The sequence below is a fragment of the Mustela lutreola genome, chromosome 8 (genome assembly GCF_030435805.1).
Source record: "Mustela lutreola isolate mMusLut2 chromosome 8, mMusLut2.pri, whole genome shotgun sequence".
NCBI classification, from domain to species: domain Eukaryota; kingdom Metazoa; phylum Chordata; class Mammalia; order Carnivora; family Mustelidae; genus Mustela; species Mustela lutreola.
Genome location: NC_081297.1, coordinates 96398247 through 96459202, shown reverse-complemented (window position 1 = coordinate 96459202; position 60956 = coordinate 96398247). Strand labels below are relative to the sequence as shown.

Genomic DNA, 60956 nt, shown 5'->3' with positions numbered 1-60956 from the left:
ACATACAACACGGCAGCTGGTGCTGAAAACCTGAGGCTGGACGTTCAAGAAGGTCAGAACTCCAAACTTCTTCCTTCATATAAAGAAAACTGTTAATCTAAACACCATCATGTCATCTCAGCGAAGATTATGCAAGAGCAAAGGAATGAAGCATGCCTATTGCTGAACTCAGACAAGAACATGTTCCTTTCCAGCTGTACCTTCCAAGAGGAATCCCATGATCTCAAGCTCATATGCCTCCATTTATCAAATAGCATTCAGGCACCTTTACGTTTGGTTCTGAGTTTACTATTATGTGATTTAAGTAGTGTGAAAAGACAAAACAAATGCTAAGATAGGAAAGCATGCTCCAGTCATACACCTTTTTCCTTTCAAGGGTAAAAATTTTATTTTTGAGGAACTTCATACTGCACATTTTTAAAGAGTCACAGAAGAAAGCAAAAATGTTATCCTCCCCTCATCCTAGAAATAAATAAGAAGGGCATAAAATTTCTTTTTTAAATCACGACACTTGGAAGTTTAGCACCAGCATCCAAAATGAACAAAAAAGGGAAAAAAAGCATTTACTATATATTTCAGATTCCTTTGGTTGGGGTTCTCCCCACGTGGTATTAATATTTCTTCTTTCAATTCATATTACCAAAACAGTAAAAACCAGGAAAAAAATATAAACCTAGTGGTTGCTGAAACTGGGGAGGTTGCTCTCTTGTCTTTTGTGCAGGCATTCCCGGGATCTCAGCTTGCTAGAAAAATTGGCTGATGTTTTCCTTTTGTAGTTGTCTGTTTCATAAAGAATAATAGTAAACATTCTAATGTCCACATCTTGGTTATTAGTCTTCCACATTATTGCTTGGATGTTTCTTTGGTGTTGGTTAAAGTCATGTTCTGCTTTCTGCTTTATTTTTTTTAATGGTCATTAATTCTTTAGGTCACCTGGAAAAAAATTAAAACCAAGAGTGACAAAATGACCAAAAGTTCAAGAATAAAAAGGCAAAATGTAATTCAAAAAACAGTGTTTCAGAAGCTCTAAATGGAATCTATCCTTGCATTTATAGATTTGTAAAGTATACATTTAGTAAAAATTTTTAGAAACCAGAACATTCAGCACATGGTAGTAATATTTTTATAAAATTATTTAAGAGAAAATTACCATCATGAAGCTTTTTCAAATAAATGATTCTACAGTATCACCAATTCTTCATAATCATTTTAGTGGCTGCATAGTATTTCCTAACATGAATGTACCCCCAAACGAAGCCCTTTCCCAAGGTTCGGTTACAGGGAGTAGAAATATTTGTTTCCCTATATTTTCAATTATTTCCTTAGAAGACCTAGAAATAATGTTACTAAGTAGGAGTATGCAGCCAAATGATGGAAACACAGTTCTAAGTCAGTTAATGCAAGCAAATTTAAATAGGGACCTTAATTCTGATACACTGCCAACAGAACCTAGAGAGAAAATACAACAAATCCAGCATAACAAATGTCTGACACAACGTTACGAGTTTAACAATCTCTTTTAACTAAAAACTAATTCTTTATTTAATGAAAAGGGCAACAACCAAGAAATACTCAAAATTTAAGTCCCAGGAGTTACCAGGTAAAAAACCCAGAGTGAGAACTACTATTATGGCTTCTAAATTCCTTTAAGAGTGGCTTCACAATTGGGTTAGTCTTTCCAGTTATATTTCTTGCTACATAAAGTTTCCAAGGTCTTCACCAGGAAAATAGGAAAGCAGAAGATGTCGATAAAGATGCAAATTGACCTTCACCCAGAGGCTGCGCTTTACCATGCCCTATTCAAGCCCTGTTCTCTGGCTAAATCCCGACAGAACCATAGTAAGTCTAGCTGGCACCCTGTTTTATCAGCAGCAGACACTGCTGAGGTAAAGGATAAACAAACCACCCGGTAGCATCCAGTAAATGCGTAGGAGATCCTGCATAGAGTACAGAAACCCCGACCCTCACACAGTCTACTGCACAGCCTCAAAATAAATTCTGTTGGTTATGAAAGAGAAGGAAAAAAACACTCTACGTTTATTCTGCAAATCAGTCTCGTTCAAACTGGCCAGTAGGTGTCACAAAGGTAAAACTTCCAAAGTTTTCTTAAGAGGTATTAGTATTAAAAATTGTCCTATATATATATATTCTCACTAACTCTCAGAATGTTAACACCCCCAAGGGCCTAGCAAATTAAGGTCAAATCCCGTATTTAACCACTACAAATCCTCTTTCTCCAGAACCCTCAAGGAGACAAAAGGTGGGCCCAGAGGAGCCACAGAGCTGGTCCAGGCCAGAAACCTGGGGGCTCCTACCTGGTGATGGTGAAGGTGCTTGGGGAGCCTGGCGTCACTCAGCACTGCTCTGCTCGGTGGCTGGAGCGGGGTTCTCAGATGGCGCTTCGCCTGCCTTGGTCTCAAACACAAAACAAAACCACAGGTCAGGAATCAATCTGTCCACATGACAACTGGACAATTTGTCCAATGACAAAGTTTAAGACTAAAAGGTCTCAAAATTTGGCATCTTGCTGCTTATGAGAGTAAATCACCATGCAAAATTAACTGTTCTTAAGTAGGAGTCAAAAACCAGTACCACAGAAGAAAGGCCCATAAATGACAACAGAGCACCACCACTGTCCACAACAAAAAGTCCCTGATACCCAACTGTTTTCAATCCATACTTAAGAAAGGCTCTTCCCTAAATGCTGCCCTTTGTACAGAGGGCCCTAAACATACTAATTCTGATTCTCCATTCGTATGCATAATTGTTTCAGAGAATGTTAATTAGCTGAATTCAAATCCCATTTTGTTTGTGTTATGTACAGGCCATTCTCTCTCCATAACATATATTATATAGATATTGGTTTAAGCAAAATATTATATATTAACAATATATTATCATCTATATGAGATATAGAGTGCTGGATATGAAATTCCTATAAATGTTATTAGAAATAACATTTTATAAAAAATGCTAATCATCAGTTACCAGGTTATGAAACCACTGTTAGGCTGGAAGACAAACTAGGGTCTGACGTGATTAAGGATGACCTGGCACCACCCCTTCCGGCTGTCTCAATCTACCTCTTTGCCATCTTGGGAAGGAGCATTAGGAGGACGGGGGCGACGCCGGTAGTTGTATGGGCGTCGATATCCACGGCGAACAGATGGCTGGTTTGGCCCATTGGCTGCTTGTTGGTTCTCCTTGTCTTCAGCCTCGCCAACAGCTGGGGCAGGTCGGGGCCGAGGAGGGCCTCTACAGCAGAAAACGCAAAAGGAAAAGAGCACAGGTGCGAAGGATAGGGGGCCTTGAGTACAATCTTTATTTTTTTAAGATTAAATTAAGATTAAGTCAATGAGGGGCGCCTGAGTGGCTCAGTGGGTTAAAGCCTCTGCCTTCGGCTCAGGTCATGATCTCAGGGTCCTGGGATCGAGCCCCACATTGGGCTCTCTGCTCACCCTCTCTCTGCCTGCCTCTCTGCTTACTTGTGATCTCTGTCAAATAAATAAAATCTTTAAAAAAAAAAAAGATTAAGTCAATGATTCAGTATTCATTGCAAGAATTACACACAGGCTAATGCAGCAAACAGAATCGAGAGTTTTGTGAAAAAAAAAAAAAACCTGTTTTTCCACTATTTTCCCTTTTCTTCTGAATACCGATTTGTAGTGACCAAAGCTACACTGGACATATACCAGGACCCCACTAGGCACTGGCCAGGCCCCAAGGACAAGAAGATTTATAAAGAAAAGTGGTGTCTGGTATCTGCCCTCCTTGAACACTTTAGTGGAGGCATGGGAATTACACATGGAGGAAAACTCATATGACCATGTGCCAGACCCTGGTCTGGATAATTTGGTGTTAAATATTTCATTTCAATGCCAACTGAATCCAGGTGGATTCAATGCAGTTGAAACTGGATTTATGGTGAGAATACCAAGAGTAGTGTAGAGAGGGCAAGTATTTGGTTGAACCCTAAGGAATGCTGCTTTTTATAGGTCGACAAAGGTCAAATGGAATTTTCACAAGATCACACACAGCCAGGGATCAACAGAGCTGGAGCCGACATTACCACTGTCTCCTTTCTGTTTTCCTTAAGACACCTCCATTAAGTCTCTTATTTTTGAAAGTCCTTAGTGATTAATCATTAGGAGTGATTATTCTAAAACTGGAATGAATCTTGCAAGGAAAAAGGACACACAGTGGTACAAATCCTATCTCAAAATGACAGACTTACTCTCCTTTCAATAAACCCATATTGCCAAACCTCAAGATGGTGTCAATGTCGATCAGGAGTGAAGGTCTACTTTTTTCACTCACATCAAGGACCAGGGAGAGGAACAGGAAGGCTTCTGATATAAAGAGCTTTACAAGGATCTTAAGGAGTCTAGCCCAACTCAGTCTTCACAAGGGATAAAACACAAACAACCTACTCCTTCACTAATATGAACATCACTGGTAGTAACAATGTCTCGTGCTCACTGAGGACTTACTATAGACCAGGTACCGTTATCTGAGATTCATTCATACTTTTAAAAATTGTAAAATATTCTTAAATCTCCATCTTAAGAGACCTGGTATAAGTCTGAAGTGTTCAGGAATCTCGAAAGGAGACACAGGTCCTAATTGCCAGCAAGATGGGAATTTAAACACAGCCTGATCTGTAGCCTGACTTAATACCTACACTGCCTTGGTTATCTGAATTCAACATCCCAAATACTTTCCTGGCACACACTTCTTCTTCCATTTGTAGCTCTACCAGTAATTACCCATCAATTAATTTACTGCTTATATCATTAAATGTAATAAAAAATTAAGTATTAATTCATACCACATGAAAGTTATCAAATAACACTTGATCTTAGCCAAAAGGCCAAGAAGCAATGAAGGTTAACAAATACAAATAACATTTGGTAAAGAGGCACCTAAATACTTTGTTAGATTAGGGGGAAATGTCCCACGGCCATCTGAAAGCTTATTGCAGAGTTCCCCGAAAAGTTAGGATGCAGCCACTTCTTCTAAATATATGAGATCCATAAAACAGACCCACAACACTCTCATCCACCGTACTCACAAGTGCTTCAACTGGTCGTTAGTGAAAAACGTCACATACCTCCGGTATCTCGGGCGGTAAGTTGGATTTCGATGAACCGGTCCCTGAAGCTGTGCCCCCTCTGGGACTCCCTCCTTCATCTCTCCAATCTCACCAGCCTACAAGAAGGCAGTGAGAGCTGAAAATGAATGTCATACTACCAGATATAAGAGACATAGAGCCTCCAGTTAATTCAGAATTTTTTTTTTTAAGTAAAAAGAGGCTTCATTATAAAGCCAAGAACCATCAACTTTACCAGTGAACTGTTTACTGATTTAGATCTTCATGAATGATAGCAAAGAAAAACTTATTTCCACTAGAACAGTCCTTTGTCTATCACAGATCACCTTACTTTATAATACTAACTTAACATTTTGAAGTGCCCCATTCATCTCTTACAAAAAAACCCCTCTACTTTATAAAAGAAAGACAATGATACGCCACATTTGACCTATGAGAACATTTTCCATTTTTCAATTCAGACCCACTGATTCTATGAACAGGGTATCCCTTCAACCATTCATGGTTTCTATATTCAAAGGTTTTCCCACACCTCTTAACTACACCTTCACCTCTAATTTCCTCCTTTCATCTCTTTGTGTTATTTAAGTATACCCTTTAAAAAATAATAAAATTACACTTTCTTGATGGTAAATTTATTTTAGGTTGGGGATATAAAATTAATTAGTTTACTGTAGAACTCCCAGAGAAAGGAATGACTAAAAACTAGTAACAAAACCCAAGAGACATCTCTGGAATTCTTTATAATACACCCACATCTCAACTTTCTTTTCCTCCACACTAACAACCCTTCCTGCTCCATATTTCACTAAGAAAAGAGAAGCAGCTGGCAAAGAATTTCCACATTCTTTCATTCTCCAATCTGCCCACAAACCTGCGTTTGCTGTAATTTTCTCCTCTCTCCCAACCCTGGGTGACTGGTCCATGCTGAGGTCCAAAGCCAACTCCTCTCTTTTACCTCGAACACTCTGACTCGCTATCCCTCCTCCCCTTCACTGTATAATTTTCCCTCTTCTCTACACCCTCATTTTATCCAGGCACACAAAACAGGCTGAAAATAGCACCCATACTTGGCAATGCTTAAAAAAATAATCACAAACTTACAGAAAAGTTGGAAGGACAGAACCTAATCCCCAGGCCCCATTCAAGCTTCATGAGTTGTTCTAATAACATCCTTGACAGCAAAAAAGACCCATGCAGGACATGCAATGAATTTAGCTGTCTCTTTGCCTGGAACAGTTCTTCCATTTTTACTTGGTTTTCATGACCTTGACACTTTTAAAGATTACAGGCCAGTTATTTTATTCAATATGGGGCTGTTTGGTGTTTCCTCATGATTTAGCTTGTGCATCTTTGGCAGAGAAGCCACAGAAGTCATACAGCATTCTTCTCACTGCATCCTGCTGGAAGCCATATGGTTTCAATTTGTACCGTTACTGACAATGTTCATTTTCAGAAGTAGTTAAGGTCGTATCTGCCAAGGCTACTTCATGGTAAATTTACTCTTTCTCTCTTTGTCCTTAATGAGGATTTGGAGAAGTACTTCCAAAGTCTCTAAGTACTTCCCTCCTCATCAAATCCTCAACATATTCATTTATGTATTTCTATCTGTATAGGCTCATGGTTTTCTATTTTATTCAATGAGTTATATCTGTTACTATCATTACTGGCCAATGGGAAGCCTTTCAAGCTGGCTCATGTCCCTCTGACATGTCTCCAACATTCTTTTGAGTACTTTCTTGCTTTTTGGCACAACAAGATGTTCCGGGCTCATATTGTACTTTCTCTGGCCCAGCTCTGAAATCAGCCATTTCTCCAAGACAGCTTCTTTTTATTGGAGCATGGTACTTAGAAATGAAAAAATAGGGATCAGGTACGCTCAGTGTTATTAAGGAGTCTGTGTTTTCAGGCCATCTCTGTAGACAGAAACAAGGGACACACACGGTAATACATACCGATACATACACAGTATGAGCTGCACATCTATACGTGTGTGTGCGGGGACGTCAATGTAGAGCACATTAGACTCGCCCCTCTATAATGGCTTTAGGAGTAAGCGGTCGGGGAGGGAAGGGCTAGGGAGGCCAGGAAAGAATTCACTAAATGTCAAAAGCAAAAAGCAAACAAAACCTTGCCGTGATCCCATATCCTCCTCCAGCGGCTGCCCCACTTGAGTTCCTCTACAGACACACACACAAAAGAAAACCATTAACGCTACCGCCACAGAAACCTCAAGGGAGAATCTAATACCTTTTCTTCCTCAGCCTCTGTACTCTTCAATGCATTCTAACCAGACGTTTGCTCTTACCAGACCACTAACCTCCAAGTTACCAAACCCAGTAATCAATTCTCAGCCCAACTTCCTATGCTTAACAGCATTTAACACAGCATTTCCTCCTTGAAATATGTGCTCCCTATCTGGTTCTTCTTCATCTTCCTCGTCTTGCCTTGTCAGTGTGCCCCAGGACTCAGTCCAAGGATCAATTTTCAACCAACACTCATTTGATAGTTAATACCATCCCAGGCCAGGCCTTTTAATAAGTCCTTATGTCTCTGAAGTTCTACCTAGACCCCCCACAACTCCTGGACTCCCTTAGGCCTCTGTCCCTGCCAATCCCAGCCTTTCCCAATACCTGAAAGACTCATTCCCTCCCTTCATTTATGACCCCAAAGGCTTTGACAAACACCTTATCTAAAATGACACCTTCCTGGGGCGCCTGGGTGGCTCAGTGGGTTAAGCCTCTGCCTTCGGCTCAGGTCATGATCCCAGGGGCCTGGGATCGAGTCCCACATTGGGCTCTCTGCTCAGCAGGGAGCCTGCTTCTCCTCATCTCTCTCTCAGTCTGTCTCTCTGCCTATTTGTGATCTCTCTCTCTCTGTCAAATAAATAAATAAAATCTTTTAGGGGCGCCTGGGTGGCTCAGTGGGTTAAGCTGCTGCCTTCGGCTCAGGTCATGATCTCAGGGTCCTGGGATCGAGTTCCGCATCGGGCTCTCTGCTCAGCAGGGAGCCTGCTTCCTCCTCTCTCTCTGCCTGCCTCTCTGCCTACTTGTGATCTCTGTCTGTCAAATAAATAAATAAAATCTTTAAAAAAATAAAAAAATAATTAAAAAAATAAAATCTTTTAAAAAAATAAAAATAAAAAAAAATAAAATGACACCTTCCTAACTTAAGCCACGTTATCCCTCTTGACTGTGCTTTCCTTTTCTGCCTACTTCACATCTCCAAGGAAAACTAATACGGAGAAGGGATGGTAGGGGGAGATCTCTAGATGAATTCTACCTTTCCTCCAAACCTGATCTTTCTTCGGTCTTACTCTATTTGTTTAAATCAAAAGCCACAGAGGTATCCTTTCTCTTCACAACACACATTCACTCCATTATCAAATGCCGTCGCTTCTGGGTTTCTAAACCTGGCCCCTTAGCACACCTCCACCGCTAGCATTCCTATCCATGCCGTCACCAGCTCAGCACGGGGAGATTACAGCAGCTGGCCTCCCTACTTCCACTCCCGCCTCCTGTGGTCTAGCTTCCACAAATAGTCCCATGAGCTCTTAAATATGGGTCTTCCCTGTCTATATCCCTTTACTGGCTTTCTGTCACATCTAGAGCAGGTCAGCAGTCCTCACCAGTCTACCTGGCAGGCTGGAGCTGCTCTAAAACACGACCCTAATCTCCCCTCCCAGCCACCCCCTGCAGCCTCCCTCACAGCGGTCCTAACCACACAAGCCTCCCTGTAGTGCTCTTAACAAGCCAAGCTGCTTCTCCCCCAGGAACTCTGATTCACAAAAAACAGACAGAAGCAGCAATTAACATGTATGAAGGATTAGAATTTACTAGAATGGTAAGATGGGAAGAGCATCAGCAGGAACTGAGTTTAAATCAAGCTCTACAACTTCTTGCCCACGCAACCTTAAGTAAAAGTTGCCAGTTTTAAAAAATACTCAAATCTCTTCATTTGTAACACCACCAGTTAAAAATATGGAAACCACTGCCAATTTTATAAAGCTACAGGGAAGACTGAATGAGCACTGATTTCAAACATCTGTCACCTGGTCAAGGCCAAATAATTTATATGCCCTTTCCTCATACACTTCTTTTCTCAAAGACCACAAATAGCTGCTCTTCGTTCAGTAACCAGTCCTACTTAACTTCCAAGTGCAAATTAAATTAAAATCAAGCTAGAATATTATCTTTAAAAAAAACAGAAGTCATTTAGTCACTGATGTATCATGCTATACATGTCCTTTGTACATAAGGGAAACACTATTGTCCTGTATATTATCATTTTTCCCTGTTGCATCCAATAAATTTCAGTATTTATGTAGTAGAAAATGTTTGCAAACACTTTTCTATCTGACCTCAAGAATTTTAACACCCTAGAGATCTCTCTACACTTTTTTTTTTTTTTTGAGGGGTGATACAGTTTTTGTTTTTTTGTTTGTTTGTTTTTTTTTTTTTGAGGGGTCTCTACACTTTTAAGCCATTACATTAACAGCCTGGAGGTAGCCTAGCTGTATGGAAGAGTTTTAGGGATTTTCATCTGATGCTGCTGATTGCCTTAAGCAGATTAGTATTAGAAAGACTGTTAAGGAAAAGATGTTAAAGGAATCTAAGCACAGTCTTTATTTCATATATGGAATGGATGAGAGGTTCAGCTCAAGTTAAAACAACTCCATGCAATTATCAGAATAAGCATACATTTCTCAAAATTCATTTTCAGCCAGCTTGTGCAAATGCTGCTCCCCCTAGCACTGAAGAATCATTTTGCTCTCAATCTTCAATTCCTAAGATGAAATATGATTTATTTTAAAAACACAGAAAAAAGAACCAACATGTTCTAAAAAAAAAATGACACATACAGACGTGCTAAATACTAAGAAAGATTATTTCAGTAAAGTACAACTAATGCCCTAAAAATAAATGTGTATTACAATCTCACTAACTCTTCCTGTTCTCATTTCCTAGAAGCCCTGAGTGCTGCTCTAAAGAAACCTACTATGCCTCGTGGACCCAATCTCTCCATATATGCAAGTCTACTCGTTATTTTTAGCACATTCGTCAGGGACAGCTGTTAGAGAGTGGAAGGGAAATAACAAGAAGCAATGTAGAAAGAACAGTCATGCGTGATGGGATAGGAGATGGGCAGCAAAGAACAGACTGAACATAGTGTTCAGTCAAAACACTTAGTGGAAAAACAGAAAACAAAAAACAAGGACACGAAGAGGAAGACGTTATAGTGAGTGATAGCAAAATGATATCCTATCCCAAGTCTTCCAAATTTCCTGGGGACTGTGAAATTGGTACAAGTTTATTAATTATAGGTCAAGTTCACAATAGCTGTATCAGTATTTTTCAGTAAAAAAGGAGAATCAATAACTAATCAACAATCTCCACGTCTACATTAGGTTTTCTTAATAATCAATGCCATCTCACAATATTAATATTTATTTAGAGATTTTATCTATCCTGAGGCAGTGCACTAAAATCTTTACCCCTTGATTTAATCATCATAAATCCATGGAAGAGGTACCTTATTAACCCCCATTTAATGGATGAGGATTAAACTGGTTTTCTTGAAAGCTCACAGATTCTCACAGCAGAGACAAGACTCCAATCCAGGTCTGCCGACTTCAGATTTCAAGCTCTTAATGCATTCCCATCTATGTCTCTAACTTTAAACTACACGCTATTCACCAGGCTGCCCAAGTACAGGCATGGCTCCCGTGGCTATGCTTGTGGTACCATTACTAGCCCGGCTGCTCTGGAAACGTACACTAAAGGCCTTGCCCCAGCTTCTGCAGCATCAGGAAGCCACAGGCAAGGTTTGATTCCCGGCGGCTGATGTTGGAGGAGGAGGAGGAAGAGGAGGCAGAGGAAGGACGGAGGGGTGAGGACTGCTGAAGACAAGTCCCAGGTGCATTTTACCTGCATTCTGTTGGGATGGGGAAAGACCCGTGAGCGACGGTCAAAGGTCTGTCCCACGTGGTAAGGCGGGAATCGCCTCCGGTACTGAGGGCGATACTGGGGGCGGCGCAGCTGACTCCGGGCCCCAGAGAACTGCCCGTCAGTGGCAGGGGGCTCAAATCCTTCACTGCTGCCGCTCCCTTCCTCCTCCTCCTCCCCAGCGTACTAGCAAGCAAAGAAACAGAGATTCAGAAGAAGTTTCGGCAAGGACAGAACCACAGAATACCACTTAGGTTGAGTATCACCAAAAGAAAAAAAAAAAAATCCCCCCCCAAAAGAATAATTCCTTCTATTACACAGGCAGAATGCATTTAACCCAGGTTTTCAAGGGATTACCGGGGATAAACATTGAGATCAAAGCAGGTCTGTGCAGATAAAATACCAAGCAGCAGAGAAGCGAGAGCAATCTATAATGAATTTAGCGGTCATCTAATTAGAATTGGTCACTGACTATTTGTTGATCAACCACCCCCCAAAAAACAACTACAAGGTTGGTACTAATTAGCTCTGCCAAATGAGTATTTCCCAACATTTGCCATCCACTGGGGTGAAGTCAGGACAAAGCAAGAAGAAATAAAGTACTTTGTGGTGTTCTCAATAGGTTTGTCCTAAGAGTCTAACCATCCCACAGCAGTTCTCAAAGTGTGCACAGGGTCTCGAAACCTTCCCAAGTGGGAGACAGGCACTGAATTCAAACATTCTCATAACACTACTAAGACAATATTTGCCTTTTCCCCTCTTATTCTCTCATGGGTATGTGGAGGGTTGCCAAAAAGCTACAATGACATAAAACCTCTTAGCTGACTAAATGCAGAACGAGATATGAAAATCCAGCTGGCTTCTATTAAACCAAATATCAGAGATTTTTAAAAATATAAGCAACATCACGCTTCTTACTCAATTTAAGAACAGTTTTCATTAAAAATGTTATTTATATTTGTATAATGAGTTTAAATCAATTAAATATCTTTTAAATAGCTGCTCTAATTGCTAATATAATATTGATACATATAAACACACATAAACAAAAACTCTGGGATTGTCCATAACATTTAAGCATATAAATGGGTCTAAAAACCAAAAAGTTTGAGAACCACTGACTTATGGCATGATTCTCTTCATGTGTTTGGAATAAAGTTTTAATTGTACTTTTATAGTAGTAACAGATATGGGCAGTTTCTATATATAAACCTTATTAAAAAAGGAAACTAGACCTTATATTTTTTTCCCATTATTTAAGCTACCGTATCAAATACTAATGTTTTATATTTAAAAACAAACAGCCAAACATCCCTCAAAGAATTTACCTCAAATCTTAAAGGATAAAGATATGCAAATGCCAAAGGTAGTCAAGAGAAATTTATAGTTTTCAAAAATGAATAAATTAAAAACTAACAAAATAATGACCCATTTTTTTTAAGATTTAGAACCCTCCAGAACCACCACATGGGCAACTAAATTCCCAAAGAGGAAAAGTCTCAACTGTAGTCTAATTTCAGAAAAACCAAGCCATTCTACACTTCGCAAAACCTGTATCAGACACAATGCCCAGCTATATAAGAACATACTAGCATAGGGGCGCCTGGGTGGCTCAGTGGGTTAAGCCGCTGCCTTCGGCTCAGGTCATGATCTCAGGGTCCTGGGATCGAGTCCCACATCGGGCTCTCTGCTCAGCAGGGAGCCTGCTTCCTTCTCTCTCTCTCTCTCTCTGCCTGCCTCTCAGTGTATCTGTAATTTCTCTCTGTCAAATAAATAAATAAAATCTTTAAAAAAAAAAAAAAAAAAAGAACATACTAGCATAGAAAATATACACCAAAATAGTTCAGTGTGAGACTGCATAAATCATTATTTATTACAGCCAAATCTTTCATTAAGAGTTTTATAAAATAAGAATAATGGCACTGCCATTGCCAAACACGTTCTTTCCAGCTAAGGAGAAAAGTCTTTGAAGAAGAATTTCTTGGGACGCCTGGTGGCTCAGTCGGTTCAGCGGCTGCCATTGGCTCAGGGCACGATCACCAGGTCCTGGGATAGAGCCTCACATCTGGCTCCTTGCTCAGCAGGGAACCTGCTTCTCCCTCTGCCTGCCACTCCCCCTGCTTGGGCTCTTGCTCTCTGACAAATAAATAAATAAAATCTTAAAAAAAAAAGAAAGAAAACAAAAATTTCTCACTAAAAAGTTTGTCTACCATTTTTACTTCTGAATTAACCTACTAATCAAAATACAGTTGGCCCTTGAACAATGTGAAGGTTAGGGGTGCCAACCCCATGCAGCCAAAAACCCCAAAACTTTTAACTTCCCCAAAACTTAACTAAAGGCCTATGGTTGCCTGGAAGCCTAATGATAACAGAGTCAATTAATACCCACTTTATATGGATATATATATGATTCTTACAGCAAAGTAAGAATAAGTAGTATTTTTAAGAAAATCATAAGGGAAATACATTTACATTACTGTACTGTATTCACCAAAAAAGTTGGCAGGTAAGTGGATCCACACAATTCAAACACTTGTTATCCAAGGGTCAACTGCCATCAAAACTAGAGTTCTGTGAATCTGATGAACGTGACAGAGTTAACTCGATATAATCAATGTTATAGTAATCTCATTCCTATCTCTACCCCTGCACGGGTTTTTACTAAAAATTGAATAGGATAAGCAAGATATGTGTAAGAAAATAACAGAACTAGGCAGGAGGATGGGGGCGATGGGTGGGTGAAACAGGTGATGGTGATTAAGGAGGGTACTGGTCGGGTTTAGCACTGGGGATGTACGAAGTGTTGAATAACTGTATTATACACCTGAAACTTATGCAGCACTCTATGTTAACTAACTGGAATTTAAAAACGTAAAACAAACAAACGAACAAAAAACCTAGAGCACAGTAAAATAAAATTAAAAAAAAAACAGAAACAGAAAACTAAGTAACAAGTGTCTGATAAAAACCAATTTGGGCAGGGTGTTAAGATGACAGAATGAAGGGGGAAAGCATTAAGGTAAGCAGAAAGCTGTAAACCTACCAAAGCATGGGGATAAATCATTCTCATTCTGCAGACATTTTATTCTGGTGAGATTTTTCAAAAGCTTTTCTTGGATAATATACACAGCCACAATCTAGTGCTCACAAAGCATCTTCAGTTTTATTCTGTAGTGCCAATCCCATGTCATAATTTTTAAAACATCAAAAATAACTCAAATCTAATGGGATCCTCATTGAGTACAAACGAATGGGATTCTTTTCAGATCCTTGAAAGTACTTTAAATAGAGCCTTCTAAGGTAAACTGCAGACAACACTTGGTTGTAAACCCTTTCACCTGGATTGGTACCAATCTAAAGAATTAAAAATCTGGAGAAGTACTTACTGCTTCTTCACTTAAAAATAATGGGGAAATGCTACGCTAAATAAAATAGTTACTTGGTCAAAGCAAATTAGTATTTCTGTGGTCAGTAGAGTTTTTTTGCCTATTCCCAAGCTATTCAGTCATTCTCCCTTGCCAACCAAACACTTATTTTCTTAGAGGTCAACAGTGCTAGTGCCAAGAGATGAACAACAGGTTTGTACCAATCATGGAAATCCCATTCCCCTTTGCCAGTAAATGCCACATGACTAGGTTCTGGCCAGATAAAAGAGCCAAATAAAGAGAAAGCCCTTTGGACAACCCTGGCACAGCTTATCTTAATTAAGCCTTCTTGTTAAAAGATAATTGTCTGTTACTTGCAGCCAAATTTGTACAAACTGATACAACTTCTGCATGGCAGGTATCCAGAGAGACCTTTGGCTATGGAAAAATGCTGGACATTAAAAATTTCCCACCCAGGGGCGCCTGGGTGGCTCAGTGGGTTAAGCCGCTGCCTTCGGTTCGGGTCATGATCTCAGGGTCCTGAGATTGAGTCCCGCATCGGGCTCTCTGCTTAGCAGGGAGCCTGCTTCCCTCACTCTCTCTCTCTCTCTGCCTGCCTCTCTATCTACTTGTGATCTCTCTCTCTCTGTCAAATAAATAAATAAATAAAATCTTTAAAAAAAAAAAAATTTTCCCACCCAAAAAAAAAAAAAATCATTTTGTGCCTCCAAGAAAAGATACATCTATCTGCTCCAAGGATGCACACTTAATTTCAGACATGAAAATTTTTTTCATCACCATTTAAGAGGAGAGACAACATACATTACGGGGAGGTCCACGGCGCCTGCCATAGTAGCCGCGTCTGTAACGGCGCCGATCAGCAGCATAACGGCTCCCTTCCACGGGAACTCCATCTGGTCCAGTCACATTGGCTGCTTCTGCACCCTGCGTAAGAAAATAAACAAAGATGGGGGCGCCTGGGTGGCTCAGTGGGTTAAAGCCTCTGCCTTCGGCTCAGGTCATGATCTCAGGGTCCTGGGATAGAGCCCCACATCGGGCTCTCTGCTCAGCGGGGAGCCTGCTTCCTCCACTCTCTCTCTCTGCCTGCCTCTCTGCCTGCTTGTGATCTCTGTCTGTCAAATAAATAAAATCTTTAAAAAAAAAGAAAGAAAGAAAGAAAGAAAATAAACAAAGATGGCCTCAAAATTAAAAGATGCTGAACACCATCCCCCTCCAACCTCCCAAAAAAACAGCCTGGGACAGTCAGAATGTTAAAGACTGGCAGAACATACTCACAATTCCTATCAGAACCTCAATAAAATACACCCAGGTATTAAAAAGGTGAGCAAGGAGCTTGGTGTACTAATTAGAATGTAGTTTCTTTGCTCACACAACCTCAACTTTTCCTTCCTGTTCGGCATACTAAGTTCAAGACAGGATGTACCTCTTTAAGAACATAAACTGGTAAATATAATACAATAATAAGAGAAATAATGCCAGGCCAGGAAGAATGTTGCTCAAAGGAAAATAACTGACACATTATCTTCTTAGAATAATATTGAAACCGGACGCCTGGGTGGCTCAGTCAGTTAGTTAAGTTGTCTGCCTTTGGCTCAGGTCGTTATCCCAGAGTCCTGGGATCCAGCCCTGAGTGAGGAGTCTACTTCTCCCTCTCTCTCTGCCCCTCCCCATGCCTCTCGCGCGCGCTCTCTCTCTGTCTCAAATAAAAAAGGTATTTATTTTAAAAAGGAAAAAAAGAAAAATGTTGAAACCTGTATGATTCTAAGAGAATAGCTATTCATGGGCTCAGATGGCTCTGTCCAGCACAGAGTGTTTGAGAGAGAAACTTCTCCCATCTTGGCAGCAACAGAAAAGGGTCCTTGATTTAGCAAGACATAGTTTTCCACAAATGTAGTGCCACTTTAGCCCTCCTTATTATCCTTGAAACAGACTTAACATTCTCCTTCTCAAATGGGCAGATAAAATAATGCTTCAAAAACATAAAAAATTCAGACAAGCGATTCAAAACAGTCTATTTCACTCTCTACATCAATTTGTAAAACCTCACATTCTGAAAACATACAAGGTAAAAATAACCTGGCAACACAGTTTTAAGGATTCAGTGAGGTAACAGAAATCACTACAGGTCAGCATTCACTGGTGGATGACTTGAAACTCTAGATTTGCAAGACAGCCTAGGGATCACATTGGTAAAAAAAAATCATTTAAATTTCTCTATTAAATGCAGTAACTTTTGCTCTTTCAGCAAAACAGCTTGAGAGCTGTTAAGAATGTGGACCACAAAATGATGTGCATGTAAGTGGAAAGAGCACTTGCACAGTACTTCACTAGTCATTCTCTCGGTTTCTAATTCAGCTGTCACAAGCGACCATGGCAGGTATACCACATATGGTTCTTTTTTTAATTTTTTTTTTTTTTTTTTTTGGACAGAGATCACAAGTAGGCAGAGAGGCAGGTAGAGAGAGAGGGAAGCAAGCTCCCTGCCAAGCAGAGAGCCTGATGCAGGGCTCGATCCCAGGACCCTGGGATCATGACCTGAGCAGAAGGCAGAGGCTTTAACCCACTGAGCTACCCAGGAGCCCCCACATATGGTTTTAAAATATTTTCTGATTCTAGATTATTTTACTGATATCTGTAATAGACTGTTGATTAAAAACAATGCATAAAGGACATTACTAATATTGGAACAAATATGTAACAGTATTAAAAAAGTTCTGTAGATACATTTCAAGATGATCCATTAGCTTCTCGTATGGTTCCTAATCTGACCAAAACTGTTACACAGTCTACGGAGATGCTTCTGGCTTTCCAAAATCCAAGCCAAAGAGAAAACAGAGTGATTACGTTAAATTTGAATCTTTTTTGGGGTGCCTGAGTGGCTCAGTTGGTCAAGAGTCTGACTCTTGATTTGGGCTCAGGACACACTCTCAGGTTTATGAGACCGAGCCCCACCCACAACGGGCTCCAGACTCAGTGGGGAGTCTCTTGCTTGAGATTCTTTCCCTCCCCCTCCCTGTCCTGCCCCCAGCCCCAGGTGTGTTCATGCACACGTTCTCTCTCTCAAATAAAGAAAGAAATCTTTTTTAAAAATTTGAATCTTCTTGGGGTGCCGGGGTGGCTCAGCCACTTAAGTGTCTGCCTTTGGCTCAGGTCATGATCTGATGATCCCAGGGTCCTGGGATCGAACTCCCTATCAGACTCCCTGCTTAGCTGGGAGTCTGCTTCTCCCTTTCCTTCTGTGTATACACACATACACTCTCTCTCAAATAAATAAATCTTTAAAATAACTTTTTGAATCTTCTTTTATTGAGGATAAAGCATTCTTGAATGTGTACTATTTCTGCAGAAGTGCTTATAAATCAGAGTATGAAAATTTTATACTTCTAAAAAAGAAATCTTTCTCCCCAAAGCAACTTTTATCTATTTTGAATACTATGAAAATTATGAGTACCTGGCTGTTTCTGCTGGCAAAGCATGCAACTCTTGATCTTGGGGCTGTCAGTTTGAGCCCATGTTGAGTACAGAGATTAAAGTTAAATTTTAATCTACACTTGAGTATGTATTTGGTAGCAAAACAAAATATTTCCTTTAAATTTTGAAAAATTAGCTTCTCCCTCCATAACTGAACAGGGTTCATCATTTATTAAATGAGAAATTAAAATGCCCTTTTATAACAAGTCAAAGAACATTTATAATGATATTCAATAATCAAAAATTTTCTACTTAGGGGCACCTGGGTGACTCAGTGGGTTAAGCCCCTGCCTTCAGCTCAGGTCATGATCTCCGGGTCCTGGGATTGAGCCCCACATTGGGCTCTCCGATCAGTAGGAAGCCTGCATTCCGCCCCCCCTTCTCTCTGGCTGCCTCTGCCTACTTGTGATCTCTGTCAAATAAATAAAATCTTTAAAATAAATTTTTTTCTACTTAAATGTCACTTCTTCCTGTCAAAAATCCAAAGGAATGTTAATTCAAAAGGAGCTGAGGCACCATTTATTATGCAAGAAAAGCACAGGCCTGCACACTCTGATACCCAGCCACAATATTTTCTCACCTTCTCTCCTTCAACCACATCAAATTCTACAGTCTCTCCATCGCCTACACTGCGCAGATATTTCCGTGGGTTATTCTTCTTGATGGCAGTCTGTCAAGAGAACATAAAATTCTAAATGAAGTATACATCAATACTGGCTACAGATTTCATCTTTCAAGTTTACTGTTTGTATTATTAATTACTTTTTAAAATTATTCTCCCACTAACCTGGATCTCCAAAACCAACAAAAGCATTATAAAACTATGTTACACATTATTTTCTGGATTCATGCTATCTTCTGAAATTTTTCTTGATAGATGGATTAAGCAGAGTGTTTAGTTACCACACACTTCTGTTACAACCCGATTGTGATACTGGATACTATTAGTTCCCTCAAACTATTAAGCATCTAAGATTCAGAATGAACATCCATCATTTGGGGGCAGGGGTGGGGTAGGTGCTGTGATGAGGAACACACAAATACATATTGCAGGTAGAGAGGTTTCTACAGACAAGAGATACTGCTAACTTCAAGAGGAACTGTAAAACATATGAAGAAAGGAGGGATGATGAAGAATAGAAAAAAGGAATTTAAAAATGCCAAAGGGATCATTTTCTGACAGAATACACAAAATTATCTCAAGAATGAAACATTACTAATCATCATAATCTGGCCTCTTCCTTCCCCCCCACCCCCGCCACTTTATGGATAAGAAGACACAAGCCTGGTTAGTGATTTAGCAGAATGCCTAAAAGATAGAGCCTGGTGGGGGAAAGTATAGGGGGAGTGGGTGGTGGAAATGCATACCCCTGTACTGTATGATCTTTATTCAGCATTTTCCCCATCACACCATTCATCTCTCACTCATCCCTACACATATATTCCCTGATGATGCATTAAAAGGTTCATGAAGCTGTTCTGCGGCAGGAGACACCTGCCTGTTAAAAGGCCTCCCTTTCTCCCTATCTCAGGTCCGTGGAGGGGAGAGAACAATTCTGCAATGAATTTCCATTTCTTTAGCTGGTATCTCTAAATAGTTAAAGGAGCTCGGAGTTTCTGTGGAACTAGGTCAACCTTATTTTATAAAGCGATTAGGCATGTGTAATCCAGCCCTTCCCTTACTCGAGTGGGAGGGAGGAGGGAAAAAATTGAGCCAATAGGGCAGAGACCTCACCCACAGAGGAAGAAAGGCAGCTCAGGACAGGATACATGTACCGGCGGTTAGAACATTCAGCCATTCCAAAAACAGCCCCTCCCTGCCGGCTCCTTCCCTTTTTCCTGTTAAACTGGGCAGGCCTCAACACATCGAGGTGACTCACGCAACCTCATGGGGGCTGGAATCAGGTCATATGCTTGCAGGCTAGTGATGCTGGCCACCAGTACAGAAACTTGGGAGGTCCTTCTACTACAGCAGTCACCAGACACAAGAGTTCTTTACCCAAAGAGTCTATTTATTAGCTTATAGGTATTAAATGCAATACTTTCAGTCCGTTATGATTTCAAAAGTCACTATATCTCAACAACAACAAAATCTATTCACCTTATCTAGGTACGACTGATACATATCCAGTCAAGCAGAAATGTAAACAAGAGAAACCACAACTAGAGAGCTTAATCTTAGATATCCCCAGCTCCCGTCACCACACCCACCTCAAAGCCACCCACAACACCAAACAGAAGGAAACAAAAACAGAAAACCAGCCACTTGACAGCCCTGCAGGTCCATGTGCTGGTACCTGGCTCTATACCTTCCTGTTATATGCTAAGAGCTCCCACATATTTGAAACAAGTCACTGAAAATTAAATATATAAAAAGAACAAGGGGAGGCATATCTTCTTTGAACCAACATTATAAAACAAGTCCAGGATACATGATGAAATAAATAGCATCCCAGGCCAGGAATGTAAGGACAGACAAAGATACCAGTAGGAGAGAAGCCTGCGGTTCTCACATATTTTACCCGTTTTCTACATTTCCTTTGAATCCAAAGGAATGTGGACCTTTTGACCTGGAGATGTGCTAACCATGCCTCATTTTTTTTTTTAAGATTTTATTTATTTATTTGACAGAGAGAGATCACAAGTAGGCAGAGAGGCAGGCAAAGAGAGAGGAGGAAGCAGGCTCCCTGCTAAGCAGAGAGCCCGATGCAGGGCTTGATCCCAGGACCCTGGGATCATGACCGGAGCTGAAGGTAGAGGTTTTAACCCACTGAGCCACCCAGGTGCCCCAACCATGCCTCATTTTAACAGGAGTGAGGACTATTCTGGGAATTGGGGAGTTTTCTCATGTCTTGGATACACACACTCTAACCATCTGCTTCACTGTGCTTTTATTTACCTCAAGTCAGAGTTCCTCCGGTAGAAGGGCTTTAACCAAGACCCACCCAGGCAAAAGTCAGATCAGTTCCAGCCAAACACTGAGGAACCACAAAGTCAGCAAAATAAGATGCTAACATGGAAACAACTTTGTTAAGGCCTCAAAGGCTTTAAAATTAGAAACTGGTCTTCACTGATTATTACTCCATTTGAATATTACTGCAAACATAAAAACTAAAAACAGTTAATATCGTGGGATAGAAGAGTTTACCTGCCAATCTTAAAAATGTGGAAATGAGCTCCCTTGAAAAAAATAAAAGTCACAGTAAGAGTTTAGAGTAGAATAATAGTTTATAGGACTTCATTTTGGAAAAAAGACAAGGGCAGATCACAGACACCCCTCCCCTCACACAGCAAATATAACATTTATTATTCTTCTTACCTGATGTACAAATACATCTTCTTTGGTGTCATTTCTGTTGGGAGACAAAAAATTCACAAATAAAAGTACTAGGTATATGGAAATACTTAAAAGAACAGATGTTTTTATGGGTTTTGATTCCAAGACTTCAAAAAGACAACATAAATTTTTGTTTAATCTCTCAACTTAACTCAGATGCCTGGAATCAGCCCTTGTGAAAAACTTTCAAACCTGCAAGATACCTGTCTTACTCCTCCATACTACCAGAGTGCTCAGATCCAAATGTGCAGATTCTACAGAAACATCCCTTCCCTCTCATCTCCTCCTAAATCACGTGGAATGTAATCAGAGCCTGCGATTTCCCTCCCAGTAAAGCAAAGTAAGACAGTTAAAAGGACAGGGCACAGCTGTGAACTAGGCTCTCCTTACACTGAAACCTAAAACAGCACCCCTACATCCTTCATGCCCTAACTCACCCCCCACCCCACCAAATCAGATAAGGAAGAAATTAAGGAATTTTTTAAGGGCGGGGGCAGGGGCAAAAAAAAAATGACAATATCATGTAAAATAGCCTCATACTCCCAACAGCCTACAGCTGTGTTCTCGTTTTTATGTGGTTAGAAGCTACAATCACTTAAAGAAAACACTACGCTTTCTACACAGGACTCAGGCCAGACCTGAGTTACAGATCCAGCTCAATTACTCACTAGTTGTGTGACCTTAGGAAAGTTGCTTAACCAGTCTAAGACTCCATTTCTCCAGCTGTGAAGTTATGGATATGGTCCCAATTATCCTAAGTCCCTACCTGTTTCTCATTTATCTCCCTCACCTTTTTTCTTTTAATGACGGAATTTTATAAAACGTTACTTATCAGTATTCTGGAAATGTATTTTAATTAATATTCAACACCAGTAGCTTACAAATGAGAATGTTGACAGTACTTACAAATCTTAAAACTTACTCCAGACATCAGTTAAAAATAAAACAAAACAAACTTACATAAGCCTTTTAAAAAGTATGGTAAAGATTTATAAACTCCTGGTGCCATAAAGTAAACATGCATTTAAAACATGTACGGAGATATACACACATACCGATTTATAAATCCATATCCATTTCTGACGTTGAACCATTTGACAGTGCCAAGGACTTTGGTGGCTAAAATAAGATTAAGCAGATAAATTAGTATCTGACCTACAAAGAGATAAAGCTCATATCACTAAGGTCTTGATAGCATTATATAAAGCCTAAACATACCTGAGGAAACCATTAAAGGCTTAAATCTAAAATATATTTGGAAAAGAAAATGGAGCAAGGGAAGCAACCACAGGAAAACACTTTTTAGAAGACTAAACCTCTCTTCCTCGTTAAACTTTTCAGTAAAGTCATAAGATAAAGAGTGGTCATAAGTCTATACAATTCCGTAGTAATTAAAACTGGAAAGCATTATTTAAGGGAAAAAACCAAACAAAAATATTCTAAGTTTTAAAACTCCAAGTTTTAATGCTGAAAAAAATTTTTTAAAGATTTTATTTATTTATTTGACAGAGAGAGATCACAAGTAGGCAGAAAGGCAGGCAGAGAGAAAGGGAAGGAGCAGGCTCCCCGCAGAGTGGAGAGCCCGATGCAGGGGCTCGATCCCAGGACCCTGAGAGCATGACCCAAGCCAAAGGGAGAGGCTTTAACCCACTGAACCACCCAGGCGCCCCAATGCTGAAAAAATTTTTTAAGTGCAAAAGAAGGTTACAATGAAAGATAAGGCAGACGGATGAACAAGGTTAAAGTAAGTACCAAGGACTCCAACACAGCACTTTCACATTTTGACATATAAAGCTTTGACATATAAAGCAAACTTGAGTACGTGAATCTGGTAGTTCCTACAAAGCTACTGTTTTGTAGCTAATCTACAAAGATATAAAATATCTCGTGTAGTTGCCAGCTGGGGGCCTATCAGAGGAGTCAAGAGTAATAATAGAACCAATGCTGTCTCAATCCCAGTCTGTACTCACCACCCCGAGACATGATGTAACAGGCCTTTCCAAACCAGAGTGATGAATTTGGGCTTCTGTTTCATTGTTTACCCTACTCTCTGCAGTTGGTGAGAGTCAAACTCAGCATTTTTTACAAAATCCCCCTCTTTAACCTGATTACCTCCACTTTCCATCATGAGGACAACTTCTGTACAACACACCAGAACTCAACAGAATTCAAGAGAATCTAAACAAATACTATGGTCATATAACTTGTCCTTCAGAGATTCATCTGTCAGCCCTCAAGCACGATTTGAGAAGACTCCTTTGAATCAACTGTGAATGCTAAATTCAGAATGTCTAGGAAACGCCTACGTTCAGGAAATACATAGAGCAGTTATCAAGACTCAATGAAACAGGAAATATGACAATAAGAGTATGGTTAAAAAAAAAAGTTTAGTAGAGAATGAAAGTAACAACAATCTACACTGAGATACAAAGTTGATAATTTCCAAGGATAAACAATAAGGATTTGGTTTTTAAATTCAAGACTAAAATATTAATTAGTGCTTTGCTTTGTTGTGGGCCAAATGCTGTCCAGTTTTGCTATATTGATTTGCCTAAAGAAGTATGTCAGCTTTCTTTGTAAAAAAAAAAAAAAGAAAAAAGAAAAAGAAAGAAAGAAAGAAACAGAAAAGAAAAAAAAAAAAACTCATTATGCCTCCAAAGTCATTCAGCCCACCACTGACGAGAAATCTCCAGCTCTATGTCCAAGTAACAAAGATCTCTCCAATGCAGAGATTGAACCATTGGAATCTTCAGTTTTAGGGCATTCTAATTAGAGCAACAGGTCAAAGAAAAAAAAATGTATTAGATCTAACTGTACACAGAAGAGGCTCATTTTTGATAAATCATATGCTTTTAAGTTCCACATTATTTCAAATAATAGGCTTTTTGTGCCTCCTTTCATTTGCCCAAAAATTAATGACCTGGAAAAATATAAAGACAGGAACTGTTTGATTCATTTTCGTATTTAATGTCTAACACTGTCAAAGGAATGATCTTGATTAGAAAGGCAATGTTTATGGGAAAAAAAGATGAAATTTTCAAATCTAACTTCAATCCAAGCTGAAGGCCATTTTTACTACTCAAAGTAGTTTTTTAAAATGTCCTAATTCCACAAATACTCCCAACATCATGGGATCCAACATCCATGCACACCTCTTGCTTTATAACCATAAACTCACTTCACATACCCAAAGAGAGAAGGCAGGGAGGGGGGCATGTACCGAGGAAGACCATATGGCTTCCAGGATATTTATTAGTTTTCTTTCACTCAGGTAAACTACTTTCTCTGGCCTATGGATGGCTATCCACTGAAGTTAAAGACTGTTTGCAGGAAGTAGAATGAGAGATTCCAAAACCAGAATCCATTTCAGTCAGCACTGTGCCTGGCACATTTTAGGCACCCATGTGTTTGCCTGGCAAAGGAGAGGAGATGGCAGAACACACTGGACAGGGACAAACAGTGCTGAAATGTCATGTGGAAGGCTGTTCTTCATTTTAAGAGTTGGAGTTACAATGGAAACATGAAAAACCTCCAGAATGATCACCTGGGATGTGGTAGAGGCTTGAGCAGTTGGTAGTTAAGAAAAAACGATTAATTTATCTGTTCCTTTCATCTTTAAAGATAACTGCTTCCATCTGAAATCCAGCAGTTTAGTTTCGATTCAAAAGGATGCAAGGATCAAGTGAAAACCTGCAAACGTTCCTATATATAAAAACAAGTTGTGAATATTAAGAATATACCTTAACACTGCTTTGTATAACCCCAAGGTTGTCTCTCTCAGACATTGTACATGGACATGTTCCAAGAAACACTTGTTGGAAACAATATCTCAATACAACAGTGACTAGACTGGAGTAAGTTTCAGTCCAGCAAAACTAGGGCAATTTTGTTTCTTAACCTACACAGGTTACATTTAGCATGTTGTCCCCCAGTAACTGAGTAAAAGCCCTGGAAGAACAAGAAAACGGGCCTGGGGGAGGGGGGAGGCGGGGCATGGAATTGTATTACACTTTCTTCACCTTAGTCCTTCAATTTTCTTCCTAGGAAATTGGGTAGGCAAGACTCAGAGAGATCAAACATGCCCCACCCCAAAATACTGGAAATTGCTCTGAAGCATCCTACACCAACTCCTAACTTTCCTGTTTTAAAAAAGAGTGAATGACATAAGCACACACCCTTCAGTTTATTCACCACCCACCTGCTTAAAGCCTTGCACTGGGAGTTCGTTCAGCCTCCAGAAGGCTGAATAAGCGACAAAACCAACAATGACCGCACAAACCCTGTCCACTGCTGTGCCCCACCAACCCGAACGTCTCATCTTCCCATCTGTTTTGCTAAGTTACAAGTCCCTAGATAAGGAAATTCTGAACAAACGTCATACCCACCCTATCGACGAAGTTTTTTCAGCTGCTGCCCCAAGCGCATTCCCACAGTCCGGGGAGAAGAAAACGCGTAAGCGACTGGCAAACACAGAATGGTTTTCTTGCAGCAACGGGCAGAGGGAGGACATAGGATCAAGACCTAAATTTCCCGGAGAGGATTGCAACACCTCCGAGCCGGCATGTGGCCGCCAGAAGCATGGCGTCTTTCCCGTGCCCATGTGGGAAGGGCATCCGGGACAGACACCTGAGCCTTCTCAGCAAGAAGCCTCTCCACCTTGCCCTCCCTGTGCCCCTCTCCCCCACTTTTCCCCGAGGGAAATCCTCCCCTCACCCAGATCCCAAGCAAGGGCTCCACAGTCCCCGTCCCACGTGTCTATCCCTCCCTTACATCTACATCCCTCCCTACCCTGGGTACCCCCTCCCAGACCGTCGCTCTTTTCTCCTCTTTGGACCGAGGTATTCGCCACTGCGGGAGTGTGTGACAGTGCTCGCGCCTAGGTGACAAAAGTGAAGCCCCCAACTGCTGGCCCGGGACCGGGAGAGGCGCGCACGGGGCACACAGGAGCGCAGGGCGCCGCGCGCTCACCCGGGAGCCTCTGCAGGGCGGGCGGGCTGCGGCCACCCGCGCCGGGCACCCCGACTGTCACGCTGCCGCCCCGCTGGCAAATGCAGCCGGGAGCTGCCCGCACGTGCGCAGCCGCCCGCGGCCGCCGGCCCCACTCGGAGCAGCCCCCACCCTCCGCCGCCTGACTCACCGAGAACTTTTTTCTCCGGGTCTTCGCCGCCGGCGGGGGCTGAAGAGGCGGGGGCCGCGGTGCCCGTGGCTGCGGGGGCCGCGTCCCCACCGGGGTTTCCTGCGACAAGGGCGGCGGGCGCTGGGGCCGCGGCCTGGGACGCGCCGCTGCCCACCGGGCTCTTGGGCGCGGGGTCCTGGGGGGCCGCGGCGGCCGCCTCCGCCGGAGCCTGCGGGAGGGTGGTGGTGCTGGTGGTGCTGGTGGCCTCGCCCGCCTCGCTCATGCCGCCTCCTCTGCTCTCACTCGGGCACCTCGGTGGCGGTTGGTCGGCGGTTAGCGCGGCTGGTGGTCGCGGCGGCCGGGGCTCGCTCTCGGGGAGGCCGGTGCGGATCTCGCGGCGCGGGCGGCGGCGGCCGAGGTGGGGTCTCGCGGCGGAGGCGGCTCGAGCTCTCGGGCTGCGCGCTCGGTCTTGGGCTCCTCGCTCGATCTTACTGCCCCAAAAATGGCCCCGCACAAGTTTTTCTAGGCGGCGCGCCGGCCCGGGAGGGAAGGGCGGGCGAGGGAAGAGGGTGGGGAAAGTTGGCTCCGGAGTTGGGCACGACTCTCATTAGCATTTAAAGGCGCCCAGTGCCCTTTGCAGGCCACCAATCCGCCCGGGACGGGAGCGCAGGGGCCGCGTTGGAGAGGCGAGGAAGCCGGGGTAAGCTTCGCACTGCAGCCTGGGGTTCGCTGGGGACCACGCGCTGCTGGCCCTTTGTTGGAGCGGGTGCGGGGCTCCTTCCTAGCAACATCTAGACACCTGAAACAGAGCTGTGGGCGAAGTAAAATAGGGGATCCGAATTACGCGGCGCTTCTCTGCTCCATACCCTTGTTTTTAAACCCTTTCTATTTATTCATTCAGCGTTTATGAAGTACCAGAAATTATTTCTGACACAACACTTAGGAATGAAACAATCATAACTCTACTTGGCCGCTTATTCCTAAGCGGTAACTTACGGATAATTTTATCTATAACCCACAAGTAAGGAAACTGAAGTGCAAACGTTAGAGAATAAATTCACATCCTACCTTCTGCTCGGGTTGCATCTCTTGCTGGTGAAAGTTGAAGCAACTGAGCTCTCTTAGCTTCAGGGATGAGGGGTACAGAGAAAGCACCGAATAAACATATTCCCAGTTTGAAGGGTCCACATGGCCTTTAAAGAATGCACTGGGTGATGCTAAACGCGTAGCTAGAGGGACTATTTTATTACCTGTTCCCTGCGCCTATTTGGAATTTAGTAGGAGTATTTGGCGTTCTTTGCCTAGAGGGTCCAGGCAACCCTAAGTAAAAATTCTAGTGGTGCTGTTTATTGAGAGAGTTCACTTAGACTAGATGTGAAGTGTCACAGAGGGTGTTTCCTCCTTTTGAAGTTTCTCCAAGGCACTATGGAAAGGAGATGAGATTATCATACGTTAACTCCAGTGTCAGATCATCATATGTTAACTGCTGCTTTTGTCCAACAAAAGCTCATTTTCTTCATTTCATAGTGTCCTGAATCATTTACCTATTGATTTCCCCTGGAATTGTCTGTTTTGTGGCTACATCAAGGGGATGCTATCAAGTGCAATTCACCATCGTATCCCTACTGGCTAACACAGTACCTAGCTAGCAGAGAGCTAGAACACAGTAAATGTTTACTAAATGAAAACAAATGAACAAAAAGACCAAAATTTTCCAAACTTATCAACACACCCGTTATCAAGTGTGTTAACTATAGTTTTATTACTTCCTTCCTCCATTCATGAAAAAATACAAATTAAAGAAAATAAATTCTTAGAAAAAATAGCAAAATGTGGAATTTTTTAACTTTCCCATGTACTTATATGTTTTCAAAATAATTAATGCCTAAATGTCAGATTCATATTTCAGCTTGACTTCAATATGGAGTATATGGTAATGTTAATTGTGGGCGTTTTTTAAAATACTGGTCAAACACTTAGCATGATTAAAGTATCTCTTAATTTTAAAGATTTTAGTCTTTATATGATAAGCATGATTGATTCTGGCAAAGACTGGCCATTGACTTTCTTAGCCAACAAAGTTATTATCAATGCTGTTTACCATGTAGAATTGGATCGCAAGAAAAGAGAGGGCTTGAACTCTTCAAACCCCATTCTTGTGCCCTTTTTAAAAATATATGCACATATGCCCCACCTTTCAAAAATTCATATTAAGCCATTTCACTTTCACAAAAGACCTCTATTAGAACCAGTTTTCAACTAACAGAAAGAAATCCAAAGAGGATTTTGCTTCTATTAAAAAAAAAAAAAAGGCAAAAATCGAAGATAGCATTCTACATTCGTTTTGTGGCAAGTCATCACAGAGCAGTGTGCACCCAGAGCAGTGAGGATGGCCCTGCCAAGCTCTTTCCCCAGGAGCCCACTCAGCATCTCAGAATCAAGCTGCTATAGCCTTGAACTGTGTCTTTGAGCATCTGTGTTCTTTCTTGATTTATTTTGTGCATCTGTTAGCAAGATGTGTCCTAAGGTATCATAAAAGCCCAAGAGAGATTATCTTTGGGTCTGGGAATGCTCAAGAATTTTTTCATATAAATAAATAGTAATTTATTTACCTTTTTTTCTTGTTGTTGTTTTGTGTGTCTTTTTAAGCCATTTCCGGCTCATGGAAACACTCTACATAACAATAGCAGGAGAAACCTGTATGTATATTCACCCTTGGAAAATAATTCCTAGTTAACAGGTAGGGTTTCCAACCTCTGGGAGATCCAAAAATACTTACAGATGCATCCTGGGACTTCCTAGAATTTTGTGCTGGAATGGCTCCCAAAACTAGTCATCATTTGCATCCAAAAAAAAGCAGTGAGCAGCTGGTAATTCTTGGTATTGTGCTAAGTAAATCTAGAGAGGATTATTTAGAACAAACAAGACCTATGGTGTTGTTTCTGTTTTTTTGTTTTTTTGTTTTTTTTTAAGATTTTTATTTATTTATTTTAGGGAGAGAGAGCATGCAAAAGCAGGAGAAGGAGGGGAAGAAGGAGAGAATCTCAAGCACACTCCATGCTGAGCACAGAGCCCAAATTGGGGCTCTATCTCGTGACCCTGACTGAGATCACGACCAGAGCAAAAATCAAGAGTTGGACGTTTAACCGACTGAGGCACCCAGACACCCCAAGAGCTATGTTGTTTTAATTATCATAACTCAAGAGCAACTGGGATACAGATGCACAGAAAGTCTTCCAGTCCTTCACTCACTCATTAATTCACACACTCACTGAGCACGTAGTTACTAAGCCTACACTATCTAACAGATAAAATGCTACATTATGAGACTCCACTGTGGACCAAAATGAAGTTTGCACTAAAGTTTTATTTGTTTGTTTGGTTGGTTTTTTAATGTGATGTTAAATAATTTTTTTCACTATCATTCCCTTTATAAGAAAATGTCATTTCTAAAAAAGAAGAAGAAGAAGAAGAAAGAAAGAAAATGTCACTTCTTAAATTTGAGATTAAGTGGACTATACAAAAAACAAATTGTAATCTAATTGTTGACCACAAACATTTTTAAGCAATGACTGACTCGATGATGAAAATAAAAGCCATTCTGTTCCAGGATGAAGAAACTTGGAGCTTCCACAACTTCCACAAGAGCTGGAGGGTTGGGGGATGAGAAAAAATCCAAGAAACTCCACTGAAGATAACAAATCCAGCCCCAAAGCCAGTGGTTCTTGGGAACCCTCCCAATGCCACTAGAGTTATAAGATCTCTAGTAGGAGACTCTCAACCACTCAAGACTATAGCTGGGTTGGGGAAGACTTACAGTTTATGCAATTTACAAACCTCTCTTTAAGAAAAAAATAATGAGGGCGCCTGGGTGGCTCAGTGGGTTAAGCCGCTGCCTTCGGCTCAGGTCATGATCTCGGGGTCCTGGGATCGAGTCCCGCATCAGGCTCTCTTCTCAGCAGGGAGCCTGCTTCCTCCTCTCTCTCTGCCTGCCTCTCTGCCTACTTGTGATCTCTCTCTCTGTCAAATAAATTAAAAAAAAAAAAAATCTTTAAAAAAAATTAAAAAAAGAAAAAAATAATGAATACAAAATTACTCTCATAGTCTTGAAAGAGCCCCTGCAAGAAAGAAGCCTCTTAGGTCTATACATCCTTAGCTTACGTGTGTCTGCACGTGTCCACCCTATACCAGCTACCTTAATCAGCAACGTAGATGCTAGAGTTCCTCAAGAAGTTTATCTATAAGCAGCTTTGAACCTCTGTCTGTCCAGGTATCTTCCTGTAACTAACTGGAAAACAATGACATCCTTCTATTCTGCCTTCTAGATCTTGAACTAAATCTTGAATTAGTCTCATTGATAGATTCCAACCTGGAACCATACAGAGAAGAAACTTCTGGGAAATACAGTACTGCCTTTGAAGAGGCTAAGGGTGATGTTGAGTTGCCCAGAGACTATCCAGCATATCACCCTAGGGAGGAAAATACAGTTGACTCACAGAGATTAAGGAGAGTTTAAGCCATTCAGAGAACTAGAGCTTTAAAGTGTGTAAGCACTGATATATTAGCATATCTGAGATTGGAAAACAGTGCTCTTCTAAACCTGATGGATGCTAAAACAACCGAGGTGAGCAAATGGTCTGTTTGGAATAAAAAATACAGAAGTAAGAGAGCAAAAGACTAGTCATGGTCTTCAGCAATGTTCTTCTCCTTCCAGGGGAGGAGATAGCTTGACTGTAAGTCTGTTTGGCACTCACTCACTGTTGAATAACGCATTCAGCACGTTATTATACATTCACATTAGGTGCTAAAGATATCATGCAAATCAAGACCAGAATATTCCCTGTATTAAAGGAGCTGCATAACTGAAATACAACTTGAGCCCCAAATATGAGACATATGTGTAATTTTAAAATTTCTGCCAGCCACAACAATCAAGTAAAAAGAAACAGATTAAACTGATTTTAATACATTTTCCTTAACCTGATATATCCAAAATACGTATTATCATTTCAACACATAACCGTTATTAATTATCTGTTTTACATTTTTTTCTTTGGATACTGTTTTTAAACTCTGATGTGTATTTTAAACTTACAGCACCTCTCAGTTTGGACTTGCCACATTTAAAGTGCTCTGTGAGGCTAGTGGCTACCACACTGAGCTATACAAATATTCTAGACAAGAAGAAGTTTAATTTTTTTAAGCTTTTCTTTTCTTTCTTTCTTTCTTTTTTTTTTTTTTTTAACTAATGTTTACATCCAACATGGGGCTCAAACTCACAACCCTGAACTCAAATGTCACATGTTCTTGCAACTGAGCCAGCCAGATGCTCCTAGACAAGGAGAAGTTTAGCCTGAGTAATTCTCCACAAGCCCATTGTGAAAATGTCCTAGCCTTGAAATCTGAACACACATCTATCTGTGGTAACCCATTAAGATAAGTTTAGGTGTCAGGCTCACATGAGCTTCCCTATGACATAATACCCAAAGAACTTACATGAATCATAATTCCATGATTCTGATTAGTGGTATGACAGTGTTACTGACTTTGACAGAGATCACAAACAGGCAGAGAGGCAGGCAGAGAGCCAGATGCGGGGGCTCGATCCCAGCACCCTGGGATCATGATCTGAGCTGAAGGCAGAGACTTTAACCCACTGAGCCACCCCAGTGCCCCAACTTCTCTTTGATTAAGCTTATAAGAATTGGAATCTGGTAGAATGTAAGAAACGTACAGAAATCTGTAAACACTCTGAACTCACCTCAGAAATAGAATCAACTGATGGGCACCTGGCTGGCTCAGTCAGTAAAGCGTACAATTCTGGATCTTCCCATTGTGCGTACAAGCCACACATTGGGTTTGGAGCTTACTTTAAAAAGAGAGAGAGAGAGAGAAAGAATCAGCTGTGCAAGGCTCTCTGGCCACTAGAAGATAGTCATCTTTCCAGGACCCCTGGAGAGGAAACCAAACAGCTGTGTGCAATTACAGTTTATAGCATTTGGAACTGACTCTCTAAAACAATGCATAATTCTCCTCTTCCTGAAAAAGCTTTCTTCTGTCTCTTTCTATGCAGATTACTTTTTTTTTCCTGTTCTAATCCACTTTCCCTATTCCTTTTCATCTTCTTCAGTACTTTCATTTATATCTTTACTTGTTCCTGTTCAAAAATTAAATCTAATTGGATACCTAATCCTAACTCTGGGAAATCTAATGCCTTATGGGTGTCTCTTTTTTCTTTCCCTCCCTTCCTTCCTCCCTCCTGCCTCCTTCTTTCCTTCATTTCTTTCTCTTTTCTCCCTTCCTTCCTTCCTTTCTTCCTTCCTTCCTTTCTCTTCCTTCCTTCCTTTCTTGGTGGATATGATAATTCTGGGAAATAAATCCTTAACCAGAAAAGAGAAGAGGGAAAGCATCTAATAGATCTCTTCCTCAATTTTTGCTCTTCAAAATTCTTTTCTCCTCTTTAATATGAACTCTTCCTCTCGGTCAGACTCTGTTAGCAACTGTAACTGCTTCCTGTAGTGACATATTTTGGTTTTGGGGACGCTTGTTCAATTTGACTGTGATATTCCCTGAATATGGGAACTTTGGAATAGAAACTGAGAAGGAGGAAACTTGTAAGGGTAAGGGGAAAAAGTAGCTCCTAATAAAACTGCAAGAGAGAAAGACTAATATTAACTAAGTACCATCAGACTTTTGACTTCCATATGATGAGTTCACCATGCTGAAGAAAAAACTCAGTATAAAGTAGCAATATTTGCTAGGATAATATGAATGTGTACTTATTTTTACACTTGGAACTAAACAGAGTAATATCTAGCTCTTTCAAGTGTTTAGATCTCTAGAAATCTCACTGCACTCTGAGAAAACTATTTGTAGTCCTTTCCACCCACCCCCCTAAGTAATCTCTATGCCCAGTGTGGGACTCAAACTCCCAACCACAAGATCAAGAGTTACATGCTCTCCCAGCTGAAACAGCCAGGTGCCCCATCTAGTCCTCTTCTTTTTATTCTTCCTTCACCTGAATTCTTTGCACCTGTCACTGTTGGTCTAAATAGAGGATGTTGGGGAATTTGAGTCTGAGCTATAAGAGTCAAGTGATGAGTAAAGTACACATCACCCCCCAGAGCAGACTCCTGCTCCTGTCAAATCCTGGTCATAGAATCCCAGTTAAACACATCCTTTCACAATAAGTCAAGACTCTATTCCACCACCAACTTCCTGCTCACAAACATTGTCTTTAGAACCTCCCCAAACAGAGGTAACTGAAAGTCATTTTGTCACCATTGAGTTTGAACAAAAATCAGTATTATGATGGGTTACCTGTGTCCTAACTAGATTGTATTTAACTACAATTTACAATTACATATAAGCTTGTTGCAAATTCCCAGAAACACATCCACCTACTGCTGTTCTTGTGAGACATAAAATATATTTTCAAAAATTCTTTTAGTAAAATACTCTTTCCTTTATTTGCATTCCTGGTTAGACAACTGACAGTGGTTTTCAACCTCTTGACTCTCAACAAGGCAGCTTTTTCTTCTCTTTGACTTATTATGCCATTTAACTTGAAAAGAAGCGACGCATAAGAGGGTAGTTTCATTGTTAGAGGTGGAGCGATCTTAGTCTTTGGTCTCGGCAGCAGAAAGGAGAGGACGAAGTGGACTTCATCATTTAGAAAGCATCACAATAAGACGCCCTCGTTGTGTCGCCACTGTGGCTCTAAGGCCTGTCACCTTTATAAGTCACCAGCAGCACATGCAGCTATGCTGACAAGTGAAAGAGAAAGGGTAACTGGAGTGCCAAAGCTAAAATACCACTTGGCTGGTGGGGTGAGGCACCTAAAAATTGTATACCACAGATTCAGACCTGAATTCCACGAAGGAACAACACCCAAAACCAAGAGGCCAGCTGTCAGAGTATCCAGTTCATCTTAAGGATTTCCAGGATTTAGTCACACGATGAATGTTCTGGTTTAAGAGAAGCCTTGGTGGTTCAGTTAGTTAAGCGTCTGCCTCCCCACTCAACTGGGGTCATGAACTCGGGGTCCTGGGATGGAGACGGGCATTGGGCTACCTACTCAACAGCGAGTCTTCTTCTTCCTCTCCCTTTGTGATCTCTCTTGCTCTCTCTCTAATAAATAAATAAAATCTTTAAAATAAATAAGAATAAACCTTAAAAAGGATGCGGCAATTTCAGAGTTTTTTAAAAAATTGTTTTGAGTGCTGGAGTGGAAGGGTATGGGAAGAATGGGGTGGCTGGATGATGGACATTGGGGAGGAAATGTCTTATGGTGAGTACTGTGAATTGTATCAGACTGATGAATCACAGACTGTACCCCTGAAACAAATAATACATGATATGTTCATAAAAAAATAATAAATTGTTTTGAAGATTTCATTTACTTATTTTGTGAGAGAGAGAGAGTGCACATGCGAGATCAGGGAGGAGACAAAGGGAGAGGAAGAGGGAATATCTTAAGCAGACTCCCCACTGGGCGGGAGCCCCAAGCAGGGCTCGATCTCACCGCATAAGATCCTGACCTGAGCCAAAATCGAGTCAGTTGCTTAACTGACTGAGCCACCCAGGCATCCTGCAATTTAAGAGTTTTTAAAGATGAAAGCAGATGTTCTTGAATTTAAAGTTACACCACACTAGGAGTCCTCACAGTGAGAGTTTACATGGAAAATGAAAAAGACTCAGAGTTATATAATATCTACAAGAAACACAAATTCAGGTAGGCTAATTTTTAAAACCAAGATTGCAGGAATTAAGTGGAGTGATTTTGTTTGTTTTCTGAGCAGGTTACTTTGTTTTGGTGGTTGTTGGGGTGATGGTTTGCATATGTGTGTATGTAAATGTATTATAATTATTATTACTCTGTCACTGTGAAAAAAAATCCCACTATGCTCAAAACATGGCTTCGAGATGATAGTAAAGACATGTATTATGCTGTTTAACTATGGCTACTCTTATTCTCCTGTATCTTAATTTTAGGAGATTTTATTCAGAGCCAAGGTTCATAATCTATAACTATAATGAAATTAAATATTGTCCTAAAGTTAACATATGAAATCTGACTTCTAAAGGAACCCACTACTGGGGCCTATGAAATTGAAGAATGACCATTTACTTGAATTTTACTAATGTATAAAAATGCTAGCCAGCTATTTTGTTATCTCTAACAAGAGTAAATCAAAAGAACACAAGTGAAATCGTACCAAGAAGGAACTCAGTTTAATAGCATCTAACCCTGAGACGGTGAGAAATTCCATCACGTGACAAAATGACTTTGAGGTGTTCCTATTTGGGAAGGTTCCAGAAACAATCTTTGTAGGCAGGAGGTTGCTTGGTAGTTGGAGAGAGTCTTGACTTACTGTGAAAGACCCACAGTGTTGTGTTTAATTGCTATTTTTAACCCAGATTTTACAAGAGTGGGAATCTTCTCTGGTGGGCAATACCCACTTCACCCCATCACTTGACCCTTCATTTTAGCTCAGAAAACAAGATGCGTTATGGCTGCTCAGCAAGTATAACTGGGCACACCTTAACCTGAGTTTCTGATCGCAATGTATTCTAGTCTCTTAAGATTAGCTGGCACTTTCTTGACCTCTATTATGGCTGAAACTCTTAAGCAAGCTGTACATACCTTCAGAAATAGGCCACAGTGTCTTTAAAATACAAGTCTATCAAGAAAATGCTAAATTGGGATTACTGATGCCTGTTCCTCCAGATGAGGACCAAACTCATATTGAGAGCAAGTTTTGTGATCAGGATCCCTCAAACAAACAAACAAACAAACAAAAAATAAAAGAGAGAGAGAGAGAAAGAGAAATAGCTCCTAGTTAGAGACTTTTTATTCTCTTCAGCTGACCCTTTCTCTTTGCCATTTTTTTGAAGATTTTATTTATTTACTTGAGAAAGAGCAAGAGAGAGCACCGAAGGAGAGGGAGAAGCAGACTCCCCACTGAGCAGAGAGCCCATTGCGGGGCTCCACCCCAGGACCCTGATATCATAACCTGAGCCAAAGGCACATGCTTAACTGACTGAGCCACCCGGGTGCCCCTCCTTTTGCCATTCATTTGTCATCTATAGTAGTGACCGGGGCACAATTGCTCAAATACTAATAAGAGGCATCATTTATTTGCTATCTATCATGGTCTAGGAACTAAACAGGGCCTCATATTCATCATCTCTAATTCTTGCATCCGCTCTGCAAGGTTGGTATTATTATCCTAATTTTGCAAATGAAGATGAAGAAATCAAAACTTAGAGTGGTCGTAGAGCTTGTGCATCATAGAACAGAAATTCATACTCAGGTCTTTCAAGGTCTAAAGCCAGAACCATCTCTTCAGTTCTGCAGTGATATTCCCTCTAGCTCTTATACATATAGATTATGTGAGGCTACCAGCTCCAAAAAGTAACCTGACATTCATTCAGAGAGGCAAGTTTGTTTAAAAATGGTACATGAAGCCATATCACTATATGGTTACTCGTATCATCCCACATCCCTCCATTTCTATCACACTCAGAGACTCAGACACATGGAAGCAAAATGAGAAGAGGGAAAGAATATATGAGGAGTGAATTCAGTGACTAGGCTATGGCCATTTTTCTGTCTTTTTATATATTGATTTCCTTCACTTACATATCTTTTTCTGGTTTCTGTCTTACATGTTAGGATTCATCTCAATTTCCCCTTCTATAGTACCCCAACACAATTTAAATTTCCAGTATGATTTCTATAAGTCAAGCTGTATGTTATTTATGTTGCAATAGAAGAATCAGAGAGAATTCTAACTAACCATTTTTTTTTTTCCCTGTGGTTTTCTTCTTCCTAGTTTCAGGAAGAAAGCTAAGATTTTGGTAGGTAGTAGTCTGCAAGACTGACGAAAGAAGCTGACTCAAGAAGCCTTCTCTTTATTTTATAAAAACCCAAATCCACTAAAGATAATAAGTGAAGGTGTTTTGAGTGGAAGAGGAGCTAGTGTCCTTGTAAAAAGTTACGCAAAAGCAGGGGCCACGGCAAGAAGATTCTCAAGCTTGGGAAGGGGACAGTAGCACACTGTAGTTACTGGGACTGGGATCTGCTCCCCCTAGCATCTGGAAGGGCTTTGTATTGTGGAGGCTCTCTGCATGGTGTACACATTTGGGTAGTAGTATCACGTTCCTCTGTGTTCTCAACTCTGGTAATAACTCCCATAAATGCTATAATTCAGTCCCAGCTGTTGGACATTCTTGCAAGTTTGGATAATGCCCATCTCAGATTCAACCACAAATACAAGGTAGACTAGTTTGCCCTATGCAGTAAAGGTCTTAGCTGGGATGAAGGCAGGCAGGCAGGAAGGGAAAGAAGATTAATATATTAACTTCTGTATGAATTCCACTAATGACTGAATTTCTTTACAACTTTGATGGGATAGGTTCTTTAAGCAAAATTACTTATAGTTTTGTTTGTCCCTTAGATCCATTCTCTACCTTTCTCTTCCCTGTTCCGTGCTTCAGGGGCTAACCTTTCCAGGCATCTTCTGTAGACATCTTTGCCCCTGGATTCCATTTGTGTCCAGTCATTGGGAGACATGGGCAAGAGATCAGAGATCAGAGGAGATCAAAAGAGAATGAACTGGGGTATTTACTTCCAAGGATCCCTTCTTATGGGTTGACTGGGTCCCTTTACTGAAGAAAGCAGATTCCACTTGGTGACCCTCTCTAATTTTTTTTTTAATATTTTGCTTATTTATTTGAGAGAGAAAGAGAGCATGAGAGAGGGAAAAACAGATTCCCCACAGGCAGGGAGCCCAATGCTGGACTTGATCCCAGGACTCTGGGATCATTACCTGAGCCAAAGCCAGATACTTATTTAACCAACTGAGCCACCTAGGCACCCTGGTGGTCTTCCCTTATAGTTAATCTCTCTGGGTTGGGTTCTGGTAACCATTTATTCCCCTTGTCCCCTCAGACCTAAGATCTTTAGAAACTTCCCCATTCTGGGGTGAGGTCAGGAGGAAAGTGAGGGGGTATTATAATGTTTCCAGTTGATTTCCAGAAGAAGATGAAAAATTAGGATAAATACCACTCTGCTCAACAATTGTTTCAAGAATACCCTTTGGTGGGTCATGAATATAAGACTTTCATTTCAGAGGAAAATGTTAAAAATTAAATCTCTCCTTGAAGATGGAGGAGCAGTATTGTCAGAATCCTGGATACAAGGTTAAAATTATTCTCCAAAGCTGGACATGCCATTTGAGGCATGGTTTAACATGTTGGAGCAGATGATAGAGCTAAGGGAAGGCCGTTTAGCTTGTGATGGAAATGATCACCAGAAACTGAGAGTGTTTTTAGGAGAGACAATTTCCATCTCAAGAGAAAAGACAGTTCTCCCCTTGATAAAGCTAATCTTGAGATAGCAGGGAGCTGAGAAAAGAACATGATCTATGGAATGTCTGAGGAGGTCAATCTGAGGAGGCCATTAGCCCTCTCAATTAAATGTGTCAGTGGCTGCGGTTGAAGGTGCTTGAGAGTTGGTTCCAAGGGCTTAAATCCAGAGAATATAGTAGGCAAACCTCCTAAGTATTGTGAGAAAGCTAGGGAAAGCTGACTATCCTTATAGTAAGTTTACAGACTTTGTTACAAAGGAATCTACCCTCAAAGGCTGAGGAAAAGTGGAGCTGATCTACTTAGCACAAGTGCGGCCAGAAGAAAGAATGAGCATCTCTCCCTGTGCAAACCTTAACCCGGCTGAAATCAAACACTTTCCAAACTTCTTCCCAAAGGTGAGGCTGGTGAGAAAGGAGGAATAAGAAAAAGCTGTTTGCTTCCACAGAAGGGAGGTAGAGTTTAGGAAAACTGGTCCTCTTCAGTTGATTGGCCCAAACCAGGCAAGAGTATATGGGGAATTAAAATGGCAGGAGAAGTCTCTGAATGCCAGATACTTTTCAGAGTTTTAAATAGGAAGAGGTGGTTACCTCTCCTTTCTCCAGTGCCCCCTGAGAACAAGCTTCTGTGATGAGTGAAACCTGGTTCTCTCAACAAATTTTCATAGACCTTAATTTGCAATCAGTATGATAGACTGAGGCACCCACAGAGAGCCTGTGACTGAAAAAAGGTGGACCCCACAGTGAGGCTAGCATTGACCTGTATGCTAGTATTAAGAATGGTGTTAAAACCCAGGAAATATGGGTTTTAATTTTCCAAGCTGTGTAACTTTGGGAAACTTTATTTCTCCTTACTTAAGTTTTATTATCTGTAAAATGGAGATAATAATAGTACTTCTTTTATAAACTTGTTGTGATGATTTAATGAGATAATGTATATAAAAGTCTTAGAAAAGTACCTGTCCCATGGAAAGTATTCAGTGAGTGTCTATCTTCCTCCTCTTCTTCAGAAGAAACACATTTATAAGAGAGCTGCTTATAGTTTAGGGGATACACTCACTGTTTTTTTATTGTGCCTTTGAGGAAGATGCACATTCCATGATTGGGTATACAATGAGTGCTTGGGAAGGAAAGGCTAAGGTGTGTTTTGAAGTTCCCAGGGAGCACCAAATTAGGCCACTGTCATCTCAGTAGAGGTCACACGCAATTGGCACCTCTTTTGCTTGACTCATAGCACCTTAACTCAACCCTTTTATGATCTACTTTATGTGCCCATGAATCAAATAGCATTAGCTCTACACAATCTTCTCAGAAAATGAGTTATTAGTTATTACCAGATAATTTCTCTCCTGTAAGACTTTCTCCTGGAAAATTTGCTGTGCTGTATTTGGGGAAGGATTTCGGGAAATAATAAATACACCAGAATTTGAAGGGAAGAGAGGTACAACCTCAACATGGATAAATGTGAGCAGAAGACTCTGACCAAAAGACTGAGAGGAAAAAGAGGGAGATGGTGCCTCTAAGGATGAGGAGGCTTGGCTGAAGATTTGATTTGAGTGAGAAACTCAAATTTCTTTCTACCAATGGACCCTGTGTTTCTGTCCTAATCCCCTGTTAATTTAATTAAGCAAGGAGACCATTACACTGAAGTGCTTTAATGCCTTAGTAATCTATGTAAGCAAACCAAAATCTGAGCTTGTAATGCCTCAAGGTTAAGAAATTAAAACCTAAGGACAATCAATCACCAACAGTCAATTAGTCTTTCCCAAATAATACAACAGCTAAACCTACAGCCAATCAATTTCCTGGCTTTGTTTTCTGTCTTCACTACAAAAGTCTTTCCCCTACTTCCTGTTGGTGGAGTGCTCCTAATCATTTCTGGTTTGGCCAATTTGAGTCAATTTTTGTTCAAACATATTCTCAGAATTATTAATAAGCCTCTGTTAATCTTTTTACAATTCTGGTGTCAGTAGTGGGATTCTCTTTTCCCCGACCCCTGGGAGCAATGATCAGTAAATGTGCATAGGCACACACAGAGTTCATTGTGCTTACTGCTTTCTTTCTCCATTTGGGGGTCATAAGTAAGTCCCTCTAAAATATATGAGCTGTACAATTTTGCATTATGAGCCCCCAGACTTTATTTGAGCATTCCTTTTGTTGGATTGGGTCCAACTTAAATCAGATTGGGTCTTACCTAAACCAGACTGGTCCAGTGTGAGACCTCAGGTAAATAAAATTTCTTTTAAGGAAAAGAGAGAGAGGTGCTTCCAAGTCCAAAGAGTCCAGGATCCCAGCTAATTATAAATACATAAATTATGAACCCAGAACTTAAGTTTGTCTGGACAAATGGGTTAAACTTACGAAAGATAGTCTTGAATTACAATGGAAGTGGGAGACTTTTAACCTAGATAAATTTATCCATTTATAAGGTGCCCTAGAGAAAAAGGAGTCTCAGCCAAGAACTCATAAGGGTAGAGGAAAAATTATTTTCCCTCCTCTACAGTTTCTGATGATCCAGATGGGACCTGCTGGGACACCCCAGTCCTTCTGGAACCTGCAGATGGGATCCTGGGAAAACTAGCAGAAGCTGGCAAAGAGCAAGAATTCTTACTAAAGTCAGCTTTCTGGATCTCTGTCCAGAGTGCCTGGTCAAGAAAGAAAAGTAAACTTCGCTTATCTCTTCCTTTCCAAATTCAGATTCTAGTGATTTGTTTCCTCAGTGCCCATTAGTTATCAATCTTTTCCCTACCAAGGACCCTACTCTTTTCTTGTTTGTTTCATTTTCTGTCCTGAGAACTTGGCGTGGCTTTGTCTCTGTTGGGGCATCCATGTTGCCAGCTCTTGTGTGTGAAGGCAGCTTAACAGCCAGGTTTGAGGCCCCAAGAATATGTTTAGACACCTGGGTGGCTCAGTCAGTTAAGCATCTGTCTTTGGTTCAGGTCATGATGCCAGGGTCCCAGGATTGAGTCCCCACTGGAATCCTGTTCAGTGGGGGATCCTGCTTCTTCCTCTGCCTGCCACTCCCCCTGCTTGTGCCCTTGAGCTCTCTCTCTCTCTCTCCCTCTCTCAAATAAATAAATAAATATTTAAAAAAAGAAAAAGAAAAGAAATACTTAATGAAATGTGGATTTCACCCCATTTGCAGAAATGTCCTACTGACTCTTGTCTGCTCTTACCAAAATTGCCCAGGTCTTCCTTTCTTTTGGTCATCTTTGTGAGTGATGCTGCATGTTAAGAGGACTATGGCTTTTAAACTCTCTTTGAAGATGCCTCTTATGTCTGTGATTAAGCCATAAAAGGAGAAGGGAGTTGGGGAGAAATTGGAGGGGGAAATGAACCATAAGAGACTATGGACTGAAAAACAATCTGAGGGTTTTGAAGGAGTGGGGGGAGGGGGCGGGTTGGGTGAGCCTGGTGGTGGGTATTATGGAGGGCACGTATTGCATGGAGCACTGGGTGTGGTGCATACACAATGAATTCTGGTACACTGAAAAGAAATTTTAAAAAATTATTTAAAAAAAAGGGATTTATTGATTTTGTTTTTGGATCATTTGAATATATAACTTTGGCTTAAAAGAAAAAAAAAATTAAGGAGTTCAATACAGTCAGCAATATTTCTGTTTGTCCTGGCTAAAACTTGATAATTAAGTATTTGAAAGGATTTTTTTTTAATGAGCTCTATGGTCAAAAACTGGTCAACTTGGAAGCTGATATTTAGAGCCTGACTGGAACTCTTTTCAAGCCCTCCTCTCATCAGCTCACATGCCACAATGTGCTCAGAAGGAAAGAAACATCCTGAAACTACTGTGGAAGGATTTACTAAAACATTTCCAAGACATGCAGCTCTAAATCTTTTGATTTTCATCTTAGGTGGAAATCTTCTTCTTGGTATTAAGAAATAGTTTGGATGGGTGGGTCAGCCCCTTGATAATCTTTCAGGTCGCAACCCAATTATCTGAGGAATTAAACAAAACAAAACAAAACTAAACTAAGAACAACAAAAAATGTGCTTGTTTTAAATAACAGAAATGCAACACTAGAAGCAATTCAAGGCCTACCAATCCTTTTTAACAGTTCTCAAACCTTTCCTATTCGTCTCAAAAGGCTTGCAGATATTGAAAAAGATCCAGACATTGGAAATAAAACACCTTCTTGGAGAAAACTTACATCCTTCCTCCGTGCCTTTGAGATGTAAATTTTTGACCTAGTCTTTGGTAAGAACCCAGAGCCATCTCTTTGAAATGCAAACTTCAGGGAGATAATTCCCAGGGCGGGGGTGGGGGTGGAGAAGAAGCTATGTAGAAATTGAGCAAATGAAAAAAATCTTAAAAATCTTGTTCATAGGGGCACCTGGGTGGCTCAGTTGGTTAAACATCTGCCTTGGGCTCAGGCCATGATCCCAGGACCCTGGAATTGGCGTGCACTACATCAGGCTTCCCGCTCTGTGGGAAACATGCTTTCTCTGTCCCTCTGCCTGCCACTTCTGCTTATGTTCTCTCTCTGTCAAATAAATAAATAAAATTTTTAAAAAAAATCTTGTTCATAAATATTAGCACAAAGTTTAAGCTAAATGAGGAGGTAAACTTAAATTATCCCTTCCACCAGAAACAGAGTTTGGAACTCTTCTTTTATGAACCAGTGATTTTTGCACTACTGCACCTGTCTTGTGGCTAAAGAATTTTTATTTTTATTTATTTATTTTTTTAAAAGATTTTTATTTATTTATTTATTTATTTGACAGAGAGAGATCACAAGTAGTCAGAGAGGCAGGCAGAGAGAGAAGAGGACGCAGGCTCCCTGCTGAGCAGAGAGCCCGATGCGACTCGATCCCAGGACCCTGAGATCAGGACCTGAGCTGAAGGCAGCGGCTTAACCCACTGAGCCACCCAGGCGCCCCGTAGCTAAAGAATTTTTAAATACAAGCTATAAGGTCTGTTTGTGTCTATCTATATGTTTTATGTCTAGTTATATACACATATAGATTTGTGATTTTTCTACCTCTAGATGGTATTGCCAAAATTAATTTGTAAAAGAGCTTTTTATTTAGCTTCAAGTAAAATTAAGGGCTTATATACATCAGTTATTCTTGCAGAAATATGAAAAATAACTCAAATATATTTCAAGTTCAAGTGATCTGGGATAACCTTCAGTAAATGAATACACTTTGTTTTGTTAGTTTAGTAAAAACTGGCATGTCTTCAGAGTTATCAGCATGAAATACAATGCAGACATACAACTTTTATTCTACCTAGGTTTACTAAAAGTCTAATTAGCTCTTTCATCTCGTTAGAGAACTTGTCAGCAAGAAGAGTAACTTAAGAAGATAGCTGTTTAGTGCCTTACAAAATTTTCATGAGCAATTTGAACATAATTGTTTAAAAATAGTTTCCAAAATCTTTTTGTAACTTGAAACCTTAAAGTGATACTGTTAAGTAAAATGATGGATATTCATTGACCATTTCGATCATTCCAGATAAGATAAAGCTTTGAAAGGTTAATTACCAAACATAGGTTTATCTACTTTTGCTTTCTTGTTAAAAAGGAACTAAAGATGTTTGTTAGTATAAATGCCTGTGTCACACTGAAAAATGTACTACGAGGAAGAATGTACTTCTAGAAAGTATGAAAAGTATTTATAAATTTCCCAATCACAGAATGCAGGTATAACAAACAGTCCATAATTGCTTATTTCTTAGTTTTCACTAGAAATGAAGGTTTCTAAGGGCTAAGAATTCTGATCAGTGTATGTAATTAAAAATACTAGAAATAATAATGAAAGGAAACTGTATAAAAGGTAGGAAAGAAAAGTAAAATGTGCTTTTAGGATAAGGAAAGGTGTAAAGGACATGCTTTTGTTAAGAGAAAAAGAGAGTCATTTTGTCCTAAAGTGAAATGACTGGTTGTTCCAAACTGAGAATGAAAAAATATAGGACAAAACCCAAATGGATGCAAAAACACTGTAGAAGGTTTGTAGAAAAAAAATTCTGGGGGAAAAAAAAAATTATGTGTGGTTAAACTGGCTATGAGCCTTAATATCAAAAAGTATACTGGTGCAAAAATAGAATTTAGTTTTCTCTCCATAAAGATGACAGTTTCCTCGGAAGAGATTATGAAAGGTTTTTCTTTTCTTTATCTTTTTGTGTGATCTGCCTGGAAAGCAAAGATTTTGTGTCTTACCAAAACAGTTTCCCGTACTTCATGTTTTCTTGATCAGGGCTTTGATTAGGGGAGACCTGAATCTACTCAATATTAAAAAGAGCTAAGCTTTGTTCACAACAATGTAACCTTCTATATTTACCTTTAAAATCTTCCATGAACACTTTTGGGAAGAAGGTAAGTACTATTTCATAAAGACCTGTGATCCTATTTGATCAAAGTTTCAACCTTTTGGCGTTCTTTACAATTTCCCAAAATCAAATCGAAATGAAATCTTTTTGTCCTCAACCTGACTTTGAAATTTCCTGTGGGGTCCCTGAAAGAAATTTCAAAGGATGTGTCTCTCACTCTGTGAAGATGTTAAACTAATGAGACCTATTTGGCATGTTAACGTATGTGGGAAGCACTGTCACATAAGTAGCAATGAAACAAACACACAGAACAAACTCTGGATTGACAGAGGGAAGAGGAGTGGAGAGATGAGCAAAATATGTGAAGGGGATTGAGAGGTACAGACTTCCAGTTATAAAATAAATAAGTCACAGGGATGAAAAGTACAGCATAGGGAATATAGTCAATAATAATGTAACAACTTTGTATGATGACAGGATGATAACTACACTTGCCGTGGTGAGCATTTTATAATGTACAGAAGTGTTGAATCATTATATTGTATACCTGAAACTAACATATCATATGCCACCTCTACTTCAATTAAAAATTTAAAAAATGTAATGGTATTACCATGAAAAAAAGAAGTGATAGAAGTGATCATAAACTTTCTTAGGTTGTATATGTACGGGTATATGTTACTAATACAGGTATTCTAGAAGTTGAAGTTCACAGGAGTTCATCAGTACATTCATTGTCCAATTATTGTCTTAAATTCTTGTATGCCATGGAAATAACTAAGTTTCCTTATCAAATGAACTCTCATCAGATCTTTAACCACAGCCATTTTTAAAGTTTTTTCGTCATTTACAGTTACTGTTTTGTACTGACACTTTTGTAACAGGGTTTTATCTTTAGATGATTCATGGAAAGGCCTCCAACAAGTACTCCATGATTTAGGTTTCTGATGCTTGGAGATCATACCACTAACTGGGTGAGAATTTTCAGAATTTTAATGGAAAAGCTGGATTCAACCAGAACAAGAATTAATAATGAAGGATAGTTTGGAAGAAAGAAGGACAGGCAGGGAAAGAGGCCCCCACCCTGAGAGGAAACCACACATAAAAGGATTTTACACCACCCTGGAAGGAGCCTTCTACCCTTTCCCATCTGATGGAAAGATGACAAAAATCTGATTAGATGACAGGCAATTTTGTAAAGTATACCTTTGTAGAATTGAAACATTTTTTTCTCCCTGCCTGTTCCCTCTAGAATTTGGATTATCTTTACTAGAAACAGGCACGCTGGCAGAGAGAAAAATTATGTTTCAATGGAAAGTTAGCATAGTCATGTGGGTATTAAATTCTATTCCTGTTCATTGTCTTATTTAACTATAAATTAGACTGGATCCTGAGTTTTTCCAGTTTCTTCAAATATTTGTCTATGACTCTCTGAGCTAACATTTTCAATTTTCTCCCATCCTTCTAACTTAGAATCACTAAGAACAAAGAACCTCTCTAGAAGGGAGGAACGTTTCTAGAAGGGAGGCTCTTAAACATAATACCAGGTCACTCTCTAGTGGGCAACCAAACTTCTTGTGTGCATATCTCTCAACTAAAAAGAGCCCCTCCAGATTCTTAGAACTGCACACCAGCTGGAGATCTAATATTAGAGTTAACTAGGAAGATTCCAACCCAGAATCAAACAGCTCCTTAAGGCGTACAGTTCTTTAAGGATTACAATAAGGTTACTTCTGAGGTCTGAACAAGGAGGAATCTGTGCCATAGTAAATACTTCCTGTTGGACCAACACCTCTGATAACAGCAAATACAAGAAATGAACAGACCAGCCACTTCACTGAAACAGGTAGATGACCTCTTTGAGGTACAGTCTTTGATTTATTTGATACCAACTGGTTTGGTTCATGGGGGCTCTGACTAAGGAGCATACTTCAGTCTCTTGAAATTACACTCTTCATAGTCATCATTGATGTGCTCTCTTCTCAGAGGGTCTTAAATATGTGGTCACAGTCATTACCAGTGACGAACATTAGACAGTTATGCTGTGCTTATAGGGACAGAAATAAGATGAACAGTAAGATGAATAAAAACAATGCTTCCCTGGACCTGTCGTCATACACTACTAGTTTCATGACAAGACAAGTCTTTGTTGGAGACCCAGAGTGGCACTAGTATCAAATTCTAGGTTAATCTCTCATGTATGACAGGATGACCAAGAAGGGGGAATTGTTCAATTAATTAAACAAGGAGGCTATTAGGCTGAGGTTATTAAAATGTCTCTTAGTCTACATAAGCAAACCAGAAACTAAATCTGTTAATGCCTCGAGATTGAGAAATTAAAACCTATGGACAACCAATCATAGATAGACAACAAGGCTTTCCCAGATAATAGAACAGCTTACACTGTAGCCAATCAATTTCCTTCCTTTGCTTCTGTCTCCTCTAGAAAAGTCTTGTCCCTAGCACATGTCATTGGAGTGCTCATAACCACTTTTGATTTGATTCTGCCTGATTTGAATGGATTGTTTTTTAAAAATGTTATTTATTTGTCAGAGTGAGAGAGAGCAGGAGGAGCAGCAAGCAGAGGGAGAGGGAGAAGAAGGCTCTCTGCCAAGCAGGGAGTCTGATGCAGGACTAGATCCCAGGACCTGAGGATTACAACCTGAGCTGAAGGCAGGCACTCAACTGATTTAGCAACCCAGGTGTCCCTGAATTGATTTTTACTCAAAGAAATTCTTTAAATGTTAAATAGGCCTCATTTTATCTTTTAACACCCCACACAGTTATTCCATTTTTTGAAACTCCAATTTATCTGAGGCTAATTACAGATCCTAGGCCAGCTCTGTCAATGGGCAATGGGCAAACATGAGCCTGTTCTAGAAGCAAAGGATCTTTTTTCCAAGAGGACTCAGTTCTTAAAATGGACAGGAAGAAAATGTTTCTGGTAATCCTCACTTTGTTCTCTATAGTTAAGTCTGTTTCTTGGTTTCATTCTCTCTCTCTCTCTGTTTTTCCTTTGCTCATTTGTTTTGTTCCTTAAATTCCACATGTCAGTGAAATCATATGGTACTTGTCTTTCTCTGACTGGCTTATTTCACTTAGCATTATAATCTCTAGCTCCATCCATGTCATTGCAAAGAGCAAGATTTCATTCCTTTTTTATGGCTGAATAATATTCCATTGTGTGTGTGTGTGTGTACACACAAGGAATATATATACAAAATATATATACATATATATATAAAGGATATATATATATATATATATATATCTCACATTTTTATCCATTCATTGGTCAATGGACACTTGGGTTATTTCCATAATGTCTATTGTAAAAAATGCTGCAATAAACAGAGGGATGCATACATTCCCTTGAACTCTTGTTTTTGTATTTCTCAGGTAAATACCCAGTAGTGGGATTACCGGATCTTAGGGTAGTTCTATTTCTAACTTTTTGAGGATCCTCCATACTGTTTTCCATGATGGCTGCACCAGTTCACACTTCCTGTGTTTCTTAAGCAGTGCACTGTAAAACCAGTTCTACCTAGCTCATTTGTACACCTAACTAATCAATCATAAGGTTTTTAGAGGCCATCAGTCATCAGTGCAAATTCATTACTACTGCTGGAATTTGAATTCCAGAAATTTGCTTTCTTAAGTTTGATTCTTATATAAGAAAAAGAACATGAGGAGGGCTCATCTTGTCAGGGACATGACATGACATGGTGCCTCTAGAGTTCCCGAAGAAAATCTCCTCTCACGACTTATTTTTCCATTTGATCTTTTTTTTTTTTTTTTTTAAGGAATATGTACTACTCCTGTTAAAAAGCATAAACTGTAAGAGTAAAAAGTTAAAATCTCTCTTTAAAGCTTTTCCCCATGTATCCCACTCATCGGAGATAACCACTATTAAATCTCTTTTATGTAATTAAGTACCACAATGAAATATAACTCATTGAAAAAAAAATAGGAGTTCATGAATCAGACTGATCAATACAAGTAAATGGAGAAGAGGGAGTGTGCTTGCTTAACAACGCGATGCTAAGTAACGACTGGTGATGGTGGAGGATGGGCAGGGGTTGTAAGTCAGCCTTTTCTAACTGTCATGGTACAAACTGCATCAGCTAAGATTCATCCATGGATACTCTGTGGAGGAGAAAGAGATTTGATGAGGAGCAAGAGATTTCTGTGGATTTAAAGTGTCCACCCGCAGATCTCTTTTTAGGCAGAAGAGAAAAAGGAGTAATGATGTCGTGGAGAAATTGAACAGCACCTTGAGCAAGTGAGCAGAACTAATACCATGCATGAAGGCAGATGGAGGTCTTGTGTCTCTAGCTAAGGGACACTGTGAGGGGCACAGGATCGCCCAGGTAGTGCTCTAGCTGCAATTGTGTACTCTGGCTCTAATAACGAGGAAATGCTAGATAAACCCAGAATAAGAACTGTTGCATTAAAAAGGGAGTGACCGCGGCAGGGCGGGATGGGGGGGGCACCTGGGTGGTACCTGGGTGGCTCAGTGGGTTAAAGCCTCTGCCTTCCGCTCAGGTCATGATCCCAGGGTCTTGGGATGGAGCCCCGCATCGGGCTCTCTGCTCAGTGGGGAGCCTGCTTCCTCCTCCCTCTTTCTCTCTCTCTCTCTCTGCTTGCCTCTCTGCCTACTTGTGACCTCTCTTTCTCTGTATCAAATAAATAAATAAAATCTTTTTTTTTTAAAGGGCATGACTGTATTTTTCAAAAATGCCCATGTTATGAGAGACAAAGAAAAGCTGTGAAAATATTCCAGATTAAAGAAGACTAAAGAGACATGACAACCAAACACAGCACTAGATTGGATCTGTGTGCTAGAGGAGAAAAAATATGCTATAAGAGCATAGCTGGGTTAATTTGCAAAATTAATTCAGGCAGTAGACTTAAAGATAAAACTATTATATTGATGTTAAATGTATTGAAGTTATACCTAACTGTGGTTTTAGAAGAGATTATCACGATTCTTAGGGAATACACACTGAAAAGTTAGGGGTAAGAGGTCATGATTTATGTAACTTACCCTCAAATCATCCAGACAAAAAGAGAACAATAAAGCGAATGGGGTAAAACATTAATAGACGGAATTGGGTAAAATGCACGTGGGCTCTCTTCCTTAATTGCAATTGTACGCTTTAATTGCAGTTTTCTGTATGCTTGAAAGTATTTGCTAATGAAAAGTTAAAACGATTTTTAAAACATGGGTTTCATGTTTTCATGCCTTTTGTATGTATTTACAATGTTTCTATGTATGTTAGACACATTTTTTAATATATTCAAATATAGTTGCATGCATTCAAATACATTTTTCTGACATTACAAATCAGATTTACTTTTTAAATTTATTACTCGACCTATTCCTATGATAAAACCACAGATCTCAGCACAGAAGAAGAATCGGAGCCCTTCTCGTCTGGGCATCATGAAGTGGAAGGCCTAAAAGCAGTATCACAACTCTGTAACGATCAGATTATTATGGTCAACAGGCAGAGTAGGGAAGGGAGCAAAATGAGGGTGACAAAGAAGGAAAGAGAGTGAATCTCTTACTCTGTCTAAGCACCCAAATTAAAATATGCATCACATTATATATAGTAAATACGGGCTGTTATACATTTGACATACTGTGCTGCTTAAGCACCTTAACATATGTCAGATTTGTAATCTGTGCAGCACCTCACCTATTATGAAGATTTACTAAAATTCCAAGATAAGAAAATAACGTTATTCTCTTTAATTCCTTATTTTGCTCATGACCAAACTGCAGAAGAGATCCCAGTTATAAAAAAAAAAACAAAACTGTTTTTTATTGTCAGCCCTTCTGAAAACAACCTGCTAAACTGAGACCTCTTTTTCCTATTTGTAAAGGATTAGAACAACGCTGATCTATTTCTCACTATTGCTCTGAGGAGTAGCTTGTGAAAAAGAGCAAAAGATTTCAATAATTTAGGAGAGGCTCATAAAAATAAGGAAATAATGCCGGGTATTTCCGCCCCATTCAATACTGCAGTCTCTGTGAATGGAGGAATGAGGGGGCAGTTCTGATGACCCACCCGTGGAGGCAGTAAAGAGCTTTGCAGAATATTGTATGGGCTGACCACGGGGACTGAAGGGTGTAAGTTACCATTAATATTTTCAGACATATTCCAGGAACAAGGTACATTGTACCTAAGCCGAATTCAATGAGTATGAAACAAAATTTCAAAAAAGCCACTGAAAGGTAAGCACTCAGACCACCCAGGAAGGTGCTCCGCTCCCTCTCCTGCTAACAGTCTGTTTCTTATCACTCACTTCAGTGGTAAGAGGAAGAAAAAATGTAACAGAAGCCTCAGAACTTGACTCAGCATGTTCTTTTCTTGTTCCTTTAACCACTCTTCCTCTCTCCCCATCCCTAACCCACCTTCAGCAACACCAACTTCTCTTTGCTCTTATCTGTCATATGGACCGAAGGTTGTCCCTGGAAATAGAAGTTAATATATTCAGCTAGGGAAGTTTTGGTCAGTAGATTTCATATTCCTCGAGAACTTCGGTTGATGGTAATGACGACCTGGACCACCTTGCTCAGAAGAACTCTGAGATAGCTGAGCTCAGTATGAAGGAGAACCTTGATAGATTGGTGATGTCAAGAACAGTTGGATAAGGGGTTTGTGCGGGGGATTCCTGAGCTCAATCTGCCTTTCTAGGTAAATAAATGCATTGCACCCCCTAGAAATCCTTTTTATTTTTTCTATGTGCTGTCGCATCTCTGTGCATTTTTACAGACTGTTTCATCTTTCTGGAATACACCTTCCCTTTCCGTGCGTCTGAGAGCTTTATTCCTTCAAGACTGTGTTCAAACTTCACTTTCTTTATGACATGTTCCCCAGCTTCTCTAAGCATATTCTAAGATTGCCAGATCATGTGCCCCTGGAAGTCTGATTCTTTTTTTTTTTTTTCTGGCTACAAATTTATTCAACACAAAACAATCTCCAACTTTACTGAGGTGGCTGACCACGTCCATGACCAAATCCGCCTCTGAACTGGAACTCAGTTGCTGAACCAGCCCCGGCCTCAGCTTTCTTGTCGGCACCAGGGGGCACAGCGCTTCGTCTGTAGGTGTCTCTGTCAGCTTCCCCTCGTGTGAGTCTTGCAGGTCGCTCTCCCTCCAGACTTTGGGCCGTGGTCTGCCAGTCTCAGGGTGGCTGCAGTGCAGAGTGGCAGGCACAATCTCAGGGGGCAGGTGGAGGTAATCACGCAGATACTGGATACCCTCGTTGGTAAGGTACCAGTAGAAATGTCTCCAGGCAAACTGTTCCTTTACGTAGCGTGATTTGAGAGACTGCATGGCCTTCATGACGTGAAGATTGGGCACATTCTTGTCTGCCAACTCAGGGTGTTTGGGCATGTGGACATCCTTCTTGGCCACTATCACTCCCTCCTTGAAAAGGAGTTCATAAATGGCAATTCGGTTCTTCTTGGGCATCAACATCTCGGCGGCTGCTACGTCCGGGGCCGGAGCTGGAAGTCTGATTCTTAGTCTCCTTTACCATATAGTGTCTGCAACACCAGCAGAGTGATTGACTAAAAATAGGCTTCAAAAGCATGATGAATAAATAAATGATCAGTCTCTCAAGAAATATCACAGTCTGGGGGTGCCTGGGTGGCTCAGTAGGTTAAGCATCTGCCTTCAGGCCCGGTTGCAATCTCAGGGTCCTGGGATCAAACCCTGGTCTGGTAGGGGCTCTATGCTTAATAGGGAGTCTGCTTCTCTGTTGTCCTCTGCCCCCCACCCCATGCATTTTCTTTCTCAGATAAATAAATAAAATCTTTATAAAAAAAAAAAAAGGAAAAATAAATAAATTCAAAAAAGAAAAAAAAGAAAATCACAATCTAGTGGGGGATAAGAGAAAACAAGTAGTGTATAAAACAGAAAGTTGGGCAAGGAAAAACACACAAAAAAATGTGACTTAAAGTGCTTTGGGGATTTGGAGGCTAAGAAAAATCTGAGAATAAGGCAAAGAGTCATGAAGAAAATGACATTAGATGAGATTTGACTGGGAGAGGGGGCAGTTATCACTGAGAAGGTATCTATATTATGAAGGGAAAGTAAGGGAGGATGAAAATGCCTTTTTATAATTTATATCATTGACAATACAATACAGATCGGTTCTGCTATAATAGTGTTTCTTTGGTATTGAATAGTCAGAGAGGATGAGCAACATGTTGAAGAAGTTCAGGGTCAGATTTTTTTCCCCCGGGAACAGAATCTAATAGCAGAAAGACTGAAGGATTATTGGAGTAATGTAGGGAAAAGTGGAGACTAGATTATTAAAAGTAAACTTTTCCCCACATCTTATTTTTGCCTAGTTAGGTCTGCCAATGAGGTTTTGATGAGTTAAGATATCAGGTATGGGAACCTTGCTTAGAGAGAAGAAAGCTGAGGGCTTGGCTTAGAAATCAACTCAATGAGGAAGTTACGTTGCTCTGCAGTGAGAACCTCTGGTTCCTAATCACAGCCAGGCAACTCGCAATGAGAAAGCTAAGAGGGAGAAGAAAAAACCATCTTTGTAGCAAGGCAAGCTTCTGGTATCAAACTGCTGCTGGGGCTTTGACCTTGCAATGTAGCCTGTGTGATCTGGGGATTCTGTTTTCTTGTTTGCTATGTGTGAATGATGGTTGTTACAATGAGGATTATGATAATGACCATGAATGGAGGGGATCTCCTGAGGACTAGACAAGCTAACGTGCCCAGTGGTCTGCGATGCACACAGCAGGACTCTAATATATGGGGGCTATTAGTTGGGAATGCCTGCTATGTGCCAGACATTTAAACATATGTTACCTGATAGTGTTCTCAACATTCACTTTTAACTGGTATTATGAGAACCTGTGTATATGATTCCATACTCGGCAAGTAGCCAACCTAGTCTTTAAACTCTGGATGGCCTGGCAGCAAATTCTGTAACAATTCCAATATACCAGGATCCTTCACAGACATGTGACAATTGGACACCTAGAGCTTTGGTTTTCAGTTGTCCAATATGAGCCTGGATGCCAGCTTTTGGGCTTTCATTCATCTCTGAGAGAAAATGGGATATTACTTGTGAATGTGTGTACATGTATCTAACTCTGCCAACCGCCATTATCCCCATGTCCAATTTGGATAAACCAGGACCCTAAGAAGGAAGCCAGTAAAATATTTTGCTGTTTGTTTGTTTGCTTATGGTTTTGAGTGCATTTGGTTGTATTTGGTATAAATGTCTGAGCCCAGACAAATGCCAGTTAGAAATGGATCTTCTGTCCTAAGCTTAGTGCAGGAGTTCTTGAAGTTTTCAAAGCTCCTCGACATTAGTCTTGATAAGGAGTTTTGGGATTTGACACTAAAAGCAAAGGCAAAAATAAACCAGTGAGAGTACATCAAGTACACTTCTGAACAGCAAAGGAAACCATCAACAAAATGAAAAAGCAACCCAGGAGAAAATGGTAGAAACATGGTTACCAGGCACTGTAGGGTGGAAGAAAGAGGGAGAGGTTGGTAAAGGGATACAAACTCTCCGCTACAAATGAATAAAGTCTAAGGCTCTAATGTAAACGTGGCAACTATAGTTCTGATACTATACTGTATAATTGAAATTTGCTAAAAGAGTAGAACTTAAATGTTCTCACATACACAAAAAGAATATAGATATGTGAGGTGATGAACACGATAATTAACTAGACAGGAGGAATCTTTCACAGTCTCTACCTAATTGACAATATGAAGTACATTTTAAATATCTCACAATTTTGGGACGCCTGGGTGGCTCAGTTGGTTGGACAACTGCTTTCAGCTCAGGTCATGATCCCGGAGTCCCGGGATCGAGTCCTGCATCAGGCTCCCAGCTCCACGGGGAGTCTGCTTCTCCCTCTGACCTTCTCCTTACTCATGCTCTCTCTCACTGTCTCTCTCTCAAATAAATAAATAAAATCTTTAAAAAAAAATCTCACAATTTTGCCAATTATAGCTCAATTAAGCTTATATTTATATTTATATTTATATTTATATTTATATTTATATATAAAGACAGCTGGGTAAACTCCAAGAATCTGGATGAAGTTTGTACACATTTTAAACCACATTCTGCACTGTGCACACCTTTAGCTCAGACAGATATGAATGGGGCGGGGAGAACCTGTAAAGCTATAAAGAGAGCAGTAAGATGATCAGCCATTGAGATGCTAAAATACAGACCTGAATTAAATTCCAGATTCCATATAACCTTTCCAGACCCTTTGTTAGCTGTAGGATGAATGCATTGCCAAAGAGAATCCCCCTCTTAGTTTTTCCTAATCACCTAAGCCCCCAAATGATGCTGTCTGAGCGGGACTGACACTTGACATATCACATAGCTGAACTTTTTTTTTTTTTTTAAAGAGAGAGAGACCACTCCCCATTGGGGGCGGGGGGGTGGGAGGGGTATGGGGGGAATGGCATGGAGGGAGAGGGATGGAGAGAATCTTAATCAGGCTCCTTGCCCAGAGTAATCTCACAACCTTGAGATCATGACCTGAGCTGAAATCAAGAGTTGGAAGCTCAACTAAGTGAGCCACCCAGGTTCCCCCACAGCAGAACTTTTTTTTTTTTTTTTTTAAGATTTATTTATTCATTTGACAGACAGAGATCACAAGTAGGCACAGCAGCAGGCAGAGAGAGAGAGAGGAGGAAGCAGGCTCCCCGCTGAGCAGAGAGCCTGATGAGGGGCTCGATCCCAGGACCCTGGGACCATGACCTGAACGGAAGGCAGAGGCTTAACCCACTGAGCCACCCAGGAGCCCCCACTGCTGAACTTTTTAAAATGAATATAGAAAAGGACCATAAGGTTACAAAGGAAGGAAGGAAAGGAGGAAGGAAGGGAGGGAGGGAGAGAGAGGGGAGAGAGGGGAGGAAGATGAAAGAAAAGGGAGGGAGATCAGAGGAAGAAATTATTCCTTTGCCTTGAGTGTTTAGAGCAGGAGGTCTCAAAAGTGCAGTCTCTGGAACCAGGAACCTCAGTGCCATCTGGGAACTTGTTAGAAATGCAAATTACAAATTCCCAGACACTAGCCAGACCTAAAGAATTAGAAACTGGAGAGGCAGGAGGAGGTGGACCAGGCAGCAATTTGTGTTTTAACAAGACCTCCAGACAATTCTGAAGTGCACTACAATTTAAAAATCACTGATGTAGGATATAAGCAACATGTAATTTTTAGCTCTTGATAGTAGCTAGCGTTTCTAACATATTGGTAACTTTCAAGTTTCTTTTTTACTAAGAAGAAAAAATGTTGGTTGTAAGCAACTTAAAGATATTGCCTAAAATTCCATTGACCTGGTTCGAATATTAAATATCCTTGCTAGATCTGCTTTATTATTCAAGGAGCACTGCCCAGAAAGAGGTATTCTTTACAAGTGACAACCTATTTTAGTGACTCCAGCTTTAGTCAGAAAATTTTTCTGCATGTCAAATTTAAATTAATCTTTTATGATTTTAAGTGTATTGTTACTTAATCTGTCATTAAAGCACATTTTTATTTTTACAATTCATTTCTTAAAAAAATTTTATTTATTTATTTGAGAGAGAGAGAGAGAGATTGCGCAGGAGGAAGAGGGAGAGAGAGCTTGAAGCAGATTCCACGATGAGCTCAGAGCCCAATGCAGGGCTTGATCCTACGACTAGGAAATCATGACTGGAAGTTCATGGCCTGAACTGAAACCAAGAGCCCAGAGACTGAGCCATCCAGGTATCCCTACAATTCATATTTAAATAGGCAGACAGAGGTATAGATATTATAAGACCAAAATTTTCTAATTTTGGCCTAACTTCAGATATTCTGAAAAATTATCAGAATCTTTGCCCTAAATTATGATTTGATAGTTCTCACCATCAGCATAGGGGGAATGTGGACATATCATACAGTCTAGAATTTCATCCCGATGTCCTTTCTAATTTTTTACAAAGATATTTAGGCATTTGCAACATACATTTTCTGCGATATCTACCCACTCAGAACATTCTTCCATGATAATCATTACCCCTACCTGTGCTTTACTCTATAACCATAGTCATACCATGTTGAAGTTTTTCTCAGAGGTTGGGAATCAGATTCAAAGATGTGGGCTAGTCTCTGCTAGGAGCTGAAGGTATGTGAATACAGGAGTTATGCAGTGTAGAGAAGAGAAAGCCCAGTTATTTGAAAGCAGTAGCCCAGACATGTCAAGAAAATCATATACTGGAGAACATGGAGAGAAAGAGACAGTGAGTATGAGCAATTGCCATGGTTCCTATGGAGACTAACACCAAGCGTTTAAGTTTTGACATAATAATTGTATTATGATTCTGATCAATGATTTGATAATGATTCTAATCTTTTGTATCACCTAAAGAAACTTCTTGTTCCTGGGATCTTTGAAATGCACCTTTATTCCATTGAAAACACATTCTTTTTTTTTTTTTTCTTTAAGTTTGAATGAAATTCTGTTACTAACTCAAGGTGCCTCAAGATTACAGCCAATGAAGAAATGTTCCTGGGGTGCTTGGGTGGCTTAGTCAGTTAAGCATCTGCCTTTGGCTCAGGTCATGATCCCACGGTCCTGGGATCAAGTCCTGCATCAGCCTCCCTGCTCAGCAGAAAGCCTGTTTCTCCCTCTCCTTCCATCACTCCCCGTTTGTGTGCGCTCGCGCGCTCTCTCTCTCTCAAACAAACAAATAAATAAGTAAATAAATAAAAGCTTAAATAAAAAAGTTCCTGCTCCATTTAAGTGGCAGGAAATAAATGTGAGTGGTCCTGAAATAAATCTTAGAACTGAAATTGCTTTAGCAATGAATCTACTATTTAGTAGTGTCTGGGAAAGTTATTTGTCTTGTCCTATGCTAAAAATGAAACAAATCTGGGGCGCCTGGGTGGCTCAGTGGGTTAAAGCCTCTGCCTTCGGCTCAGGTCATGATCCCAGGGTCCTGGGATCAAGCCCCACATTGGGTTCTCTGCTTAGCGGGAAGCCTGCTTCCTCCTCTCTCTCTGCCTGCCTCTCTGCCTACTTGTGATCTCTGTCAAATAAATAAATAAATAAAACCTTTTAAAAAATAAAATAAAAATGAAACAAATCTTTAAAGAGTCCTTTTAGTTATAAAGAAAATAGCAAACATCTCATTTCTACATAATGATGAAGGTGGTTAGGAAGGAAGGATGGTAACTTTATGTTAGTCCAATGGATTTTTTTTTTTTTTCCAGAACTCTCAGCAAGTGTGATGGAAGGACCATGGACTTTGACCAGAGCCACTAACTTCTGAATTTCGGTACCACCACTTACTGTCTGTTGCTTTGGATAATTTACTTTGTTTCTTGCTGCTTACTTTCTTCTGCAAAATAAGGGTGAGGATGGTTAGGTTCCCTTTGCTTGACTGTGAGGATAGCAGAAGGTCTGGATGGTCGTTGGTTCCCAGCTGGGAATCATCCCCAGCCTGCTTTCTGTGTAGCCTTTGTTTTCCCGGCTTCTTTGGCCTTGGGGACATCATAAAAAAACAGGGAAGAGAAATCTGTAAACATGGGCCACGGAAGAAACCTTTTTCTTAGAATTCATCTTTGAATTTACTTTTAAGCTCAGGATTATTGCCACCCTGTGGATTTCTTGAGTAACGAAGCCGACCGAGAAATGAAAAGGGGGATTGTTGTTACTGTCCTTTTACTGAAATCATCATTGTGAGCACCCTCTTCTGAGCGTTGGAGGAATGAGCACACTCAGTGTTCCATTTTGGTTTATAAAATTGAATGTGGTCCACCCTCAGGGAATGAAATCATTAATTAATCCATCCTCCTCTATAGACCTCCCTCCTCCCCAATTTAAATATAAACGCTGAATCCTCAATAATTTGAATTTCAGACTGGCCAGTAGTCAATTCAGGAAGAGAATTTTAGGCCCCTGACTTCCAATTGAACATACTTCCCTCTTACACAATAAATGCTTACATCTACAGTTAGCTAGTGGTTATTTTTTCATTATGTGCTTATTTTATAGATGGTAGTTAGTTGATCAGTTAATTAATTTGCCATGTAGTACTGTATTTACATGAGATCCTGCTCTTTTCCTGAGTGCTGCCAATGTTCTTTCTTCAGAAGCATTTTTTGTCATTCTTATTTTTTTTGGTGGAACTTTTGGACAATGGTTCAAGAGCCTGTGCCTATCCACTGAAGATCCCTTGCAAATTTCCGGTTCTGTGTATTCCGCCTGCTTTCTGAAATATCCCTCCCCATCTCGGATGCTGTGCAAATCCTATTTCTTCAGGGCACATTTCAGGTTCCTCTCATTCTTTTGAGACTTTCAGGTGACCGTGGCTAGGGCTATCTCTTTTGGGGGGGGGTCTATCACTGACTTGTATTTTTTTTTTTTATTAAATATTTTATTTATTTATTTAACAGAGAGAGAGACCACAAGTAGGCACAGGCAGGCAGAGAGAGAGGAGGAAGCAGGCTCCCTGCTGAGCAGAGAGCCTGATGTGAGGCTTGATTACAGGACCCTAAGATCATGACCTGAGCCAAAGGCAGAGGCTTAACCCACTGAGCCACCCAGGCACCCCAACTTGTATGTTATGTTAACATGGATATATTTTTTCTTCAGCTCGACCATGACCTCTTTGAAAGCAAAGACTCTGTCTTAATTGTGTTACCATGAGCGCTTGAATTCCCATCATATACCTGATTAATATGTATTTCCTGATTCATTGTGTATGTCCCTGTTTTCATTTCCCCTTCTGAAAAAAATCATATTTCCACCTTTCCAAGCAAGCAGGAAAACAAGAACAACAACAAAACCCTCTGATCTGTTGAAGATTATTGCTTTTTGTTCTACTGGTTTTCTGTCAGCCCAGGTCTTCATTTGTGCACATGTGTGTATGAGACAGGCAAGAAAGCAAGCATGGAGGTAGGGTTTGACTTTGCCCACAACTTCTAGTTCTCAGCAATTTATCTATGTGTTAGGATCTGTATTCAAGTTGCTTTCTCTCATAATGGTTTTGTTTTCTGCTTCTCTGAGGCAACTGATGGTATCACTTTAAAAGAAATTCTCAGGTTGAGGTTTTGAGAACTAAATGTTATCCAAACATGTTTGAAGACTGATTTGTGGTTTTGAAATCTTTTTTTTTTTTTTTTTTTAGATTTTATTTCTTTATTTGACAGAAAGAGAGGGAGAACAGCAGGGGGAGCCTCAGGCAGAGGGAGAGAAGAAATAGGCACCCTGCTGAGCAGGGAGCCGGATGATGTGGAACTCCAACCCAGGATCTGAGATTATGACCTGAGCCAAACTCAGATGCTTAACCAACTGAGCAACCCATGCTCCCCTGTGGTTATAGAATTCTCAACTTTCCCGCTCTCCCCTCATTTCCAAGGTTCAAATCTTAAAGTTTGCTGTTCCTTTTTCTGAGGAGAGGAGTGGTTTATTGTTGTTGTTGCTTTAATTTGTTCCGCCTCACAATGAGAGGGTAGTTTCTATGTACCAGGTGCATGTGTGTGGAGGGGTTCACTTCCATTAATTACACTCCAGCTTCAATAATGATTTTTCATTAGGAAGGAACTTGAGTGAGTACTCGTTTTGTGTCTGGTGTTTTTTCTCAAGGGCTGTTATCTGGTTGGACAGAGAGCTTTAGGGCAGCTCTCAACTTCAGGCTTTACTTCCTTCTGTGGATTACTGCTTTTGCTTAATTTTGTTAAAGCTATGAGCATTTCCTTTTATTTTTGCCAGCTCAGGAATGCACTGAAAAAGGTTTTTTTTCAGATTATATTTAAAATTCCTAGTTCTGAGAATTGGGATTGTTGCTCTCCATGTACACAATGATAGTTCATTAATTTATAAATTTCACAGAGCAATCCTATTCTGATTTTGGATTGAGGTTTCACTAAGTTTATAGAAAAATTCAGGAAGACTTA

At 40.3% G+C, this 60956-nt stretch overlaps 1 protein-coding gene and 2 pseudogenes across 2 annotated transcripts; 1 reads left to right on the top strand and 2 right to left on the bottom strand.

Annotated features, from left to right (window-relative positions):
* Positions 1–362: 362 nt before the first annotated feature.
* YBX3 (Y-box binding protein 3) lies at positions 363–26857 on the bottom strand. Of its 2 annotated transcripts, XM_059186086.1 has the most exons (10): positions 26387–26857; positions 22305–22368; positions 21232–21265; positions 18493–18582; positions 15243–15365; positions 11038–11241; positions 5111–5208; positions 3084–3255; positions 2316–2415; positions 363–933 (listed from the first exon to the last, which is right to left on the bottom strand). In XM_059186086.1, exons 1-9 carry the CDS (start codon positions 26646–26648, stop codon positions 2350–2352), a joined length of 1113 nt encoding a protein of 370 aa, XP_059042069.1. In that variant the 5' UTR covers positions 26649–26857; the 3' UTR covers positions 363–933; positions 2316–2349. The 2 variants fall into 2 exon arrangements, with proteins under 2 accessions (XP_059042069.1, XP_059042070.1); XM_059186087.1 differs by lacking the exon at positions 11038–11241 and having other exon boundaries at positions 26387–26853.
* A 4111-nt stretch (positions 26858–30968) lies between these two features.
* LOC131839805 (large ribosomal subunit protein eL37-like) lies at positions 30969–34464 on the top strand (annotated as a pseudogene).
* Positions 34465–51962: 17498 nt separating this feature from the next.
* Positions 51963–52547, bottom strand: LOC131837974 (small ribosomal subunit protein eS10-like; annotated as a pseudogene).
* Between the last annotated feature and the right edge of the window lie 8409 nt (positions 52548–60956).

What these genes read in the sequence shown, in the direction of transcription:
- YBX3 (XM_059186086.1), bottom strand. Translation starts at nt 26,648, where the DNA reads ATGAGCGAGGCGGGCGAGGCCACCAGCACCACCAGCACCACCACCCTC. An exon ending in CCCGGAGAAAAAAGTTCTCG is followed by an intron (nt 22,369 to 26,386) that starts GTGAGTCAGGCG and finishes ATCTTATTTTAG; the next exon opens with CCACCAAAGTCCTTGGCACT. An exon ending in GCCGTGGACCTCCCCGTAAT is followed by an intron (nt 11,242 to 15,242) that starts GTATGTTGTCTC and finishes TTTGCTTGCTAG; the next exon opens with TACGCTGGGGAGGAGGAGGA.